The 60091-nt window shown below is 37.9% G+C and overlaps 3 protein-coding genes across 5 annotated transcripts; 1 reads left to right on the top strand and 2 right to left on the bottom strand.

The window, feature by feature from the left end:
* Positions 1-11245: 11245 nt before the first annotated feature.
* On the bottom strand, positions 11246-15893 carry LOC127429310 (uncharacterized). Of its 3 annotated transcripts, none has more exons than XM_051678269.1 (3): positions 14776-15893; positions 11891-14687; positions 11246-11771 (listed from the first exon to the last, which is right to left on the bottom strand). In XM_051678269.1, the coding sequence occupies exons 2-3, from the start codon at positions 12192-12194 to the stop codon at positions 11401-11403; spliced, it is 675 nt and encodes a 224-aa protein (XP_051534229.1). In that variant the 5' UTR covers positions 12195-14687; positions 14776-15893; the 3' UTR covers positions 11246-11400. The 3 variants fall into 3 exon arrangements, with proteins under 3 accessions (XP_051534229.1, XP_051534228.1, XP_051534227.1); XM_051678268.1 differs by having other exon boundaries at positions 11891-14951; positions 15051-15893; XM_051678267.1 differs by having other exon boundaries at positions 11891-15893.
* A 6167-nt stretch (positions 15894-22060) lies between these two features.
* cdc23 (CDC23 (cell division cycle 23, yeast, homolog)) lies at positions 22061-37000 on the top strand. Its single transcript, XM_051677602.1, has 16 exons — positions 22061-22171; positions 22765-22837; positions 22946-23083; positions 23479-23521; positions 23612-23717; positions 25143-25275; positions 25365-25542; positions 25779-25876; positions 26591-26672; positions 27972-28125; positions 31473-31592; positions 31684-31759; positions 31854-31915; positions 32029-32107; positions 32392-32511; positions 36572-37000. The coding sequence occupies exons 1-16, from the start codon at positions 22062-22064 to the stop codon at positions 36737-36739; spliced, it is 1740 nt and encodes a 579-aa protein (XP_051533562.1). The 5' UTR covers position 22061; the 3' UTR covers positions 36740-37000.
* Positions 37001-37139: 139 nt separating this feature from the next.
* Positions 37140-51992, bottom strand: kif20a (kinesin family member 20A). The gene is made up of 19 exons (XM_051677601.1): positions 51816-51992; positions 51117-51306; positions 50427-50549; positions 50200-50319; positions 49909-50047; positions 49598-49773; positions 49109-49214; positions 45876-46088; positions 45568-45679; positions 44698-44772; positions 44351-44494; positions 43887-44055; positions 43633-43782; positions 41975-42114; positions 41784-41886; positions 41413-41662; positions 41195-41286; positions 39683-39820; positions 37140-38343 (listed from the first exon to the last, which is right to left on the bottom strand). The coding sequence occupies exons 2-19, from the start codon at positions 51294-51296 to the stop codon at positions 37996-37998; spliced, it is 2778 nt and encodes a 925-aa protein (XP_051533561.1). The 5' UTR covers positions 51297-51306; positions 51816-51992; the 3' UTR covers positions 37140-37995.
* Between the last annotated feature and the right edge of the window lie 8099 nt (positions 51993-60091).

Here is a 60091-nt window from a genome sequence, read left to right as displayed (position 1 = left end):
TTTTTACGCATGTGCTTAAAGGCCTTAAACCACTTGAACCCCGTTAATTGCTGCTCGCAACAATATTTATTTTTTATTTTTGTACATTAAGTGCATTAGAATGTGCAATTAGTGGGGGTTGGTTCGAAGCCTTGTGGAATAGATGTGTTTTCAGCTGGTTCTTGAATTTTGAGAAGGTAACAACAGATTGTGTGGTGGTTGGAAGTTCATTCCACCATAGAGGAGCAGAGAAAGTGAATGATCGTGAAATAGACTTTGAGCCTCTTTGTGATGGGACCACCAGGCGTCACACATTCATAGACCGCAGAGAGCTAGTTGGAACATAGACATTAAGAAGTGAATTGAAGTAAGAGGGTGCGGTTCCATTGGCTGTCCTGAAGGCCAGAGAGGAGTGGAGTGAAATCAAGAGTGGGGTGGCATGAGTGCTTTTTGGCTGATTGAAGACCAGACACGCTGATGCATTCTGGACCATCTGCATTGGCTTAATTGTGTTAGCTGGAAGGCCAGCCAATAGAGCATTGCAGTAGCCCAGTCTTGAAATTACCTGAGCTTGGACCAGGAGCTGTGTAGTATATTCAGACAGGAAAGGTCTGATTTTCCTGATGTTGTAAAGCGTGAACCTGCAAGACCGGGTAGTTGATGAGATGTGTGCAGTGAAATTATGCTGGTCATCTACCACCACTCCCAGGTTCTGGGCTGTTCTGGTTGGTGTTAGTGTAGTTGAACCAAGATGAATAGTGAGGTTGTAGTCAACAGATGGGTTGGCTGGGATCACGAGGAGTTCTATCTTAGCACGGCTGAGCTGAAGGTGTCGTTCCTTCATCCAAGCCAAAATGTCTGAGAGGCAGGCAGAGATACGAGCTGTGACAGTAGGTTCATCAGGCTGGAACGACAGGTAGAGCTGCGTATCATCTGCGTAGCAGTGGTAGGAAAAGTCATGTGCCTCCATAACTGGTATGAGTGATGTTGCGTACATCGAGAAGAGGAGGGGTCCAAGCACTGATCCTTGAGGAACACCAGTGGTCAGCTGGTATGTCTTGGATACCTCTTCTCTCCAGGAGACCTTGAACGATCTACCAGTGAGATATGACTCAAACCATCCAAGTGCAGTTCCTGTGATTCCCAGGTCAGAGAGTTTGGACAGAAGGATCTTGTGGTTCACTGTGTAGAAGGCAGCAGACAAGTCAAGGAGGATGAGACGAATGATTTGGAGTTAGCTCTCGCCAGTCGCAGGGTTTCAGCTATTGACAAGAGGGCAGTCTCTGTTGAGTGTCCTTTTTTGAAGCCAGACTGATGTCTGGCGATTAGGTTGTTCTGTGAGAGAAAAGCAGACAACTAGTTGAATGCGACCCTCTCAAGAGTTTTAGACAGGAAGGGTAGGAGAGAGACCGGTCTATAGTTGTCGACTACTGTGGGGTTATGTGTTGATTTTTTTAAGGTTACTCGAGCCTGCTTGAATGTATTGGGAAAGTTCCCAGTTGTGAGAGATGGATTGATAATGTATGTGAGTGCGGGTAAGATTGATGGAGAGGCAGCTTGCATAAGATGGGAGGGGATAGGGCCAAGTAGACAGGGGGTAGGACGGTTAGAAAGAAGCACTTTGGATACCTCAGTCTCGGAGAGAGGAGAGAAAGAGGAAAACAGAGGATGGGATGTTGGAAGAGAGTAGCTGTGGGTGTTATGTGTAGAGAACTGGCTGCTGATACTCACTAACTTGTCAGTAAAAACGTGGCAAAGTCGTCAGCAGTCCGAGAAGTAGTAGGATGTGGTGGAGGAGGATAGGGAAGAGATGAGAAAGTTGAAAAAAGTTTACGGGAATCTGAAGTGTTACTGATCTTGTTCTGGTAATAATCAGTTTTAGCAGCAGAAACTCTAGCAGAAAAAGAGGAGAGAAGTGATTGATACTTTCACAGGTCAATAGTGCCTTTTGACTTGTGTCACTTTCTCTCCGCAGCCCTCAGCTCTGTTTGGTGATCTCTGACAGCCAGGGGCTGGAAGGTGTGGCACGTGCTGGCCTGGAGGTAAGAGGACAGACACTATAAAGCAAGAAGTTAATGTTGGGCAAAGAGCATTTGTAGCTTTATTTAAATCAAGTGAAGAGAAATGTTTAGTGAAGGGAAGGGATGCAGAGACTATGGAAGAGAAGCGAGTGAGTGAATGAGAGCGAAGGTTGCGGCAGAAGGAAACTATAGGTGGAGTAAGAGGTAAAGAAGAAGGGATAGTAACAGATAACTGTATGAAGAAATGGTCAGAGATATGTAGAGGGATAACAAGGGGATTATTGGAGATACATTTATGTGTAAGGATGAGATCTAGCTGGTTCCCTGCTCTGTGAGTTGCAGGAGTGTGCCGTCTTGTAATGTCAAATGAGTCAGAAGAGCTAGAAAGTCAGCCACTTGAGGTTTTTCCAGGTGGATGTTAAAGTACCCAAGGACCACCAGCGGAGTGCCTTCCTCAGGGAATGGGGACAGCAATACATCTAGCTTTTCAATAAAGTTGCCTAGTTGACCTCGGGGCGATAGATGACCAAAAAGTGGATTTTAGCAGGGCTAGTGGCAGTAATGGCATGATATTCAAAAGTTGTGTTACTGCAGAGAGAAGAGAGTGGAGTGAATTTCCATGAGTTTGAAATGAGCAAACCGGTTCCCCCACCCCACCCAGAAAGACGAGGAGAGTGGGTTAAAGTGAAGTAAGTTGAGAGAGCTGAGGGAGTTGCAGTGTTTCAGTGTGTAAATCCCACCTGTATTTTTGCTAATCTTCTTCATACAATGAAACTTTTTTTTTCCTTTTTTTTTATTTTATTCATAAAACCCTCAAAATGCTGCTGCAATATTGTAATGTTCATTTCAAGAGGGCATGTCTGAGGTGCTGAGATTTTATGCATGAAGGGCCCGCCTTCAAGCTGTAATTATTACAAATTATATTACATTTTCTTCATTCTGCAGATACAAGTATCCGGCACAACCGGTTGACAGCACATCAGAGAGCCCATTAAAAATATTGTGCACTATAGAGACATACAGTATGTTTCTGGCTAGCTGTGCTCATGTGACATTGAAGCGTTCAGAAAAATTTGAATCTTAAATTTCAGAGGGTAATGATACATTCTGAAAAGTGAATTTTCAAAACTATTGAATTACTTTCTTGCTATTGAAAGACTTTTATTTTGAACATGATATGCAACACTTTGTGCAATTTGAGTTTGCAATTTAACAATCACAAGAAAGCCAAAGAAAAAAGCAGAGATCTTTCATCTTATCATTATATTGTTTTATTTTGTCAAGACAACATGTTTTAAATATTAGGCCGGTCTTGATGGATGATCTCAAGTTTGCATCTTAACTTGAATTAGTCTAGATATTCAATGTTTGAGTAATTTTTGCTTTTCTAAAAATAAGAACCTTGATTGCTAGGCCAGACAAATGTATACAAGTTCTGGTGAAGCCTTTAATCTCAGTTTAAAATCTATTCACTTAGGCCTAGCCATTCAGTATTTGGCTACTCTTAACTGGCTGCAGAAGATATCATATCCTTGATCTGTTGAGGCAAGGGAATTGGAGATTTATAGTAATGAAAAAAAGGACTTAAATATTTATCTGTTTCTCACCCACACTTATTATATTGCTTATGGAGCTATAGATTAAACCATACAGTTGTATGGATTACTTTTATGCTGCCTTTATTTAATTTTGGGACCTTCAAAGTTCTGGCCTCCATTTACTTGCATTGTTTAGACCTACAGAACTGAAATATTTTCCCAAAAATCTTTGTTTGTATTCCGCAGAATAAAGAAAGTCACACACATCTGGGATGGCATGAGGGTGAGTAAATGATGAGATAATATTCATTTTTGGGTGAACTGTCCCTTTAAGGACTTCTTAAGACTTAAGAAGTTTGCAAACAACCCTAGAAACAATCTGACTGTCTAAGTAACAATCTGATTTTACTGTGATTCATAGTCCTACTGTTTGAAGTATTTGAGAGAGGGTAAAGATTCTTAACTCACTCCATAATGCCATATTTTTCCATTGCCTTATCAGTCACATCCTTTAATTTAGAAAAACCACAAGCTCCTCCGAAGTCATGGCGGACACAAGGTTTGTGTTCACTAAACCTGGACAGAAAACGTTGATTCGCACACCAATGTAAATGAACTTGGTAGCAGCCTGACACATCCACACATATATTATATTTTAAAAAAAAACTGATACCGGGAAAAAGTCAATCGCTTTCACCAAAAAGACTTTAATGCATTATATATTACTGTTCTTAAGCAAAACTGACAACAAATTACATACTGCGATAGCACGGCTGAACCCCACCACTCCATGTTTGGCTGCTTTGTTTGTATTGACAGGTGTTTTTGGAAATGGCACCAGACCTGTGTCCCATAAGGCAAAGTTCATACAAAACATGAGCTCAACCTTAAAGAGTTTGCTCAATGTATCATTTTGACTGACTAAAATATTCTGACAACATTGACATAGTTCACGGTCACAGACAACAACCGTATCTTATTTCTATTATAATAATCCTGATACTGCAAACACATGTTAAAGTACACCAGTTCCAAATCTGCAATGGATGAAATCAATGTTGATAATGACTCCTCCGTTACCACCATGTTCCTTCATACAGTATGTTCTAGAGCCAGATATGTTCCCCTTACCACGTGAACAACAAAACAGACAGACAGACAGACAGACAGACTCATTTCAGGTTTATTGCAATCGCTTTCTCCCAGTCCTTTTCATTGATGATCCCTGCATTGCTGCACACAATGTGTACGCGGCCAAACCTTTGCCCAATTTTCTGAAAAGCTCCTGTACAGAAAAACGTGAAGCATTCAGAGAATATTCACCATATATTTGACTGTTTCTACACTCCAACGTCATGCATGATGCTGTTTGTCCTTTAACTGATAGGCACAATCTGTTAAACCTCATATGATACTGGATTATTTAATCATTTGCAGACAATAAAACATCAAGTCTTCAAAGACCTGCAAATTCCACCTGTGATGAGACATAGTCAGTGTAAAATTCAACCCTGCCTGGTCCATATTCTTTCTCAAGTGTGACCTTCAACTAATTTCCTAGTGATTCATTCACATCAATGATGGCCACCTGTAATCAAAATAAATTAGTATTAGGTACTTGATATTTGTACCCATCAAATAGCCCATCAAGCCAGCGGAAGTTTGAATAATAAGAAAATAGTCAAGAATCAAATTAAACATTTTCATTAAATTTACCTTTGACCCATTTTTTTAGGGGTATTTCGACAAAGATTCTACCCAAACCCTGAGCTCCTACCCAAAACCACAAAACAAACTGCTTCTGAAATCTGATTACAACTTTTTTGACTGCAGATGTGATGTTACATGAAAACACTGATGGTACCTGTGCACCCAAACGCAGACAACCAGTGAGATGTTTAACTCAAGGACTGGTGAAGTGCAGGAATTACAATACACTAATGAAAGACTCCTACTTATAAAGGGGATCTTCTGTTGAAGCTGCACTATGTAACTTTTGCCCCTCTAGTGGTTAAAAAACAAAACTGCATGCATCTCGCAGAAGAACATTGTTTTGGTAATGACACCAGTTGTGCTTCGGCTCTGCTCCTCTGCGCAGATGAACGTAGTTCGAGGCACCGGTGTACACATGGATACAGGACATCTTATCAGAGCGAATGGCCAAATAAATAACAAAATAAAGGAGAAAACGGATATCCGAAAACATGTCATCTGAGCAGATGAGTGCCACATCTTATGCTGTTGTTTTGACTTATTGGAAACATTGATGTTTTGAAATAAATGACGTTACAAAAGTTAGGCAATGTTCATTAACATTAGACACAATGATTGCTAGTCTGATAAGGTCAAACGTTGTAAAGTTTTTATAACTGCAGGATATTCTGGCCGAATAGACCACGGTAGTAGCTAATTTATTGTCATTGTTACCAACCAGTGGTCAACATAATTTCAAGACTCACATGGCCTTGGCAAACCTTGAACTAAAGGATTTATTTATATAAATTATTGCCGTTATAAAGAAAAATACACACGTGTACTAGCAAGTGAAACATTCTGCACCGATTACAGTATAATTAGTGTATTTCACTGTGTGTGTGTGTGTGTGATTACACAACTATACATAAACCATATCAATAAAGTATCTTACCTGTTGAGTATGAAAAAAGCCATCTCTGGGTCACTTTTATATCCTTTCAGTTGTCACCACCTCTGAAAAGCAAAGCCGATGTTGATTTGGGTTTTATTACGGATTCTGTCGCTTTCCCTTTTTGCTTGTAGACTCTGCTCTGTTCGGGGTTTCTTTGTTTTTACAACAGGTGATTCCCCGGAGGTTTGCTGTTTTTAACGATCTATGGTTGAATAGTAAAATACAAATTTGTTTTGTGGTTTGCATGGTAAATATTTCTCTAGGGGTCTCTGCAGTCTTTCACTTGGAGCTTTTTAATGATATGATGAAAAACAAACTATTTGAACTCATATCTGCAAAATCAGCACTGTTTTTTGTAAAAGCTTTTGCATTAACGACTCTAGTAGACATTTGTTCTTTGTTATCTTCAGTGATGGGTGGTAACAGAATACATGTAATCTGAATTTCATAATCAGATTACAAAAATCAAGTACTTAAAATACTGGTAATCAGATTACAGTTATTTGTTTATGGATTACATTATTGCATATTATTGAAATATCTTGATCCCTCTAATTCTTCATTCTAAATCAGTCTACAGCTGATATATGTTCGGTAAGTCTTTCCAGTGTTTCCGAAGGGGGGTTGCAAACACAGACTGAATACAAGCCCCAGCCATAATTACACTGAAGATGGAGCGGTAATCCACACATAAATACCGATTGCATTAGTGAGATAAAGATAGTTTTAGTTTCTCAAATTGCTTTTGTACATGGCTTCAAACATCTACATTAATGAGCTTTTGTTTTTTTACAACTTTTGAGATTTTTTTGTGACAATTATAGCTGGTTACCACACATGGATGGCATTTGTAATGACAAAATTGCCGGAGAAAGAACATTTTAAATGCCGCCTTTTATTTCACTCAGAACAGGCAAATAGAGAGTAAAACAAACACAAAGCAATCATATCAATTCTCAAATTATATTATGACCTATTAAGTAAGTTTTCTTTTATGCATTTAAGCAAAATAGGACAAGCTTGTCCTACTCAAATGCATGTGACATCAAATAAACAAGAATTAGGTCAGAAGTAATCAGATTACATTTATGCATTTGCTTTTATCCAAAGTGACTTACAGTGCCCTGATTACAGGGACAATCCCCCTGGAGCTAAGGGCCTTGTTCAAGGACACAATGATGGTGGCTGGGGGGATTGAACTAACAACCTTCCACTTACCAGTTCAGTGCTTTAGTCCACTACACCACCACCACTCCTGGTACTAATCAGTACCAGATTACAATTCAGAAGTAATCTACCAAGCACTGGTTATCTTTAGGACCATAAATGTTACCTTAATAAGTCATCAGAGAGAACAGAGGTATTCAATTCTGGAGACCTAATGCTTTACAGAATTTAGTTCCAACACACCCGATCCAAGCCCATCAGGATGCAAATGTTTCCTGAGGACTGTCAATTGACTGCCAATTTTACACTATGAAATAGGCGACAGTAGGTTGAAAGTTTTGCTGCTGAAATCGGTCTGTGCTTACCGAAATTCAAATCACTGCCCCCAGTGGCCGATGCTGGAAATGTTGTAGAGGTGAAATATCTGCAGGGTGGCACCAAAAGCTAGTTGGATTTTCAGTTGTAAATTATATCATACTGTATATCAACAGGAATGTATTTTATTTACCACAATCCCAACCCTAAACCTAACCGTCAGTACACTCGAAAAAATAGCACTTTGGTTGAACATGATTCAGTCATGGACAGTGGTTCCCTGTGATTGAAACAAGTTCTCTTAACAAAACGGAATCAATTTAAACCCAACAAAATGGACCATGTAAAACTAACTTGAATGAATGGTGTTCGTTTAACTTGAATGAATGGTGTTCGTTTAACTTGAATTAATGTTGTTCATTTAACTTGAATCAGTTATGTTCTCCTACATTTAAGCCTTCTTGCCTTGTGTAGCCTACATGTTTATATCACATTAGATGAAGTCGATTAGGTCAAGTTACTAGAACTAGGTATATTGCCAGTTATAAATGTCAGTTCTATTTTCTCATTCTTCAGTGACTGTCAAACAAGACTACAGAGGCAGCACACGGTATGAAACTAATCCATTTATTGGAAAAAAGTTCTGAAGTCTGTTGTACATAACACATTCAAAGTTTAAGGGAATACAGGTTCAATACAAGTTAAGCTCAATCGAAAGCATTTGTGTCAGTGTTGATTACCACAAAACTATTTTGACTCATCTTTCCTTTTCTTTAAGTGAGGCACTTACAATGGAATTAAAAGGGGCCAATTTTTGGAGGGTTTAAAAACACTGTAAACCCGTACTTTGAGGCAACTGCTTGCCTTTACTTTTACAAGTTTCAAAACTTAAGTCTCAAGTATGCATAACTTGTTTTTCTCAGAAACTATAAATTAAAAGAAATGATTTTGGTCCAATCAAAATATGCAATTACTAATTATAACTTTATTTTAATGAACCACAACCAGATGTGTATAGTAACAAAGTACAAATACTTTGTTACTGTACTTAAGTACAGTTTTTCAATATTTGTACTTTACTTGAGTATAAATATTTCTTTGATCATTTACTTTTACTTCACTACATTTTGAGAGAAAATGTATACTTTTATTTCGATCAATTTCTCTTGACCCTTTCATTATTTTTGCGACTGAACACCGCAAAAAATAAGCTGTATGTGCAAAAATGCATGCAGATCGGCGATAGTGATGTCTGATTTGTGAAAGAATCATTTGAGTCGAATCTTTCACATTTGGTTCATTTGAACCGATCAAAAAGATTAAAAAATTGTTCTGAATAATTTGTTTTGTGAATCACGAATCTGAATCAAAATCACAAGCAAAGCACGCACCTGATAACGACGTGTGTGGGGAAGACAAGAAACTGCTCATGTAAGTTTAAATTTGTTTTTTGACTAATTAATTTGATAAGTTTAGGCTTAAACATTATGAAAGCTGTAAAATAATGATGAAGTTATGTGCTATAAGTCTGTGTCTTATTTGATCATTCTTTTGCGGCCACATATACTGATGGGAAATGTTATTTTGTTGCACCAGCCTGTCACCTCATATAAATGAGCTAAATGAGTATTATTTTCTGGCAAGCTTTACTCTTCATCAATAGGACAAAAAATGAATTCAATCTAAACTGTACAGTCACCAGTTTGCTTGATTCTTGCCATGCTTCTTAAATTGACATGACCCAATCTAAGAAAATCTCACTGGATTTACGACTTTGTGGTGGTGTTCATTTACACTAATCTCATAAATCTGATCATTCTGATGTGACTTGAACACTTCATTAAAGGGATAGTTCTATCAAAAATGTAAAATGAAAATTCTCTCATCATTTTCTACCCTCATCACATCCCAGATATATATAACTTTGTTCTGCAGAACACACACAATTATTTTTATTTTTTTTAGAAGAATATCTGTTCTCTGTTCTGTAGGTCCTTTCAATGTAAGTGAATGGTGGCCAGTGGGTGAGAAACAGACCAAACAATAACTAATAAATCTTGACAGCAGTCTCTTTGGCCATCATGATTTCAAGCTCGATTACACTTCCTATAGCACCATCTAGCGCTCTGCACAGCACTAGGAAGTATAATCGAGCTAGAAATCATGATCGTGCCTAGACACTGCAATGGCAACATGTACAGTAAAAAAGGAGTTATAGTTGGTCTGTTCTCATCCTAAACCAACTGGATCTCTTCAGAAGACATTGATTAAACCACTGGAGTCGAATGGATTACTTTTATGCTGCCTTTATCTCCTTTTTGGAGCTTCAAAGTTCTGGTCACCATTCACTTGGATTTTATGGACCTACAGAGATGAAATATTCTTCTAAAAATTTTTGTTTGTGTTCTGCAGAAGAAAGAAAGCCATACACATCTGGAACGGCATGAAAGTGAGTAAATGATGAACACCAATCAAATAAGTTGCCATGGGTTTAATTAGCTGTTCCATAATTTATGCGATTTACATGTATATTTGATATTTAAGTTAATTTAAAATCAGATACTTTAATACTTTTACTTAAGTGGTTTTCTCATGAGCTACTTTAACTTCTACTTGAGTCAAATTTTATGAAGGTATCTTTAATTTTACTTGTGACAAATTGATCTTTTATACAACAATGACCACAACTCAAAATTTAAAGTTCTGCAAACTTAATATATTTATACAACTTAAATGTTTTTGAAATCATGAAAATGCTTTGTATTAACTTATTTTAAGCCATGTTAACTTAATAATTAAACTATATAATTTTAGGTGACTTGAAATGTGCTAGTAGTATTACTTAAAAATGTTTTGCAACTGCCTTTTAAGTTTCCTTAACTTAAATGTGAAAATTTTGCAACTTAAAAAAAAAAAACACTCATACAGAAATTATATGACAGACTACAGCAACACAGCAGGATACACTGCATGCTGTTTCATGTTGACAATTGCTGCCATTAGACTAAAGTGCAGAGGGGTAAACATTTACTTTTTGGCATTGTGCCTTCTGTTGTTGGAACAACCATTAACTTTGGTGTCTTGATTACCTAACATTAGATGTCGACTGATATACTGGTTTTACAGATTGCACGGTGCCGATAGTTGCTTTTAAAGCTATTAAAACCAATAGTTTTTTTTTATTTTTATAAATGTATGCATCTTCCTCTGTGGCCGGCGCTGGAAGAGTCTAAAACAGCTTGGTTCTGCTATATAACAGCAGCCTCTAGAGTTGAAATAAAAACAATCACTGACACCATGGGGATTTGCTGGATCTAAACTTTTCATCATTGACAATTCTTCCATATTTTTGTCCTTATGTTAATGCATACAAATTTATTAGATTATCAAGTGTTTTAGATTGAAGCGAGGGCATGCACAGAAAAATGGTACCTTATGGTCAGTACATACTGACCATCTTGTCTCCAACTTAATGTCTTGTGATAAAACGTACTCCTCATTAAACCTCATCTGGTCATACATATAGTTCTACTGATTATTCAAGCTGTTTCATCTACCTTTCATTCAGCCATGAATCAGAACTGGAAACCAAAATGCATTTATTGGATTTAAAAAACAAAAACCTTTTACATTTGTAAAATAAAAATACTTAAGAAATACATACATGTAATATAATTTCCTTGTAATGAACTGGCCATGGAGACGGTGTTAGGATTCATGTGCAGGAAGTTTATTAAAGTACACAAGGAAACAATTCAGGAGAAGGCTCCCTCTGATGGTTGACAGGAGGGGTAACAACCTCAGATGTTACAGAACCCCCCCTACGAACAACTCCTGATGTTCTTCTACTGGGACGTCCCCTTGGTCGTGGTGCTGGACGATTAGGATGGGCATGATGAAATTCTTGGATCAGGGACGGGTCCAATATGTCCTTGGTAGCTACCCATGATCTCTCCTCTGGTCCGTAGCCATCCCAGTCCACAAAGTATTGTATCTGGCTCCCTCGTCGTCTCGAGTCCATGATCTCTCTGACCATATACGCTGGGGCTCCATCTACCTCCAATGGAGGTGGAGGCTCAGAATCCGTGGTACCAGAGCCAGACGCTGGGTGGACGTGTTTCAGCAAGGACACATGGAAGGAGAAATGCGGTAGTTAGCAGGAAGCTCTAAACAGCAAGTAACTGGGTTTATTTGACGGATAATTCTAAAGAGGACCCACATACCTTGGACTGAGCTTCCTGCAGGGTAGTCGCGACTTGAGATCCCTTGTGGACAACCAGACCCTCTGTCCTGGCTGATAGTTGTGATGGGGCACCTCTTTCGGTCAGCCTGGAAGCGTTGTGGTCTGACTGCTCGCTGTAGCCAGACATGTGCGCTGTTCCACACCCTCTCGCTTCGCCTAATCCAATCGTCCACCACTGGCACCATGGAAGGTTCTCCTGACCAAGGGAACATCGGGGGTTGGTAGCCCAGCATGCATTGGAAGGGGGTTAAACCCGTTGAGGTATGAGTGAGGGAATTGTGCATATTCAGCCCAGGAAGTCGCTCCACTTCTCCTGTTCACGGCTAAAATAGCGTCGAAGATATCTGCCAATCTCTTGGTTTAGACGTTCCACCTGTCCATTGGCCTGAGGGTGATAACCAGAGGCGAGACTCACATTAATGTCCAGTTGTTTGTAGAACACCTGCCAAACACGGGACATGAACTGTGGACCTCGATCGGACATGATGTACTCTGGTAATCCATAGATTATGAACACTTGGTGGAACAAAGCATTAGCGGTTTCCATGACAGTGGGTAAATCCTTGAGTCTACATGATTTAGAAAAATCAATCAATTATTACCAGAATGGTAGTATATCAATGGGAGTTTGGCAGGTCTGTGATGAAATCAATGAACAGGTGAGACCATGGTCTTTGTGGTATGGGCAGTAGTTGAAGCAACCCCATGGGCAGTTCTCTGGGGGTCTTGGATTGGGCACACACCTGACAACACTTCACATAGTTAGTCACATCATGAATCAACGATGGCCACCAGAAAGAATTACATACCAGGGTAACAGTTTTTTGGATACCAGGGTGTCCTGTGCTCAGGGAAGTGTGGACCCATTGGATAGTACTCAGACATAGAGCTTGGGGTATGTAGTGCTTGGTAGGGGGGCAGTTAGGTGGTGACGGTTCATGCTGTTGTGCTCGTTGTATCTCCAAGATGTCTCAGCTAATCGGTGCTATGATGACAGATGGTGGCAGGATGGACCCAAGGTGAGGTTGGAGGGGAGTCTGTGTGATAGTGCATCTGCCTTGCTGTTCTTGCTGCCAAGATGGTAAATGACTGTAAACTTGAACCTGGTGAAAAACAATGACCATCGTGCTTGACGTGGGTTCAATCTCTTGGCTGCCTTGATATATTCAAGATTCTTGTGATCGGTGATAACTTGGAATGGGTGGACTGCCCCCTCTAACCAGTGACGCCATTCCTCGAGTGCCGCTTTCATGGAAAGTAATTCTTTATTCCCCACATCATAGTTACGTTCAGCCGAGTTCAACTTCCTGGAGAAAAAGGCACAAGGGTAAAGCTTGCCTGGTGTTCCGTGACGTTGTGATAGGACCGCTCCAATCCCACAATCTGAAGCATCTACCTCAACGACGAAGGGAAGATTGGGGTCAGGATATTTCAGTATCGGAGCGGTCGTGAAGCTTGACTTGAGGGAGATGAAGGCTTTGTATGCAGCATCGTTCCATGGCAACTTGCTTGGCTTTCCCTTGAGCAACGACATGAGTGGTGCTGCAATGGTACTGTAATTCCTAATGAAACAGCGATAGAAGTTGGCAAAGCCCAGGAACAGCTGTAGTTCCTTGATTTTAGAAGGTCAAGGCCATTCGGTGACTGCTGTTACCTTTGAGACATCCAACTCCACACCTTGATGGCTGATATTGTAACCCAGGAAAGTGGTACGAGAGGTATGGAACTCACTTTTCTGCCTTGACAAATAGTTGGTGTTCCTGGAGATGTGATAAGACTGTCTTGACCTGCTGGATATGTTGTTCAATGTTTTGTGAGTAGATGAGGATGTCATCAATGTAGGCCACCACACAGTGATTCAGTAAGTCTCCGAATATTTCGTTGATAAAGGACTGGAAAACTGAGGAGGCATTAGCAAGTCCATACGGCATGACCAAATATTCAGTGCCCCCTGGTGGTGATGAAAGCAGTCTTTCACTCATCCCCTTCTCAAATCCTGATGAGGTTAAAGCACTCCTTAGATCAAGTTTGGTATAGATCTTGGCTTCACAGAGTTGTTCAAGGGCTGAGGGGATAAGTGGTAATGGGTAACGATATTTTATGGTGACAGAGTTCAGGCCTCGATAGTCGATATAGGGACGTAGACCTCCATCCCTCTTCTCTACGAAAAAGAAACCTGCAGCAGCTGGGGAGGTGGAGGGACAGATGTAACCGGAGGCAAGGGCTTCCTCAATGTAATTCTCCATGACGAGGGTTTTGGGGCGTGACAATGCATAGGCCTTGCTTCTCGGTGGAGCTGTATTGGACAGAAGTTCAATAGCACAGTCCCATGGACGATGAGGAAGTTGTGCAGCTTTAATCTTACTAAACACTTCACTGAACTCTGCATACTCCTTGGGAATCGTGGTCTCCTTCTGTGATTCAGGACTCTCAATAATGGTGATAAGGCAAGGCCTGGAAACAGCAACATGGAGACAATGTTTATGACAGAAACTTGACCAATGTGTGAGCTCACCTTGGTTCCAGGATATCGATGGGTCGTGAATAGCCAGCCAGGGATGACCCAGGATAAGAGCGTGCTTGGGTGAGTTGATGACATACTGAGATATTCTCTACATGAAAGTCCAATCTTGATGGTTATAGGAACAGTCTGTGGTGTTATGCCAGTACCAATAAGTGCGTTGTCAACAGTGGTGATGTTAATCTTAAAGCATTCAATGGTGGGTATGTTGAGTCCTGATTAATGAGATTAACAGCATCCCCAGAATCCACTAATGCTGTAACACATCTTACATGATCAACAATGGAGATCTCTACAGGCAACAGAAAATTATGTGAGATAGGTGATATGTTCATGGTACTCACATGCTGCCTTGACTCAGGGGAACTTGATGTGGACGTGCAGCATTGAAATGACTTCGTGAACCACAGTAAAAGCAAAGGTTTGTTGCGTCGACATTAGTGTTCCTCCATGGAAACACGATTGTATGCAACTTGCATGGGTTCGGGTGATACAGGTGATGCCTGGGCCTGTACGGAGACTGTAGAATTCGAGGTGAAGCGAAACTGAGGCCGTGAAGCATTCTGAAACAGGTTATCAATTTTGATGGCCATAGTTATGTATTCAGAAAGATTCATACCTTCCTTGCAGATCAGTTCCATCCCGAGTTTCAGGTTAAGCCCTTCGCGGAAAACAGAGCAACATCACTCCACCCACTCTGAGCCGCAAGTGTCCTGAACAGAACTGCATAATCTGCAGCTGATCGATGACCCTGGCGTACATGAAGTAGGATACCCACTAGATACTCGTAGACTTCGTGGATTTGTTGAACAAAGTAATCAAATGAAACCTGGATTTGAGTATCTTTATCCCAAACAGCTTTGCCGTAAGCAGTGACATCAAAAAAGAACATTTCCTGGCATCTTGATCAAATGATTCAGGCTGATTTGAGAAAAATACCTCGCATTGTCATAAAAAACCCTGGCATTTTCAGCAGAACCAAACTTATCAGGTAGAGCAAAGCTTACTGATTTAGCATGGGTGAATGTATTGTGTCAAACATTCATTAGCAGCTCATGGGTTGTTCAGCTGGTCTTGGTAACCCCTTAATACCTTGCACTGGTGTGCGAATGCAGCCTGGAGCTGTGAAACTTCCGCTGGATCCATGTTTAAGCGAAGTATTCTGTAACAAACTTGCCATGGAGACAGTGTTAGGATCCATATGCAGGAAGTTTATTAAAGTACACAAGCAAATAATCCAAATCGGCAGGCAAATAGAGGTAGTTGTTAAGCAGGCTGTATAATCCAATAAACCAAAAAGACAGTCCAACAAGGCAAACAAAACAAAGGGTGTATCCAAAGGCAGTAAATCCAGGAAAACAGGCAATGGTCATAACAAGAGAACAATCAGCAATGGAAAAACACTTTGTAAGGCAGAGTAAACTGGCAATACTTCACAGAGTCAGAATGGAAAAGCATGGTATTTATATAGTTCAAACAGGAAATCACCAAAGAAGAAATGGTATAGAGTTATTATTCAGAAGAGGGCTCCCTCTGGTGGTTGATAGGAGGGGTAACAACTTCGGATGTTACATGCCTCATACCTTTACCAATAAGTTCAGTCCAAACATATCCTAATCTTTACAGAATAGCATCATTCTCAGTAGTATCATTTTGATTGACTATTCTATTTTGATGACATTGTTTTTGGCTTATGTTCATGGCTTCAAGTATTAGTAATTCAAAGTCTCAGCCAACAACCGTTTTAGTCTTTTATGATATTATGTTGTTTCTTTCATGATATTCCTGCAAACAGTTTGAAATTAGTGGCATGTATTAAACACACCAGTTTCAAGCCTGCTGTGGATGAAATGTTGACAATGACTCCTCTGTTGTCACCATGTTCCTTTATATGTTCTAGGGCCGGATTTGTTCCCCTGACAACATAGTACAGTACATTATAATATAGTACAGTATAAAGTAGTATAGTGTAGTGCAGTATAGTGTAGAATATTATAGTGTAGATTAGTATAGAAAATTATGTTACAGAATAGTACAATATAGTATATTATATTATAGTATAGTGTAGTAAAGCGTAGTATACAATACTGTAACAGGTAAAGGATGGGCAAGGAGGCGGCGGGACCCAGCTGAACAGTAAACATAAGCTTTAATGATATAAATGAACTTAAAACAACATAAAACATAAGGACACCGACACACGTGCAATGTGGCCGCGTGCGTCTCTCTGTCTCTCGAACTGGTGCCTCCGGCTCCCCTTTATACCACTCTCCCGCTGATCAGCCGATTCAGCGCCGGCCGTGCATCATCATGGCCCGGCCATGCCCTCCTCCTCGTCACAAGTATTAAATATTTTATAGCGTAGTACAGTATATTATAGTATAGTGCAATGTAGTATAGTATAATGATGTATAGTGCAGTATATTATATTGTATTATACTGTATGATATTATAGTATAGTGTATTTTAGTGCAGTACTGTATATGATATTATATAATAGTATAGTGTAGTGTAATATATATTATAATATAGTAAATTTTGGATAGTCTAATATATTATAGTATAGTGTAGATTAGTATATTATAGTATTATTTTGTATAGGCAGTGTATTATTTTTTATTGTAGTATAGTATAGTACAGTATAGTGTAGTATAGTAAAGTGCAGTGGCAAGAAAAAGAATGTGAACCCTTTGGAATTATCTGCAGTTACAGTATGTAAAAATTTGTCTTAAAATCTGGTTTGATCTTCATCAAAGTTACAATTATGAACAAAATTTTGTTAAATCTGTTTTAACTAATTACACACAAATTATTGTATTGGTCTTGTACATATTGAATACATCATTCAAACATTCACAGTATAGGTTGGAAAAAGTATATGAACCCCTAGGCTATGCTAATTAGAATCAGGAGTTGGCAAACCTGGCATCTAATTAATGAAATGAGATTAGAGGTGTGGGTTAGAGCTACTTTGACTTTTTAAGTCTGCTATTCACAAGAAGCATCTGCTGATGTGGACCATGCCTCGCAAAAAAAGAGATCTCAGAAGACCTATCATTAAGAATTGTTGCTCTGCATAAAGCTGGAAAGGGTTACAAAGTTATCTCGAAGAGCTTAGATATTCAGCTGTCCACTTTTAGACAAACTGTCTATAAATGCAGACTATTTAGTACTGTGGCTACTCTCCCTAGAAGTGGCCGTTCAGCCAAGATGACTCAAAGGTCACACCGCAGATTGCTCAGTGAGATAAAAAAGAACCCTAGAGTGACAGCTAAAGACTTGAAGGAATCACTGGAACTGGTTAACATCTCTGTTCATAAGTCTACTAAATGGAAAACATTAAACAGGCATGGTATTCATGGCAGGACACCATGAAGGAAGCCGCTGCTTTCCAACAAAAACATTGCTGCACGCCTGAAATTTGCCAAAGACCACAATGACAACACAATGCTACTGGGAAAATGTTTTGTGGACTGATGAAACTAAGGTTGAATTGTTTGGGAAGAACACACAACACTACTTATGGCATTAAAAGCTTGTGCCTGACAGGGAGGTTACATGAAAACATTAATGCCGCAACAAACTCTCAAAATCTCCAAAAACTTTCCTCCAAAATTAATATATTATATGTATTATATTGTACATAGTAACTATCATCTTGTATAGCGGATCTTCTTCAAAGAATTTGGAAAATAAGAATTTGTTTTATGGTTTGCATGTGTTTTACATGGTAAATGTGTCTTGAGGTGTCTGACACTTCCACTGCTGAAGTATCAGATGGATGTTTTTTTTCTAATGGGTTTTATAACCCTAACGCAAACCCTAACCCTAACTTAATCTAACCTAACCAAATCAAACCTAACCTACCCTAATCTAGTCTCAGCCTCAGACAGCACGACCACAGACCACACACAGTCAGTGCGCTAACAGTCTAAAGCATATTGCACACAAAACTGGAAAACACTTTCTCAAATTAATAAATCCTAATCTGATTACCTGGTTTGATGGAATTTAAAGCACACAGGACTTTTTATCAGTCCGCCTGGATACAGAGTCGTGTTCATGGTTCCGGGTTGATACAATGAGCCGTTTTGAGACTTATATTATCACTTGAATTGCCAAAGTTTGCCAGGTAAGTGGCATCAAATCTTTTAAAGTGTTACGTAGCACGTAGTAGCAAGTAAATCAGATACACTACTGGTCAAAAGTTTTGAAACACTTGACTGAAATGTTTCTCATGATCTTAAAAATCTTTTGATCTGAAGGCGTATGCTTAAATGTTTGAAATTAGTTTTGTAGGCAAAAATATAATTCTGCCAACATATTAATTTATTTCATTATAAAACTAACATTTAATTAAAAACATTTTTTTTTTTTTAAATGGATGACTTGGACCAAATAATAAAGAAAAGCAGCCAATAAGTGCCCAACATAGATGAGAACTCCTTCAATACTGTTTAAAAAGCATCCCAGGGTGATACCTCAAGAAGTTGGTTGAGAAAATGTCAAGAGTACATGTCTGCAAATTCTAGGCAAAGGGTGACTACTTTGAAGATGCTAAAATATAACACAGTTTTGATTTATTTTGGATTTTGTTTAGTCACAACATAATTCCCACAGTTCCATTTATGTTATTCCATAGTTTTGATGACTTTACTATTATTCTAAATGTGAAAAAAAAAAAAAAAAATTATAATAAAGAATGAGTTAGTGTTTCAAAACATTTGACCGGTAGTGTATATCCACTAGGACAACTTCACTTACTGCTTTGTTTACTAAGATAAAGTATGTCTGTGAAATAGTCTGTACTGAGGTTTTCTGTGCTTGTACTTTGACACATTTTCTGCTATTTTCTTGGTGTGTTTTCTGTGTAATCACTCACAGAGACTGCCGTGCCATTATTGTGATTTTTTTTTTTAGTTCGCTTACATTGTCATCCAATAACAGGCACAGCTGTGAGTGATTATGTTCCAAAAGAGGTATACAAGAGGCTTCAATAAACAACAAATTGAAAGTTAAAGACCGCAGAAAGCTGAACTAACGGATGAAGGACACAAAGTCATTCAAGAGAGAGAACTTTATTATGACTGTAACCTGTAATAGTTAAAGGTTTTGGTCCCACTTTATTTTAGGTCTCTCTAACTACTATGTAGTAACATTAAAATACAAACAATGCATTGTATTTATTGTGTCTATATGTTACTACATATAAAATTCTCACAAGATTCACATTTGCTGCTACTGAGGTTGAGGTACAGGTAGATTTAGGAGTAGGGTTGGGTTAGCTTTAGAGGTAAGGTTAACAGTGTAACTACAGATGTAATTAAATGCAAGTACTTTAAATGTAAGTACCATGAAACAACACATACAGGTATGTACATAAGTACATTATACACAATGATCAAGTACATAGCAGTTAAAGACACCTAATATAAAGTGGGTCCAAGGTTTTTGCCTACAACAACTGCATTGTGCTGTAGAATATAATATTTGTTATCTTGTTATAAGTTTAACTATTTCACATGATTCTGATGGCTTACCTGCTGTCACTCACATAAATAAAATTTAACAAATAAAATTTCCTATAAGCATCAATCTTCAATTCAAGCAGTAGCAATCACCACAGTATGTTTGCCTTAATCCTGATTGAAGCGAAGGTACAGTAAGTGTAGCAATAATAATTATTTAGGCGTAAAATGTGTTTAAACATTTTCTGATAAAGTGACAACTTTGTGCATGTTGAATTTAGCTATTAAAGTTCAAATATGATTATTCCCCTGGTTATTTTTACCATGTTTAGGTGAGAGGGAGATGTGATTCTTGACAATTGTCCAGGATAAGAAGGGGGTGTGCAGTTTGAAAGGAACCGCTAAGAAGATGACACTTTATCAAAAAGCTCACCTTCCTGTTCTTCCTTGAAGTTTACATTTCTGAATTTGAAGAAGAAAAAAAGAAAAGTGATTTAAAAACTAGGATGTGGAGAAGAAATGGGACATGGTACTGTACATGTACAAATATAGACCATAATGACATTGTATCATTAGCGTGCTCCTAGCTTTCAAGGTAAAATATTATCATCTGACAACCAGCACTAAAGACTACAGCAATGTTGGTGTGCAGGCGACATATCGTATAGTTTCGTGTTAAAGTCCACTGCACAAATCACCTTGGTTTTGAATTGCTGCCATAAGATTGAAGTACAGAGGGATAAACCTCTGCTGTTGATACAACCAGTAACTGTGATGTCTTGATTACGTAACTGAACTAAACAGACAAGAACTGTGCTACTCTGACTGACCCATAATTAAAGTTTCTGCTCGAGAGACTATATCTGTGAATACATTACTTTATTCAGCTTTTATGTGCCTGGTTATATAAAAGAACTCTTATGACAGTGATGTTCTATTGTGACCTAATCTGCACCTTAAACAGCTAACAAGTTCAAGATAATAAGTTGCATTACTTATTTACATTTTAAAATAAGTGATTTATAAAGCAGCATATCCCAGTAAGTAATGTATGTAAAATATGTGAAAAATTATCATCTGCATATCCCAATATCATATCATGTCCTAATGTACAAAACAAAAAATCTAATTCATAAGGTATAATTTACATGTTCCAACATACAGTAATATCTCCCAGATTTCATACAATATTTGCAAGCAAAAAGATAAGATTTTCTTATGTGACCGCAAATGTAATGCGGTCACATGCGTTTTTAACCAATTCTTTTGTGGTTTTTGTGATCCAATCACAAAACATGTTAGACCCCGTTTAGACCTGTATTTAGGGCTGAACACGTGATCTGATCACCCGAAATGCATCTTAATACCAGGTGGAAACGGGGTCTATGTCTTCAGAAGCAATATAACAGGTGTGAGTGAGAAACTATTAGAGATTTTTAATATAAATCTCCACTTTCACATTATTTCACATTCTGAAAGTAAAAGTGAATGTGGAGATAAAGAACTTACATATGGATCTGTTTCTCATTCATAGTGATTGCATCGCTTCAGAAAACATATATTAAACCACTGGAGTCTTATGGATTACTTTTATGCTGTCTTTATGTGCTTTTTGGAGCTTCAAAGTTCTGGCCACCATTCACTTGCATTGAAAGAACCTACACAGCTGAGATATTCTTCTAAAAATCTTAATTTGTGTTCGGCAGAAGAGAGAAAGTCATAAACATCTGGGATGGCATGAATGATGTAGAGAATTTTCATTTTTGGGTGAACTATCTCTTTAAAGAGAAACGTTTGTATCAGAAAGCCTTGTAAGATGGAAGAGATTTGGACGTTCTACTTTTGTGAATATAGAAATGAACCAGATAAAATCATATAGGTTGATACATTTTCCATACTTTTGTCCTTATTCTTAAAGTAACAAAGAATGTCTTTAACAGAAAAAGAAGTACAATCTTTCCAAAATGTCTGTACGATTTGACAATCATAAAACAAATGACATAAAGACTATTCCACGTTTAAACAAAAAGAACATTCTTTTCTAACATCCGTAAACTTTTAGAAAATAAAAAATGAGTGGGGTAGGTTTTGTGAAAAGATCCTGTGGTGTGACCAATCTGCTCTTGCGCTCTGGTGACGTCCTTATGACGTATTTATGAAAAATGGCGGCCACCCGCAGCAGTGAGTTTGGCGACTTGGTGCAGATTAAAAAGCAGCTTATTTCTATCATAGCGCAGTGTAAGGAAAGAGGACTCGTCCACAGTGTGAAATGGTAAAATACATTATATTTATAATTTAACACGTGTGACAAGACTACAGACAGTTTTTAATCATAGTGTCTTCTTGGTTCCAGTTAGCATGACAGCTAACATAATGAAATAAACAAAGAAATGACGGCTAAAATTGTTAAATATCAAAGCAGCATGGGATTACTAGTTGATGGCACCACTACTTTTTTTGTAAGGGTAGGCGCCTAATATGATGTCCAGAAATGCTACCTACATAGGCAACTCACTAGGTTTTGTGACCCAATCAGTGTGACATTTAGATATATTTACAGATGTTTTCATTTCAAATGACTCACAAATTAGCAGATAAAATAGCAAAATAAGTGCAGTTTCTTGAAAGAATAACTCTTTCATGCTGTCAGCCTTAACAAACTAAAACATTCAGTTAAGAGCATATACCCATTGTTGTTCAATACTGTCTCCTTTATTGTCTGTAATTTACTGTAGTTACTGCACATCCTGTGCTTACAGTGTGCCGAATGTATGTTAAATGTCTGCACTGATGTTTCCACGTTTCGTTTTATCCGTTGCTCTGCAAAGTGTAACAATGACGATAAACCTGACTTTTGTTTTACAGGGCATCTGAACTGGCATTTTCTCTGGATTCCCTTCCTCTGAATGAGATCCCCCCACCACCTGATCTAACCGATGTCAGTGTGCAGCCCAAAAATCTTTTGTGTGTTTTAGTTATGTTTGTCTTGTCAGTGCTTGCCATAGTGCATGTGTGACGGCTGATGGCCTTATTTTTTTATTTTCAGGAGGATGCCAAAGATTTGGATGCCCTTTGTCTGGCCAAATCATATTTCGACCTCAAGGAATATGATCGAGCTGCATATTTTCTCCGTGGCTGCCAGAGTCCGAAAGCATATTTTCTGTATATGTATTCACGGTACCTGGTGAGAAAGATTTATATATATATATATATATATATATATATATATACACATACACATATTTAACCTTTTAAGACCAACTGTAGCAGAACTGCAACATTTGTTTTAAAATAAAAATAGGCAATGACTACAGATATCAGTAGCTGAGTTTATACTGTTTCAGAACAACAGTTTTTGTGGTGAAAATGTGAATGTTGATTGTCACAGCTTGCTAAAGTCACACAAAATTCACTGTAAAGAGAAATATTAAAAAAGTAAATTTTTGTCATCAGTGACTTTCTAAAAAAAAGAAAAGAAAATATAAGCAATATAAATGGTTTTTTTTTTTTTTTGGAGGGGAAATTTGACAAAACAACAACAAAAAGTCTAACATATATCCTGCTTTTTTCTCTTGTTAGTCAGGGGAAAAGAAAAAGGATGACGAGACAGTCGACAGCCTTGGTAAGAGAAAACCTTCCATTTTTAAATAGTTCCCCCAGAACAGACAGTTTCTGTAGCACCTATTTATGTGTGTCATGTATCTGGTTGCAGGTCCATTAGAAAAGGGTCAGGTCAGAAATGAAGCCCTGCGAGAACTGCGGGTGGAGTTGAGCAAAAAGCACAGTGCAGGCCAGCTGGATGGATTTGCACTTTATCTGTATGTATTATTTCAAATCAAATCAAATCACATTTATTGTCACACAGCCATATACACAAGTGCAATGGTGTGTGAAATTCTTGAGTGCAGTTCCGATCAACATAGCAGTCGTGACAGTGATGAGACATATACCAATTTACAATAACATCAAATTAACACAACACAATTTAAGCATCTGTTATACCCATAATTACACTCAACTTAAAACATCAAATTAACACAACACAATTTAAACATCTGTTATACACATAATTACACTCAGCAATATACAAATAATAACATACACTGTACAGTATACAATATGCTGTTTTTGTTTTTTTGTTTTTTACTATATAGATACTATATAGATACACATTATTCAATAAAAATTAAAATATATATAAAAAAGTATATATATATATATATATATATATATATATATATATAGAATGTACAGTATTGTACTGTATTGACATTCAGGCTGTCGGTTGATAGTCAGTTGTTAAGAGAGACATAATATAATAACAGTAATATAACAAGTCTATTTGAAGAACCTGTCAAAGATATACTAGGACTGATGCACTTTGTTGTTAATTTTTCACTGTTTACTTCTGGTATTAACATATGTCTTGGGCGATTCGATCAAAAGTGGAAATAGCAAAATAAACAAGGTCCAAAACGGTAGTCAGAAACACATGATGGGACCACATCACATTTGTATTGTAATCGCTTAAGCGTCCCAGACATCATAAAAGTTTCAACTTTGCCGGTTACATGCAGGTTAAAAAAAAAACATTAGGGAAAGCCGATACATGTACGAACTTCACAGAACATCTTCAGAATACCGTATTATTTGCTTTGGATAAAAGCATCTGCTAAATGAATAAATGTAAATGAATTCATTAGAAATGCAGATCTTAAAGGAATACTTCACCCAAAAGTGAAAGTTCTGTCATAATTTACTTACCCTCATGTTGTTCTAAACCGTATGACTTTCTTTCCTTTGCGGTACACAAAAGAAAAATTTTAACAAATATCACGGATCATCTTTTCAATACAAAGGAGAGTGCCTCACTGTAAAACTTTGAAAGGATCCAAAAGTAAGTAGTCAATAACTCATGCATCATATTCTAAGGCATACGAAAGGTTTTGGTGAAGAAAACCCCTGAAATTTAAGTACATTTTCAGTGAAAATCTCAACCTCTCAATCAATGAGCCCATTCACAGTGGCACTCATGTTAACGCAAGAACTTGCGTTATGTAGCAGGGTCAGTCCATCTCAAGTGGTCTAATATTTGTGAAGTTAGTTACTTGACCATTTTTAATATTCCTGATTTTTTTTGAGTGATTACCTTTATGCTTGTTACTGGAAATACATTTCAGATGCATGTTAATACCAGGCGCAAACAGCCTTTTTCATAATATGCATCTCTCATTTCAAACCAGTTATGGGGTTGTTCTTCGGAAATTGGATTTGCTGAAGGAGGCGGTGGAAATTTTCGTAGCTGCGACACACGCTCTCCCTCTGCATTGGGGATCATGGCTGGAGCTGTGTAATCTCATCACTAACATTGAAATGGTACGTCTTTGAGCACTACCATATCACACAGTTCACTGTAGAAACTCAAATGGACTGATCAGTTTCTCTGTGTTTTGTGTCTATCACAGCTGAAGTCCCTGTCTCTGCCTGACTGCTGGGTGAGGGATTTCTTCATGGCTCACATGTACACTGAACTCCAAATGATCAAAGAGGCTCTGCAGAAATATCAGTCTCTGATGGAAGCAGGGTTTGCCAAGAGCACATACATCATCTCCCAGATCGCCGTGGCCTATCATAACATACGAGGTGTGCCTTCTGTGAAAGAGTAAATGATTGAATTGGAGTCATATGATTTTACTAAGCTTTTTAAAAGACATTGCATGTGTGTGATGAATTTGAAATCAGTGTATTGAAATGGAATATAAAATGAACCATATCATTAATACTCATAATGTTTTATTTTTATAATTTAATGATGAAAATGGGATCATGCTAATAATAATAATAACAACTTGTGTTTCCTAATGATATGCTCTCTGCAGATATTGATCAAGCCTTATATTTGTTTAATGAGCTCCGGGAACAGGATCCTTTCCGCATTGAAAACATGGATACCTTCTCAAACCTGCTCTATGTTCGGGTATTGGTTTTCTGTTTCCGATTACAATATTTAAATTATTATTATTATTATTATTTATTGGTCTCCGTAGAGAAATTTGCCATTGGCATCAAGGTTGCTATTACATATAAACACAGTAAAAATTAATCAGCACATTCACATAATGTCTTCCTGTTACATATGGACACACACACACACACACACACAAATATAATAATATATATAATAATAACATTGCCAAATTATCAGGTGATATAATATACATTTTGATTTAAATATGAATGAATGAATAAAAATATATATATATATATATAACATGAATGAACGAACATTACATTTATATAGCACTTTACACAGTGAACAGGGGACTCTCCTGAACCACCACCAGTGTGCAGCATCCACCTGGATGATGCAACAGCAGCCATAGTGCACCAGTACACTCACCACACACCAGCTATTGGTGTAGAGGAGAGGGTAGAGTTATAGAGCCAATTAGTGGATGGGGATTATTAGGAGGCCATGACTGAGAAGGGCCAATGGGGGGAATGTGGCCAGGATACCGGGGTTACACCCCTACACAGTAAAAGTATGCATATAGGATTTAGCATATTTCAGTGGAATAAATGCTAAAACACATAAACTGAATGACAGTTTAAATCAGTGGTATTCTGTTAAGATGCCCTGTTGTCAAAAATCACCTGACTTGTTTTTTTTGTTTGTTTTTTTCTTCTCCAGAGCATGAAGCCAGAGCTCAGCTACCTGGCCCACAATCTAGTAGAGATAGACAAGTACAGAGTAGAGACATGCTGTGTCATAGGTGAGCAGTAAACATGGACAGAGGAAAGTCATTATTTCTGCATCCATAATGCACTGACTGCCTGATGCAGATGCACTCAAAAATGGCAAGAGCTTGTTGAAATCAAAATTTCCAGTCTGATTGGCTGACTTCAACCCAAATTTTAGGAGTCTGTGTGCACAGGCTTTTTTATTACCCCAGCAAATAAAGTTCTATTATAAGCTTTGGATTTATTTGAAGTGAGAAAAAAAACAAGGAAGCTTGAAAAACCGGAAAATGCACAAAAGCTTTCATTCTGTTGGAAGAGTTAAGTCAGAATCGGTTGAGTAAGGCCCCATTTACACATTGCATTAACATGCGTTTCATATCTGGATAGTATCTGGATGTTCTTGAGCTGGATTGCATTTACACCTTGCTGTCAAATGCGGCTCCACTGTGATGGAATATAGATCCGATCCAAATTACCTGTGCAAAATGGAAAACGCTCCTTAATATATCAGAGCCTGTGGTAACTGAAAGTACTCCGTCTTTTAGGGAATTTAAAATGATTGATGTATAATTCAAATGCTTTCCATCACCAATTGACAGTAAAGGTCTTTCCTTCATTAAACATTTTTTGGCAGTCACCAAAGCTAAATTTCGGGTCGCCGATGCAAATGTAATAATATTCATCTCACATTGTGTGGTTAGTAAGTGTTAAATATGCTTCTCATCTGAAATGTGTGAGTGATTAGGGATTTGAGGAGAGAGGTATTACAAGTGTATTCCAATAGAATAATTCATGGGATATTGTTCATTGTTTGGTTGACAAGATTGCAAGATGTCCGTGTCTGTTGTGTTTTACATTGCAATGGTAGAATAAACGGATAAAGGCAAGAAACATCAACACAGCATTTAAACAACGTATCACTGTAGCATAACCTCATCACAAAATTAATTACTTACGTAGTTGTATCCGGATAACTAAAACGCATGTGTATTTACACCTTCTTTAAATGTGGTCAGAATCCACCCCTGACCACCTCCTAATTTGGTTTGAGTGATCCGATCACAATCTGATCGCAATGCGTCTTACGTGCATTTACAGCTGGCATATAATGCTGTCAAGTGCTATCCGATAGCGATCCGATCACCAAAAAGGTGTAAAGGAAGGTGTAAATGGGGCTAAAGTTGCCCTGCAGTTAAATTGTAAAGTAATACATGCTCATTGGTGATCAATAGCCTTAAGGTCTACACTATATAGTTATGTATAGTTGGCAGTGAACAACACCAACCATTAAATCACTTTTAAATACTGTTTGTTTTGTTCTCCATCCACAGGTAACTACTACAGTCTGCGGTCTCAGCATGAGAAAGCTGCCCTGTATTTTCAACGGGCTCTGAAGCTGAACCCACGCTGTCTGGGGGCCTGGACTCTTATGGGTCACGAGTACATGGAGATGAAAAACACATCTGCTGCCATTCAGGCCTACAGGTACATCTGATGATAAACAGAAATACTCTTAATTTCTTTGAGCAGTATGGAGCCCCTTTAAGGACAGGGTGGGAATAATTTTTCTGAAATAGTGTTGCGTTCTCTCGCAGTAGTTTGCATTCCCTCGCAATACGTTTTGCATTCTCTCGCAGTAGTTTGCGTTTCCTCGCAGTAGTTTGCGTTCCCTCGCAAAACGTTTTGCATTCTCTCGCAGTACGTTTTGCATTCTCTCGCAGTACGTTTTGCATTCTCTCGCAGTAGTTTGCGTTTCCTAGCAGTAGTTTGCGTTCCCTCGCGATACGTTTTGCGTTCCCTCGCAGTAGTTTGCGTTCCCTCACAATAAGTTTTGTGATCCCTCACAATACATTTTTTACCTCGCAGTAATTTGCATTCCCTCACAATACGTTTTGCATTCCCTTTCAATAAGTTTTGTATTGCCTCGCAATAGTTTGCGTACCCTCGCAATAAGTTTTGTGTTCCCTCGCAATAAATTTATGATGGTTTTTACTACAGTAACCATATTTTAAACATGATATTTGTAGAGAAACCATAGTGATAATATTAGAAAACTAAAACTATGGTAATAAATATCATAATTTTGTGGTAAATATGGTTTTACTATACAAATACCATAGTTTAACTATGGCTTTACTATAGTAATATTTTAGACTGTAGTAACCATAGTTTTTGGTGGAAATCATGGTTTTACTATAGTAATATTGTATTTACTATAAAAAGACATTTAACCATGTTTATTGGTGGAAATTATTTTTTAATATATTAAACTGCATCCATATAGTAACCATGGTTTTACTATAGATTAACCATGGTAATTCTTGTGGTTACTATGGTTTTAAACCATAGAATGGTTTTAACCACAGTTATTATTTTTATTACCAAAGTTTGTTTTCCTGTATTATTACTATGGTTTTACAGTGAATATCATGGTTAAAATATGGTTACCACTAGGGTCGACCAATATGGGTTTTTTAATGGCAGATGCCAATGCCGATATCCAGAGAGCAGGGTGGCCGATTGGCCGATACAATGCCGATATATCACACAATTTACTATAGTAAATAACAAACATAAAATTGCTAAAAAAAACAAACAAACTCTTATTAAGCACTATATTTACTCAATTTCATACAGAACTAAAACAATTATATTGCATTTTAAATGGTAGATAGCAGTTTCGTCTGATTTCTGTTTAGTCGTCAAATTTTAGTAATTTATTTGCACATGAAGAAATTGTTAATATATTATAAAGGAGGAGGAAGATATTAGATGAGCGCTCCACGGGAAGAAAACGCTAGGTTATCGTGAGGTTCTCGATATTTTCATTGTCGAATAGTCGTTTGAACTCATTTAACGTAACATGAGATCATATGAAACTCTAATGATTGCACACAAGAGCAACACTGCAGTTCGCGCCTGACTGAGATGAGGAAGAATTACACAGCTCACAGTCCAGATGCACTCTCAACTTTCCAAACAGCTTCAGGTGATGTAGATCACAAAGTATGAGAGAATTATAATGCAAAAATACAAAATAAGTAAATACAGAATCACACTTGTTGTGGAATAAGTGGAACCGGAGCTCTTTAAAGGAAACACCTCGGCGTTACAGCTTTAATGCAGTTATATTTAATGCGTTATAGCTTTATTAAAATTCAAATAACAAGGAAGCAGGCCATGTAAACAACTACAAACTCCGAAACTGGCATTTCTCTGTGCGGTCAGTGCCTCTTTGCACGAATGTCCCGATCTAAGGGGGAGAGATTAAAACTGCACCCGGCTGATGGACACTGTCGCAGGGACGCTCATCCCTCAAGCGTGCGCTTGCTGCAGCTAGATTATAAAGTGATGGCTCTCGACTTATTGAATCATAGTATATGTCACTGTGCATTTCTTATTGTGAAGAAAATTGGCAATACGCAGCTATCTAAAACTCCTTTAAAACAACATACATTTTCTTTAGCAGCTATACTGCAGAATAATTTTATTTATTATTATCTGAGAATGTTGAAAATAATATTAAAAATAAGTTTTAAAATATCTAAAAATCCTTTAAAAAAAGATGCATTCACCTGAGAAGCAGCATATAAGATATTTAGACTTTAGAGAATAGATCTTGAATATAAGTATATTTTGTCGCAGAAGTATAACCAAGTGAAAAAATACACTTGTATACAAAATACACTAATATTTAAGATACATTCTCTTAAAGCAAGTCTAAATATCTTATATGTTGCTTCTCAAGTAAATGTATCTTGTTTTAAGGATTTTTAGACAATTTTAAATGGAAAACAAGACAAAACACTTGATAACAATAGGATTTTTTGCAGTGAATTTCTTTACTGAATTAAACTTAATAAAAAGTATTCGTTTCCCTTTAATTCAGTGAATGTCATTTAGAGGTATTTTTAAAAGATGATTTTGTCCTCTTTATTGTTAGTAAGCATGTTTATTACAACCTTTTAAGTCGGGGCACAAGCTGAATAATCGGTTAAGATCTAAAGATTAATCGTTGCAATAATCACCCGAATAATCGTTCTAATAATCGTTAGATTAATCGATTATCAAAATAATAATTAGTTGCAGCCCTAGTTGTCTGAGGTTGGTTTATTACATCTGTTTAAACAAGATATGTGCATATTTGCAGATGGTATATGATATTAGTTTTATAGATATTTGCCTTTTTATCATTAGACAAGACATTTAAAAGTTACAGGTACAAATGTTGAGGAGAGAGAGGGAGAATGAAACAGGCGAGCACTTTATCATTGAGGTCAAACGCATCTGCCGCGGCTCTGATATGCGGGCTGTTTAAAAGACACTCTGTTATTGTAGTAACACAATGGCACGTAACAAGAAAACGAACCGTGACTGGACATTTACGTTTCAGTCGCTTCACATGCAAGCAGGCGATTTTCAGCGCCCTCAAGAAAAAAAATCTGTCAAACGGGAAAATGTATCAGCCTCTGTGATATATCGGTCGACCACTAATTACCACAGTAAAACCATGGTAAATGTATTGCTAGGGCACGCAATACTATTTCAGAAAAATAATTCCTGCCCTGTCCTCTAAGGGGCTCCATAGAGTAGCGTGTATATGACAAACAAATGTGAGAAAATATATCCTTTTATTTTCTCACATTTATTTGCTGTAGATCAGGATCTCATCCTGAATATTGAAGTGTTTGATCATGATGGTATCATGTTTTGCACTTTGTAGAGCTAGAAACAATTTTTCTTCACTTAGCCTTGTAATTATTTTAAGAAATAAAATGAGTTTTAAGTTTACAACCTAAAAATATTTCTGAATGTATGCCTCTTGCGCTTAGGCATGCTATTGAAGTGAACAAAAGGGACTACCGTGCCTGGTACGGACTTGGACAGACCTACGAGATCCTCAAAATGCCTTTCTACTCGCTTTACTACTACAGAAAGGCCCATCAACTCAGGTGAGTGCATCACATCAGTCAGTCCGAGTTTTTAATTGACCTGTATTTTGGTTTTTTGTTTAATAAGACACTGTTTTTGTGTCATCTCTAGGCCGAATGACTCCCGTATGCTCGTGGCTCTTGGTGAATGTTATGAGAAACTGTCTCAGCAAGTTGAGGCCAAAAAGGCAGGAAAATAGACACTTTTGTCAAAAAAGATATTTTGACTCCAACGTTATGCTTTTATCTAGACTTGTTTTGTCTTTGTTTTTGTTGGTCCAGTGTTACTGGAGGGCATATTCTGTTGGGGACGTGGAGAGAATGGCGCTTCTGAAGCTGGCAAAGTGAGTGAGTCTTTGTTCCGTTATGTCAACAATAGAAAATGTGTTTGTGTGAGTACTGATAATTGCTTTAATGATGTGGTGACCTGACACGATGTGTTTGTGTTTGCTTTTAGGCTTCACGAGCAACTGAATGAATCCGACGATGCGGCACAGTGCTACATAATCTACATCCAAGATATTTTCTCATGTGGAGTAAGTTACTGGATTGGTTAATGTTCTTACAAGGGTTCTTTTTCAGAATACTATGAAGCTGAAAGGTGGCATTTGCAATGCATTTGACATCCTAGATGTGACATTACCAGTGAAACGGAATGTTCAGGGGGAAATAATGTTGGTGGGACTTGATCTTATCCATCAAAATTTGACTGGATTGTGAAAAGAGCAATGCGATATTATTTTTGGAGGCACAGAACAGTTTGGCTGTTGGAGGAATATCATATGATAATGAATCATAACTGTATATTCTGTGATCTTAGGAGCAGTTGGAGCACGCCGAAGTGAGCACAGCTCTGCGATATCTTGGCCAGTATTACTTCAAGAACAAACTCTACGATGAGGCTTCTCTCTGCGCTCAGCGCTGCTGCGACTATAATGACGTGAGTTTCTTTTAACAAATGCACTGAAGTTGGGCTGCCTCATGGGGTCACATGACCAGCCAAATTCCACACACTTTATCTCTGAACCCCCCCTCTTATTATCAGACCAGGGTTTGTACAATGTGCTTGAAGTACTTGAATTTGACTTTTTCAAATTAACATCCTGGAAAACCCTTGAAAATAGCCATTTTTACCAAGAGGTGCTTGAAAGTTCTTGAATTATAGAAAATCGTAAAATACGTTGCGTAAATCATTTAATAAATGAAATGTATTTATTTATTTTCGGAAAAACACGACGACAGACCACTAGATCACTGCTGAAGCAGGCAGCGCATAGACGGCTGTCATGTGACACCTGTTACTTTTGGTAGCGCTGTTCAGAATGGGCCAATCACAATCAATTGTTACTGGAAGATTTAAAAAATATATTTTATAGATACTGCTGTGGTGGATTTAACAAGTATGAATCCTTGCAACTATCAGTTTTAATTAAAAAAAAAAAAAAAGACTCTCCAGAGTGAAAAAATTAGATGAGATGTAAAACATTCTGAAATTTGAATGCAGATCAATGGAGGATTCAGTTTTGTGAGCCGTCTAGTGCACCCTTGTGTAAATACAGCTTTGTCTCACGAAATAGGTTATTTCTGACAACATTTGGGTCAATATCAAAATATGTTGACAAACATGTCCCTTGACTTTTTTTAGTCATGAAAAAGCTTTCAAATAGTTAAAAAAAAAATAATAATAATAATAATTCTATAACCTAACCTTTAATGATATGAAATGGCTTGAATCTGTTTTGCAATTTTTTTAGAAAATATATTTGAAATTGTCAGTTGCCTGAAAAAATCCTTGTCCCCTTCATCTGGTACACCACTCTATGACATTAATAAATACATAGTTATTTATGTATTTATTTTGCACTTAATTTTAATAAAAGCATTAGTGCAAGGCCGATCAAGTGTACAAAAAAGCTAAACTAAATTGTTATTAATAAAGTCCGCATGTAATCGAAATTGACCCACATTACTAGTATTGTGGTGAACAATTCATTTGTGCAAGTTAATCCACAGAAAAAAAAATAGTTTGTCTTCCTAATCTTCAATCAAAATCTGAAAATTATCTTCGCCTCTGGAATGACGTCAGTTTGACGGTTTGGGCAGAACTTCCTATAACCACTCCCCTCCAACAGCAGGCTGCGTTGCACTTTGACAGCGAGTAACAAAGATGCATAACAAACACATATGGCGAGGATGTGCGTTTTAGGTTGTGGCTCTCCCAAAACCCTTTTCCCAATCCCCCAAATCCCTGGTTGCGGGCTTGATGGCTTGACGAAGAAGGAGGGATATCAGAGAGGTTGCGGTTGTGTTGGATGCTTCAAAAATTGGACAGAACACAAAATGCGGTTTGTGAAATATCTGTCCTTAACAGATACGGCTGTCCCGTCAGTGTACACCGTTGGTACCTCACAAAGTTTGAGGGTAAGTGAAACTAGCTAGCAAGCTCGTCAGAAACGGATTTCATCGCTAGATGCGTTATGTGCCAGCTATATATTTAGATATAATTTTAAGTTACTGTTCTAAACAATGAACACCATTTAAAACCTTGCCAAAAAGCAGTAATTAAACACCGGTTAATGTAATAAAGGTTGCAGCAGTAATAGCAAATAACAATTAGTTTTGAAAAAATTAGCGTTATCATTGGGAGACTTCGAGATGCTCTCAAGGGTGAATTTGCTCCTGAGCCACCAGGTCACATTTAGTACTCTCAGCAGGTATTGGCTCAAACATGTAAGGCCTGATTCCCGCGATAAAATGATCCTCTGTGTGCTCCTGCTGCAAACAAACTTCCTCATCGAAAGTGATTGCTGGCGGCGTGTAAACTTGCCTTAAGATCTGACTCCATTTCTGTATGGAACGCCTACTTTTCTAGATCCAATGAACTCCCAGTGGATAAAACCAGGCCCCGCCCTATATTTTTTCTCATTCAGTGGCTGTGTCTCGATTGGAAGGATGCGTCCTCCGGAGGTCGCATTTTCAGCCGTCTCGTTTAAGAAAAGCGAGTAGGACACTTCAAATGTGACCTTCTTTCACGGGAATTCGGAGGATGCATGAGGTGTATCCTTTGTGGGCACTCATAACCCTCAATTCTTTGCTTCAACGGAAATGTAAAAAAAACAATGACACCAACTGGCCCATAAATATGATATTCAAACGCAATAATGTTAATTTCCAAGTTGAAGTACCTCAGTAGATGGGTGCAGAGTGTATAATTATATTAATATATAATTAAAATAAAGTATTAGACTAAAAGTACACCTGTAAAATCTATTTTCTTTTCTCTTTACATCATTATAACTCTGCTAAATTTACCTCATACATTCCCTTCTAAAGGGAATTTGTTCCCTTCTCACTCAAAGCGCTCGCGCTTGTTAAAAAGTGGCGTGCTGTCATAGCAACCATGTTACGTTCCGTTTGTCCTACGAAGTCCGTCTCGTTTAAATGAGGCTTGTTTAAAGGAGGACACTCGGTATACGCATCCTTCCAAACGAGACACGTTCCGTTTCACTCGGAAATACGTCAGCATACTGAAGTCGGTCGCAACTTCCGTCACACGCGTACTTTAAAAAGAATGTTTGTCCCTTAATGTAATGGCTTTGGTGTTATTAATGATAAAACTTTTTTTTTAAATACAACATTTGTGGAAAATATTTTAAGGTCAAAATTCAGAGGCTGCTTAAATGTGCATATGGTGATTTTTCCCAGCATGTTAAAAAGTTATTAATTCACATTTTAAACACAAACATATTTGGTGTTGTACACCACTGAACCCTCAAAATGTGGTGTTGTAACCCATTTAACCCTCATTAGTGTTAACTTGCTTCATTTGTGAAACAAAATTAAATGATAAATGAACAACAGCCAAGTTGTCTTTTATGAATAAAAAATAATGTCAACATGTTATAAAATGTTTACCCTCAGCGTTTATAGGCAAAAACTGAACTGAATGGAAAATTTCAATATTTTGTAAATTGGAAAGTCCACATTTTTTTTAGAATGACCCATTTGCAGTTTGGGTCAGTTCCTCACATAAACCTGTTGTGTGACTTTAGAAGACATGAACACAGCACATGAGTCATATGGACTACTGTTTACAGACACAGTTATTCACTTTTGTTGGAAGCGAAGTGCGTTTTAAGGGAGCACACTACAATTGCACAATTTCGTCATGAATGAACCAAGAATTGTTACTGAGAATATGTTGTTAAAGATGCTCACTGAGATATGTTGTACTTGTAATAAGTGGTGTTGACTGAATGAATGAAATATTTTTATTTAAAATGTAAAAATAAAGAATTAGTTGTAATGACATCTCGAGCATAGTCCTTGAACACAACTAAAAATATGCTTTGAAAAAGTCCTTGAATTTAACTTTGAAGCATCTGTACGAGCCCTGTCAGACACTTTCGCTCACTAAATAAATGTAATCATGGATGACTGCAAATAGCACAGTACTGTGCTTTGTCATTGGAAAACATAAACTAAGACGACTGCCATGTAAGCCAGCACAAAATTTAGAGTGTACCTTTTAAAGAAATGTTTCGGTTTCAATTCATTTTGAGCTTATTTGACAGCATTTGTGGCATAATGTTGATTACCACAAACAATAGTTTCAACTCACCCCGATTCCCTAAAAAGGAAATATTGTGGGTACAGTAAGACACTTACAGTAGAAGTGAATGGGGCCAGTGTCTAAGTGTAACTGCTATTTTTGCATTTTGTTAAATAAACGTGGGACAAGCCGAAATGATTTTTTTATGCCACAAATGCTGTTGAGCTTAACTTGTATTGAACCCCCAGAACAATCCTTTAAATCGGTTTCCCAGAATACAGATTTCCCCCCAAAATCAACGCAGAAAATAAGCCTGCAGAATTCTGTTGTTGGTCTTCCAGTTTATAAAAGAACTTGCAGACACCAAGGTCAGGCTGTGGTCTGATTAGCATAGACAACGTTGCAGCAGTAGTCAAACTTGTTTGCTTATTGTTTTTTTTCACCCCAGGCCCGTGAGGAAGGCAAAGCTTTGCTAAGACAGATCTCTGCTGTACGAGAACAAGGAGAGCCTTCATCTACAGACCTCTCTTTACCCTCCGTCTTTAACCCTCTGTCCAACAACACAACTCCAGTTAGAAGAGTGTCTCCACTAGATCTGTCTTCTGTTACACCGTAATACACATGATGCCTTTTTTCTAGTTAGACAACTTCACAGATCCTGTGGGATTCAACATACTGACTGAAGATTTATAACAATGCAGATGTTGGAGAAAAAAAAAAAATCATGCCTTCACTTCCAGATATGACTGTGCACACTGTACATAACTGCTTGTATAGACAAAAGTTTCCTTTACACCAAATGTTTTCGGTGTAATCGCTGAATGGTATTCTTTTTTTGTTCCTAAAAAAAAAGCACAACATAAAATCAATTTATGTATATTGACTGTTTTATTGCAAAGCTGAAATCTAGTTCTGATCCTATAAATAAAAAAAAGTGGAAAGAGAACATGCAGACATTCAAAAGTGAAAAACACATTTTCGGCCATGCAGCCTTTCCCCAACTTGTGCAGAAGAGCAGTCAATGCAAGAATGTAGTGCTTTAATCTATGCATTTGGCCACTCGCATTGGGCATGTTTATTTGGTGATGGGCAAAGTAACACTGCATTCTTAGAGGATTTTTCTCCAGAAAAACACACTTCCACACAACAAAAATAAAGCAGCAACCATTAACAAAATGTTACATTTTCTGGAGTTTTGTAGAGAAATATATACATTTGCAAAATATGTGGTAAGTGGTTTCCCATTGCCTGTATACAGTTTGTTTTGGATTGCATAAGTAGTAATGTACACATTTGAAAGCATGTGGGAAATGTAAAAATTAAGGATTAGTTCACCAAAAAGTTTTAATTCAGTCTTCATTTACTCACCCTAATATTGTTCCAAACCCATATGACTGACTTTCTTACAATTCTTAGGCAACGTGACAGCCTCACTCACTGTTCATTTTCCAATACAATACAATGCAAGTGAATAGTGACTGGGGATGTCATTCTGTAAAATCAACATCTTTTGTGTTTCATGTATGAAAGTCATATGGGTTTGGAACAAGGTGAGGGTGAGTAAATGACAATAGTTCATTTTTGTGTGAACTAGCCCTTTAAATCTTGATATTCTAAAGCATTTTAAACTGTCTCCAGCTGATAGTAGTACACTGCCATAACATTCTGATTTTACAAAATTGAAACCCTCAAAAAAAATAAATCAATTAAAAGCCATAAAAAGAAAAGTGACTTAAAAGTAGAATCAGGCCACCTGATTATAATATGAAAAGCTCATGAATCAATAAATGCTGAAGAGTAATATGTACATTTAGAAATGTAAAAAGATATAAAAGCTTAGTTTTAAAAATTTGTGTACAGGTTCTTGGGCCTTTAATATTTGACCCGGAGCTGAATTGGAGTGGACGGAGGGGAAGGCTGCCGTGAGCGTAACACGCGGGCGTAGGGTGTGGTGGTCTCAGGCCGCTGTCTAGTCTGCCGGCCAGGTGTCTTGGACGCCACGCGTGAGGGGAACAGGGAGCGGAAAAAGGGCTGTTTTTCTGGAGGCTGGTTCTCTACGTAAGCTGCAGCTGCACCACAGCCTCTCTTCTTGCAGGATCCGGGTGTTATGGGGGGCTTGGGCAGCTGAGTGCTCTGTAGCTGTACCAGAGTCTCATCTTTCTTGCGCAAGTCTGCTTTGACCAGCTGCAGGCTGGTGTGCAGCTCCACGAGCATTTGATCCTAGCAGAGAGAAACAGGAAGGAGAGGGCAGCAAACAGGGTTAGAAAGGCCAGAGGGCAACAGATGAGGGTGGAAACTGGAGTAATGAGTAGTGTGGGTTTATTTTTACTCTGATTATAACAGAATCAGGCTACAAAGTGAGGATTATCACCAAGAAGAGAATTTAGAACAAGGAATGTTAGTAAAATAACAGTTAAAAGAAGAATTCCAGAGGAAGGGAGGCTTGTCAATCTGTAAGTCATGTATCATTCTTAAGACATTATTTGCATTTTGTTCTTGGTAAGTGTTTCCAAAATCTAAACCAGGGTTGACAAGTTTTAGGGGGTAAAGAGAGAATATAGGAAGAAATAAAGACAGGGAAAAAGCATTGGTGTAGGATAGACTTAACTATGCTTCCAGTTACACATGATAAAACACTTCTTACCGTTTACTTCCAATGTAATGTAATTTGATTAAAGTACAGTATGTAAACTCAAACTGAACCAGAATTGCTTGCAAAGCTTCTTAAAGGAATAGTTCACCCAAAAATGCTAATTCTCTGGTTTTGTATTTTGGTCTGTTCATACACAACTCCTTTTTCACTATAAATCTTCCTCATTGCAGTCTCTAGGCATGATCATTATCTCAAGCTCGATTAAACTTGCTAGTGCATGACACATGCGCAGAGCACTAGGAAGTGCGATCGGGCTTGAAATCATGATTGCTGATTCCAAGATTTATAGTGAGAAAGGAGTTACATTTTGGTCTTATATCTCCATTTTTGCTCCCCAGAAGAAAGAAAGTCATATGAGTTTAAGACGGCATAAGGGCGAGTAAATGATGAGAATTGCCATTTTTTTGGGCGAATTATTCCTTAAAGGTGCTGCAAGCGATTTCAGCCATTCTACTTCCCCGAGACTGAGCCATTGAATTAGCCACGCCCCCTCTTTCCAAAACCCAGAACTCCAAAGATACCAAATGAGTTTTGAGGCCCACGTTGTTAAATGCAACAGCAGCAAAATAGCGCCCTCATCTGACAACTGTTATGAACATCATGGCATAAAATTGGCAGTAAGCCTCGATAATTTGCTGCAACTACAACACTATGAGAACGTGCAAAATAATTGACAGGTAGAAAGCATCATTGTCCGTGGCCACATTTTTGTTTGCTGTTTACAGAGACTAGTGGAGTCACAGAGACCAGTGAGATATCTCAGGACACTTATTTCAGTAATATCTTTCAGTGAGTAGGACATTATTTTGCATAACTTTCCATAAAAAAAAAAATACAAATAAAAAAAATTCACTTACAGCACCTTTAAATGTATTACATAAATGTTCAAGTGTTTGCATATGTTACCTGTTTAGCGAGTTTACTGTCTGCTGATGAGAGAGCATGACGAAGTTTCTCCCCGTCTGTGTTACGGCAGCACGCTCTCTCTCCAGACTGCAGCTTCATGCCCAACATCTGTAGCTCCATTCGCAGCTGCTTCAGGTTCTACCAGTCAAACAGATTTAAACAATAAGATTTATTGGAGAAATTTGTAAACTAATGAGACAAAATAATGGCTGCCAATTGCCCCCTGGTGGAAAGACAACTTGGATAGATGATTGACGTCATCATGCTGGCTTGGCTAGATATTATATTATAGTGCTTATGGAATAAAATGTGCTTTCAATCCAACAAAATCTTTTTACAGCACCATTTCCACAACTGATTATTCACTACAGATATTTCCATGACTTCATTTAGGATGAGGAACAAAAAAGATATTTTACTGGAGATATGATGTAAATACATATCCATACAATGCAAGTCAATGGGGTCCAAAACTTTCAACCTCCAAAAGTACAGAAAGGCAGCATAAAGGTAATCCATATGATTTATGTAGTTTAATCCAGGTCTTCTGAATCAATACGATCGGTTATGGGTGAGAAACAGGCTAAAATATAGCTCCTATTTCCCTTTAAATCTTGACATCCAGTCTCCCTGGTGCGATCACGATTTGAAGCTCGATTCCACACTTGAGGCATGCACAGCAAGCTGTATGGATAATCTTAATGCTTTTATGTCTTTTTTGGAGCTTGAAAGTGTTGGACCCCATTGACTTGCATTGTCGTATCTCCTTCAAAATAGCTTTGTGTTCCGCAGAAAAAAAATTCACACAAGTTTGAGACGCGAGTAAATGATAAAAGAATTATCAGTTTTGGGAGAACTATTTCCTTTAAGATTTCCAAGGTTTCGTTTAGTCTGGAAATCAAAATTAAAAGGAGAGAAAGAGAAAAAAAAAAAAAGAAGATATTTCATGGTTTTCCATAAACTTGGAAACCCTGGAGGGAGGTGAAACAGATTAGGCTATGGATAAATATTTTCCCCCACTCATTCAACCTTGGTTACGTCAGCAGAAAAGCCGTCTCAGAAATGATTATGCTTTGATGAATGATTATGCCTTGACTACAGGGATTGCATACCTTTTGACCATTGAATTTCCATAACTTTAAGACATTTGTGATTACTGGATAAGAATTTTGTAATTATTTTATAGTGATTGCACTTGCAAAAGATTCATATAGAACTATTTCAAGTTTCCATGAATGCCTGGAAATCCCAGTTTTAAAATTCCCTGATATTTCCAGGTTTTTCATGACTGGTGGCACCCCGTCACTAAAGATCAGATTGAAGAATTAAATGTATTTTTTGTAGAATAATTAGCACTGATGAATTCAGCACAATAAGCTAAACGACATTCATTAAGAAAGTTAATAGGGTCCATAATATCTTAAATTATAGTAGCATACATTGGAAAACTTACAGTGAGTATTCAACAGGCCTACCACATCCAATGAGAAATACAAGTACAGAAACACTCACCCTCTGGCCCTCCTCTAGTTTGCGTTCAGCTGTAGTCGTCAGAGTACCCGTGGCACCCGTAAGAGGCATGTTCTCCTGGAAACGCTTCAGTTCTGGGGAAGAATGTAGAGTTAACTGCGCTTGTCCTTTGTAAACAACAGTCATCTAATCACAAGTTTTTTTTTAACAGTTAAATGGTTTCCAGAGTCTACATTCCTTCTTTTTTGAAGAAATCTCACCGAGTGTTTTCAGGCGCAGCTCTGTTTGTTTCAGGTCCAGCTCAGCCTTACACTGGTCCAGCTCAGCTTTACACTGCATGAGCTCCATGCTCTCGTGTTCGGTGTCCCGCTTGTGTGTTGAAGCCAAGCGGCGTGAGCGCCGTGGACAGCTGGCATCACTCAAAGGTGGGAATATAGGAGCTGGGGTTATAGCTCCCTCTTCCTTTTCCTTAAGAGCTGCAGTAAGCTCTCTGATCTCCTCATCTCGCTCCTACAAAACACAAAATTACAACCGTCAAAATAATTCTGTACAGGAGTCACGGCTACTTATGGTCACTGTAGTGATAATCAAAGCAACATCAAAATGACAAATATTTTTCATTTTCACCGACCTCCAATTCTTGGCTGTAGTATTTCTTCAGGCTGCTCTTCAGGTTGTTGATTTTGTTCTCACATCTCTTCTCCATCAGATCCCTCTCACTCTCCATCGTCTCACTGCACAATGAGGGAGAAACTTAAACATTCACTTATACCAAAACTATTTTAATGAACTTCTGCACCATTACATGTGTCATCGGAGTACCTGTAGTCAGCCTGCATGCGATTGATGACCTCCATCATCTCAGTGCAGACCTCTTCTCGAACCTTGGCCTCTAGTTCCTCTTTCTCCTGCCGCTGTCGCAGCACCTCGCGCTTCAGAACATCGATGGCCTTCAGAAGAGCCTGACAAATACAGACAGATCCAGCTAGAATCATGATAACCACCGAATCGATGACGACTCCAAAAAGGCTCTTCCAAAACCAAAAACTGCCACCTTGTTGTCAACATAGGCAGACATTAAAGGAATAGTTCACAAAAAATGAAAATTCTCTAAATCATTTACTCACACTCATGCCATCCCAGATGTGTATGACCTTCTTTCTTCTGCTGAACACAAAGATTTTTAGAAGAATATTTCTGCTTTGTCCCTAGATACAATGCAAGTGAATGGTGACCAAATTTTTGAAGAACAAAAAGTAATCCATATGACTCCGGTGGTTAAATCAATATCTTCAGAAGTGATATGATGTGTGTAGGTGAGAAGATCCATATTTAAAATCAGTTTTTACCATAAATTCTCCTCCCTGCCCTGTAGGTGGCGATATGCATGAAGAATGTGAACCTCCAAAAAAAAAAAAAAAAAAAAAAAAAAAGAAGAATGCGAAAGTAGATATTCAAAGGACTTAAATATTGATTTTTCTGACCCACGCTTATCATATAGCTTCTGAAGATATGGATTAAACCACTGGAGTCAAATGAATGACTTTTATGCTGCCTTTATATGCTTTATGGAGCTTCAAAGTTTTGGACCCTGTTGAATTGCATTGTATGGACCTACAAGAGCCAGCTCTGTGACCATGAGAACAGGCACTTTTCAGTGCAGAAATTATGCAAAAGCAACTATTGATGGATAAAAATAGCCATGATGCAAATTTTACTTTGCATAAAATGTGTGTCGAATAAAGCGTCTTTGCCGCGCAACCTCTGACCGGTAACGTTTTACATAAGCGTGACAAACATCACTTGAAAATGTGTTATGGTTGACAACATTTTTACAGGTATATCATTTTAACCAGTCCTATATCAAAGGATGCGCTAAATCCCAGAACACTGCACAGACATTCTGATCAATAAGGGGACAGTTTGCTTACATGTGACTTTTGACAAAGTTTTGCTCGGTATTGAAATGCTGTCTTGTGAAAGGAAACCGAACCAAGAGGAAATGCAACACTTTAACAATTTTAACCCCTATTTCGGAACAAATCAAACGAGCTACAGGTCTGAAAACTCCCTTAAAATCTTTGTTTGTGTTCTGCAAAAGAAAAAAAAAATTGTCATACACATCTGGGATGGCATGAGGGTGAGTAAATGAGAGAATTTTCATTTTTGGGTGAACTATTTTTTAAACCTCTTAAAAGTGACAGTTCAACAAAACATGAAATTGAACACAAATTGTGACGCCAACTTGAGTCCAATAGCCTGACCTCACTGATGCGCTTGTGTCTGAATGGAAGCGTATCCATGCAGCTATATTCCAACATCAAGTGAGAAGCCTTTCCAGCAGTGTGGAAGATGTTATAGTAGCAAATATTGGGATTAATCCCTATGGTTCACATGCGTTTTAGCCATCAATAAAAAACATTTGCTCTAAGATTATTCTTTTTTTTTTTTTTTTTCACTATGAAATTAACTGGATTTACCTCAGGATCAAACATTGTAATGTCTCCTTCCTCATCACTCTCCTCCTCTTCCTCCTCTAGTAGAGTGGTGTCATTGGGGTTAGCGGGCTGCTCACGAAGCAGAGACAGGATGTAGGCCACACGTGTCTTACTGCATGGGCCATGTACCAGCTGAATGATAAAAGTTTTACAGTGGTGAATTTTCACAAATGTTTGTGCAAAAAACAAAACAAAAAAAAAAACATGTTTTGCCAGAGAAGGAACCATCTTTTCACCTGTGTGGCGATGGCAGAAAACTTCAGTGCTTGAAGAGTCTCATCGTAGGTGGAGGCACAGGGGTTGATATTGACAAGCATGCAAGAGTGCCCATGACCACAGAAGAAACTCTGGAGAACCCTGGTTAACTTGCTGTCTCTGAATGGAACAACCAGTGGAGGTCGAGACCTGTGACAATGAGAAATCAGGATCACTGTGATTTGTGGAGTAACACAGGAGAAATGTCAGTTCTATATGTGACGAAAACAGGATTACGAACAGAAAATGTATATTATTAATTGATAATCTTCCCCTTCATAGTAGCTCTAGAAACTTTGTATGGAGAAGGCAAGCGTGAATATTTTGGAAAATACTCCATGTACAGAAATGTCATAACAGTTTGAGTCAGAGGGGTCTAAAACGAAATGTTTAATATGCATCATTCACAATAAGCAGGCACAACTGATGAAGTGTTGACACTCACTTATTGGTTTGGTTGTGTCTCAGAGCAGTGATGCAGCGCCCCAATGTAAGCAGAGATGTGTTGATGTTGTTTGCCTCTTTCATTCTCTCTCCATTCTGCTGGTCTTTACAACGCTCAGACCCCGCCAAGTCGCACACGGAGAGCCTGATGGAAGAAAGAAATCACAATGTAAAAGTGCACAATTCCCATATAAAATCCTGTATATCTGACCAACCTCTTGGCTCTCTTTTTATTAACTTAAAAACTTCCTTTTAGAAGGAAGAGGAACACAATGACTATAATAACTGAATTATATATATATCACATGAAGAATAAGTTAAAAAAAAGTCTCAGCCCTTCCAACTTACTCGCTGATTCGAGTCACCTGTCCCAACTCTGCTTGAGGCATGACATGTAGAACGCGGATGGTAAAGATACTGTGACTAAAAAAATGAGAAAAACTTCATCCGTTACTGTGCAATGCCACAACATGTCTCCATTGTCATTGAAATACCATGTTGTCTTAAAGCATTTAAAGGATTAGTTCACCCAAAAATGTCCATAAAATGCAAGTGAATGGGTGCCATGAATCCACACAACTCCAGCCAATCAATTAATGTCTTCTGAAGCTAATCGATAGGTTTGTGTAAGAAACAAATAAATAAAACGTTTTAACTGTAAATCGTTACTTCCGGCCAGCGCTGGGATGCTGTTTGAAATGACCAAAAGTGACATTTGTTCCTCTGTTGTAAACAAAGTGTGCTTCCAACTTCTTGCTTGAGCGTGCCATTGCGCTTGCGTCACGCGACAGCTCCGTGATGCATCGACTGGTAGCAGGAAGCATTTTAAAAAAAGTTAAGGTTTAATTATCGATTTATTTTTTACAAACCTATCGATTTGCTTCAGAAGACATTAATTGATCAACTGGAGTCTTGTGGATTACTTTTATGCTGCCTAAATATGCCTTTTGGACCATCAAACAGCCAGCAGCCTGATGGCACCCATTCACTTTCATTGTATGGACATACAGATCTAAAATGTGCTTATAAAAATCTTAATTTCAGTTCTGCTGAAGGAGGAAAGACATACACATCTGGGATGGCTTAAAGGTGAGTAAATCATGAGAGAATTTTCATTTTTTGGGTGAACTAATCCTTTAAGACATCCATTACACTCCATGGCATCACCCATGCTCCTGTAATGTCATAATGTGAATGGTGATTACACTTAGCAGGTACCTGCGGCTAGAGTTGTGGTTCAGGTGAGTGCTGGCAAAGCTTTGGTTGCGTCGTCCAACTTTAAGCAATTTCCAGGCCTCTTCTGCACTACGTACCTGAATCCAGGTCAGATCTAATGGGAGGACAGGAATGATTCAATTAAAAATGTACCTACAACAGGTAGCCAAATCCAAAAATCTAACCCAGGAACATGCCTCAAAGCATGTTTCTAGCAAAGAGGAAATTGCTAGAAAAGTAACTGGCAATGGCATTTGTTGTGGCAGAATCCACACCAAATTAGCTAATCTTTGGCTCTGTTCGATTCTTACCCTTCACATAAGGGTTTCCATGTTTGTCATCACTGAGGCGTAGAGTTGCTCTTTTGCGGCACTGAAGTGAAGGTGGAGCATCCAGGAGATCGTAAAGAAATTCATTGTAGATCTCATAAAACGAGACCCACACTGAGAATTGCACCCCCTCTTCCAGACCTTCACCACCGCTGAGGGACAGGCCATTCGTCTCCAGACAAACACCATCTGAATCTGAGGCACAAAGATTTTTGCGAACTCAGTTTTTTTCCTTTTAAAGGAACAGTTCACTCAAAAATGGTAAATCTGTCATCATATACATACCCTCATGTTGTCTCAAACACATATGACTTCTCTGCGGAACACAAATAAAGATATTTTGATGGAGATATGAGGTGTTTTTATACATACAATGTAAGTTGATGGGGTCCAATAATTTCCCTTTTAACGCCAAGCCAGCTTCTATAGCTATATTCATGGTGAGAGCCAGTTTAGTTATTCAAGAGTAAAAAAAAAAAAAAAAAAAAAGGTGTTTAAGATTCATTTTTTCTAAAAACCTTAAAACTAAATTTGGATTTACTTGGTTAAAAACCTTTTCAAAAGTGTCAGAGTCCAGTAAGACATGTTTAATGGAAAGTGGGTTCTGACAGAATGGGCACTTTGGTGAACTTTCTCCAGATAGTAAAAATTGGTGTGTGAGCCTTGCGTGTCCTATCTGGCATCGAGTATAAGTGACTTGATCCCAATGATTATTAAAAGGGAATACATGTCTTGCCCCAACAACAGGATTTATTTCCCGTAATTTGTTGTTTAAACACTGATCCCATTCCAACTGCCATTTGTTTTTAGTGTATATGTTTAATGTTGGTTTTAGGTCTGTGTACGGAATAGAACATTTTACTGGTTCTGAGGATAATGCTTCTTTGGCAGCTCTATCTGCTTTTACATATCCAGAGATTCCGGAGTAGCCAGGTACCCAGCAGAAAATAATACTAAAATTCTTTGATTCCAGAGAAGACAATTTGTTTAAAATCTTCACGATTGTTGGGTGATCAGTTTTTATAGACTCCAATGCTTCCAGACATGATTTGGAATCAGTTATCATTAAAAATGATTTCTGTGGAACAGTCTCAATGAACTTCAGTGCTAGTAATAAAGCATTTGCCTCTGCAGTAAAAACTGAACTTTGGTCAAGGATGCATATGCCTTGACACAGTTGACTTGTTGTAAAGGCTGCTGCCACTTGATTTCCAGATTTGGATCCATCTGTGTATATTGGGATATGTTGTGGGAACACTGCTCTTATAAACAGGAATTGTTGGTAATACTTATTCGGATGAGTTTTTGATTTTCGGTTTCTCATTAAATCCAGATGGATTTTGGGCTTTTTGAGATCCCATGGGGGGATTTTGCAAAAATGTGTATGCTCCAGAATGTTTAAATCCACTTTCAGATTCTCCAGATGGGTTTTTATATGTAGGCCAAATGGAGGAATGTGACTGTTTTTTTTCATATAGTATTAAATGTTGAGTTGAGAAAACTACTGGATAGGCTGGATTTTCTTTATTTGTTTTCAGTTTGGTTGCATATTGTAGGGCCAGCTTTAGGCGTCTGATTTCCAAGGGAGGTTCATTGGCTTCCACATATAAACTTTGAATTGGTGATGTTCTGTATGCTCCTAAGGCCAGTCGAATACCTTGGTGGTGAACAGTATCTAGAAGTTGTGTATATATATATATATATATATATATATATATATATGATCTCCTGGCTGATCCATAAATTATGCTTCCATAGTTCAGCTTTGAGTGAATCAAGGTTCTGTACAGATTTATAAGAGTTGAACTGTCTGCTCCCCATTTGGTTTTGGATAAAACCTTTAAAATATTTATTTTTCAATAATTTAATATGAGGGATAAAAGACAGCTTACTATCAAAGTTGATACCAAGGAACCTGTTCTCTTTAACGACTTTGATGGTGACTCCGACCATAAACAACTCTGGTTCATTATGCAACGAACGGAGCTGACAGAAATGCATACAGACACTTTTTGTTTGTGAGAAATTAACCATTCTGAGTTGACCAGGAGTGCATTTTGTTTATCTTGAGTTTGACTTTCCGCTCGACAGTATGCATGTACATGCTTCTGTAGCAAATGCGGATGTCGCCTACATATAAACTACAATGATCATCAGAACCAATGACTTTCGCAATACTCTCCATTTTAATACTAAAGAGAGTTACTGATAGAATACTACCTTGAGGTACTCCGAGTTCTTGTTTATGTAGATTAGACAAGTTGTTTGCTATTTTTACTTTAAAAAGTATGTTCGATACATTTTCAATGAAGATTGGCAGGTGACCTCTAAAATGTATTCTATACAGATCTTTTAAAATTTCAAGTTTCAAATAGGATGTTAAGACAGCATAAAAGGAAATCCCTACGACTCAGGATTGTTTAATCCATTTCTTCTGAAGCAAAACAACCAGTTTTAGGTGAGAAACTATCTAGACATCTGCATTCTCCTGTGTCAAACTCCAGAAAGTGTGAACATCCTCATTTGGATTACCTTTATGCTGCCTTTTTGGAGCTTGAAAATTTTGGAACCCATCGACTTGCATTGTATGGAAAAAAAAAAACACATCATATATCCTTCAAAAAATTCTTTGTGTTCTGCAGAAAAAGAAAAGTCATTAGAGATTGAGATGCTATAAGCATGAGTCAATTTTGGGTGGACTATAATTTTTAAGGCGAGCTACAAAATGTAGTATTGTAAGGGGGGCACGGAAGACTGCCCCATTGTCAAATCTCATTTACTTTCTCACATTCAAATTTACAGTAATGACGGAAGAACCAATGTGTATGATTTCTTTTCCTCAGCCTTTTCTGCTTATGTGGTATCAGGTGTGCTCACTAAGCAGTGCTTATGTCCAATCAATAGCAAAGTAAAAAATAAAAACTATGTTTTTGCAATAGTCTTAGATGGTACTATTGGTGCACAAATTACTTAATGTAGCTTTAAAAGAGCAATGGGTGCAATTACCACGAAAATTAACACCTTCAGTCAAAAAAAAAAAAAAAACAAATAAAAAAATATTGAGTCCCCCTGGTAGAAAAGTAGATGGATTTTCAGCAACTTTGCCAAAAAAATGCATTACTGTACAAACTTTCCAGATGGCTCTCCAATTAAAAGCAATGTTATAAATTGAGTTTAAGTGGTAGTTCAGCATGGAATGTCAGATAGATCCTCACCTTCAAGCTGTGTTGCTATGTGACTAGTTGCTGAGAGTCCACTGATGCCGCTGTCCCAGGACAGACCTGCCCGCAGCCTAGACTGATGTCCACCTGAGCTCTCCTCCTGAACAAAAAGACTGACAATTACACACTGTCCAGGAAAAAAATCGAAACAAAAACAAATATTTTGCTTAGTGCATAGTCTTGTGTATTCCTTTATTATTCAACAGTTTGTTCTGGTCCATTAATTTGATTGGACGAGCAGTGTTTCAAGAGTGCTGATATTTAGTATAACATCACTGAGACACTTCACTGTTTGTTTGTATCACTCTGCTTGTCTGTGTTCACTTCACAGAATTCCAATTCTATGGTTCACAACATTGCAAACAAACTATTTTCATGGTTTAATTTTATCCACCAAAGTTTGCCAAATTGTGCCTGCAAAAAAAAAAAAAATTAGCTACTCATTTGCAGAACTGTTTGATAACTAATTTTTTGTTTCTTTACCTCTTTTAGCAGAGCATCACGGCGCATTTCCTCAGCACGAACCTCACCAGCTTCCAGCTTTCTGACCTCCTGGCTCAGTACAGGCTTGAGATCCATGGCCGAGTACAACCGCCCAGAAAGCTTGAGGAATATAGACACTAACGCCCTTGGCAGCAAACCCGCCTCTCCACCCGTCCCTGTTGAAATAAAGCAACAGTACTCTTATTCAAAAAACCTAATGTGTGCCCATTAAAGTTTGCGTTGTATAAATTTAAGTTCAAATGAAATCCTGCCTAAATTAAATCTAGACCAGTGTGTTGTAGCTGTCTTACCCTGTATGGTGTAAGTTTTGCCTGAGTTGGTCACACCATAGGTATAGAGGAGCCGATTCTCTCCTCGCAGAACATCTTGCACCATCTCGCGTATGGTGTGATCATAGACCTCCTGCTGGGAGGTCTGTGGTCCAAAGATCTGTACAAATTAAACACTTCATCAGAACAGTGAAATTACTTCTTTAGTGCCTGCAATTTCCCTTTTATTATGTGTGATTCCACATCCAGTGTAAAAGGAGTCCAAGAACACTGTTGTTTTGGCCAGCACTATGAAATGGTATATTAGATTACCTTAGTGAAGGCAAACTTGTGCAGGCTTTGAGTGACTCCTCGCTCTGCACTCTTCATGTTGCGCGAGTCTTTGGGTGCTCTCAGAAGAAGACTGTCCTCAGACTGCACATTCACACAGCCCTGAACATAACATTTCAACAAAGACTTCATTGTTTGCCAACTAGGTCCTTCCTAATTAATAACATCTCCTTATAAAAGGGCTGTCAAATTCCTGTTGTGACTTTTACCTGCTCATCTCCTCGCTCCTTCTCTGCCTCTGTGAGAGGACGGATCCGTAGGAAAACCTTCAACTTCTCCGCTCCATCATCAGCGCTGCCCCTTCTGCTTACATCACTTTTAATCTGCACTGACTGATGGTCAGAAGAACAGATGAAAATACTATTAACATCACAGCAGTGAATCTGAACAAAGCCTGAGGTGAAAAATCTATCATAAGCAAGCAGTTTGTGTTTACCCAAGGACAAGTGCATAACTTACAACTTGTCCATAATGAAAAGAATAATTGTGAAGGAGCCGCTAACACATAAGGGGTGAAATAACAGCAACGCAAAGCCTGAGGCAACTGTTAAAGCAAAATTTGACAATTCAGCATCTGTTTTAAAAGCATGCACACATTTTTGTCACTTTGCTTGCACTATTAAAGGACTTATCTCTGGATGTTTGACAACCAGAAAGGATCCAAACACTTTTTGGCTTCATTTCAAACAGTACATCTATTGTTCAATAATTTAAAATCTAAGAGACTTCTTTTATGAACTATTTTGCTTTATAGTGTGCCTGTGCAATATTTTCTTAAAAGAAATGCCATTTGATGATTTCTCTAATGCTATGACATGGGCATACATTTTATGCGTGCCTTAAGTGCCCAAATACATTTTTTGGCAACTGTCCAGCAAACACTTCAGTGGACATCATACCTCTTTAATAGTAGTGATCGAGTCAGCAGCAGGGGTTATGACGGAGATCTCTGGTAGAGGAGACAGAAACCGCTGAGATCTCATGAGTCCTCCAATATCAGCAGCTGTGGACTCAAACACAGCTCCACACTCTTCCTCATCAGACAGAACCCCGCAAGGAGACGCCAATGCCAGAGCCATTACACCAGATCTAGACATGAAAACATGAACAATTCACCACTCAGCATGAACGATTTCCCACTCAGCTCCACAATAAGGGATATACATGTGATGGCAGGTTGTTTATGGATGTTTTAATGCGTTTATTTTGAATTTAGAAACAGTAGGGGCTGTAAATAGAGCAAGAAGCCAGCTTAATACAACGTAAAACGAATAACACCAAGAATAATGCACATAACTAAAAATACAATTACAAAACAACGATATAAATGTACATCTACTTCATTAACTAACATAGCCGATTCATTCGGTTAGCCAGCTACCTGCACTTCAGTTCAAAGAAAAAAACAAAAACATTTCCTCTGGTTAGTTAACATTGCCTTCAACATTTCGCTATAATTAATAACAAAATACAAAAATAAAACATTAGAAGTTAATACTTGGATTGAACAAGAAAAAAAATATGTAATATTTAGTTCCATTTGCTGTTAGCAGCGAGCCTGCACGTTTGGACATTTGAAAAGGCTCGTGTTTGATTACCTTCTTTACGATGTCCTCTGGGGGAAATTGTAAATCCAAAATGTAATTTAAGGATATGAATATTACTCCTACAACTAATCTCGACAGTTGACTGAAAAATCAAAGCATCTAATCTGCACACTGTTAATACTGTAACTAAACGATATCGTCTACCTGTATTCTTCACTCTTAACGGTTCCTGAGACAACACCACATTTGAACACCGCGATCCTGCGCTCCACCAATCACCGTGTACCAAAGCTACACCCTCTGACCAATCAGACACGCGGGAGAACTTCATTGGTCATCACACAGCTGACGTCACTCCTCTGGAGGCGTTCTCGCTGTCACCACCAACATGCGTTTTGCAGACCTTTTTCACAGACTGTGATGACGCGTTTCCGCGTAATTTATCAGAGTAAATCTCGCAATTTTTTAATATTATGCATTTTTTAAATATTGAGCGTAAATTTATAACATCATGCTTTGTGTTATATTACCCTGGAATTAGTTAAAAAAAAATGAATTACTACAGCTGCTAGGGGGTTTCAGTTACAGCTGCTGAGAGAGTGACAGTAAATTTGGTATCTTCTCATATCTGACTGTCTTAATCCACAGCTCTCTATTTTTTTCCTCTTCTGGAAAGTCATTCAAATGTAATAGTGGATTTTTTCTTTTGCTCTTAGAGCAAATGGGTAAGTGTAAAGAATATTTGCTGTGATCTCCCATTCACCGCTGTCAAAGTTTACCCTGCAAACATTTACTTCCACGTCCCAAAAGTGTGAAAAAGGTCTATCGAATTAATATGTAATAGTAATGGTATTAAAGTTGCTGTAAGCGATTTTAGCTGTTCTGGAACTTCCACAAGACTGTGCCGTTAAATTGGACACGCCCCATTTTCCCTAAACACGCCCTCAAATAGCTTTGAAACGGATGTTCTGCTTCAACAACGTGCAAAATGATTGACAGGCAGAAAGCACATCAAAGTTTTCTGATTGGCTGACCAAAGAATGTGTCCACAGCCAGGTCACATTTTAGTTTGCTGTTTGTTTAGTCTAGTGCTGTCACAGAGACAGGTGAGATGTCTCAGGACACTTATGAATCTTGCTGGGAGAAAATTGTTTTTCTTATTGGCTACTATTCGAAAAAAGAATCACTTACAGCACCTTTTATATTAACAACAATTTGCTTGAGAATCATCAGGCACTCAGAAATACATTCACTTTAGTGATTTTAGTAAATGTTGTTTGGAGCTGTCTAGATGACATTTTCTTATAAATAGCCCATATAATCCAAGAATTCATATGCATGCATCTAAACTCAGCAAAAAAAGAAACGTCCCTTTTTCAGGACACTGTATTTTAAAGATAATTTTGTAAAAATCCAAATAACTTTTACAGATTTTTATTGTAAAGGGTTTAAACAATGTTTTCCATGCTTGTTCAATGAACCATAAACAATTAATAAACATGCAACTGCGGAACGGTCGTTAAGACACTAACAGCTCACAGACGGTAGGCAATTAAGATCACAGTTATAAAAACTTTCAAACGGTTCCAAAAATGTATAAAATATGAAAAACTAGGGTAACAGGGTTGGAAAAGTGATCACACCCCTGGATTTAATACTTTATAGAGCTACCTTTTGCTTTAACGACAGCCATCGGTCTGTTTGAATATGTCTCTACATTGGGAAATATTTACCCATTCTTCCTTGCAGAATTGTTCGAGTTCAGTCAAATTGCGGGTTGAGCGGCGATGGTCCGTTCTCTTCAAGTCCATCCACAGGTTTTCTATTGGATTTAGGTCAGGGCTCTGACTTCAAGAACTTTGACCTTCCTATCCTTAAGACAACTGTTGATTTTTGGTGGTGTTTCAGATCATTGTACTGAAAGTTGAACCACCTGCCCATTTTCAGTTGTTGAGGAGAGGGCCACAGATTTTCCTCAAGAATTTGGTGTTTATGGCAGTATCCATTTTCCCTTTAATCCTGATCAATTGCCCAGTCCCACTGAAAAGAAACACCCCCACAACATAATGTTGCCACCACCATGCTTCACAGTTGTGTTCTGGATGGTGTACTGTTTTCTCCAAATATAGTGCTTGGAGTTCAGTCCGAGAAGTTTTTGTCTCATCTGATCTGACCATAAAACCTTTTGCCACATGGAAGTGTTTTTTTCTCAATATACTGCACATATGAGACTTAGTTTGGCACTTTTTCAGAAGACGCTGCTCTTGCCACCCTGCCACACCTTGTGTAAAGCTTGGGAGATTGTTGTTACATGCACAGACTGATCAATCTCAGCCATAAGGGCTTGTAAATTCTTTAAAGTTGCCTTCGGCCTCTTGATAGCTTCCCTAATCAAAATCCTCCTTGCACAGTCATCCAGTTTGGAGGGATGGCCTGATCTAGGCAAGGTTTTGGTGGTGCCACATGCTTTCCACTTCTTAATAATGCTCTGAACGGTACTCAGAGGGATAGTTAAAACCTTTGAAATCTTTTTGTACCCTTCTCCTAACCTGTGCCTTTCCACAATTTTATCCTTGAGTCCTTTTGAAAGCACCTTACCAACATGGTGAATTCTTCGTTACCATTCACTACTATTAACGGAATCCTCATGGAACAGTCGGTTTTATTCTGAAGTAATAAAAACAACTACAGTTGATGTCAGGTTGGGGCCAGTTAGCCAGATATGTGATCTGCAAGGTGATTGGTTGCACCTGAGCAAGTTGTAATGGTTACTCTTAGGGGGCTGATCACTTATCTAAACCAGGTATTTTACAAATTAATTTGTAATAATTCTTCAGATTTTTTTTTACATGTTATATTCACTTTGATTATAATGTATAAATACAGCTGGAAAAGGTTTTAAATAAATTAAATCATCTTATGATATTAATGTCTTTTTGATCTGAAGGTTTAATCTTAAATGCTTACAATTAGTTTTATAGACAAATTGCCTATGTGTGATGTTCTTTTTTTTTACAAAACTAACTAAATATAATTATTTTTAATGTATGAATTGGACAGGAAAAGCAGTAAACAAGTGCCCGACATAAATAGTTATGTTTTGGTTACTGTATAAACATGTCTTAAAGCATCAGAATATTACACTGCCCAGCCTCAAGGATATGACAACATATTATCTCCGGTAATGAAAGTCATGTCACTGCCACAAACTACCACCAGTGTGCGTGCCATGAGTACACAGCAGACGCTGAGTCCTTTTATAACTCAAACATCTACGTTATCATCAACCCTAGAAATTATGCCTAGCCAGGTGAGAAGACAGCTTGTGAATATTCACATCAATAAAACTAAAGGACCGGATAATATTAATGCTAGGGTGCTTAAAGTGCGTGTGGGGGAGTTGGTGTTTTTTTTAGCCATCTCTTTAACCTCTCACTGAAACTGCAGAAGGTGACTACCATATGGAAAACATCATGTATTGTTCCTGTACCCAAGAATAAACATCCTAGTACCCCTAGGGACTTGGACATCACAGGTAATGAAAATATTTGAGAGAATCATTCTCCAGCACCTTAAGCATTTGGTACGTGACAGCTTGGATCTGCTGCAGTTTGCTTACCAGGCCAGGATATGAGTGGAAGATGCAATCATTTATATGTTCCACAGAGATTACACACATCTTGAGGAATCACGAGCAACTGTGAGGATTATGTTTTTTGAATTTTCAAGTGCATTCGACACTTTACAGCCACTGAGGCGCCAGAGAAGTTATCTACGATGAAGGTGGATCAGAGTATGGTGTCATGGATTGTAGACTATCTCACAGATAGGCCACAGTTTGTTAGACTGCAGAGATGCTCATCGGAGCGGGTACTGAGTAGTACTGGTGCACCGCAGGGGACTGTACTGTCACCTTTTTTGTTCACTGTATACACTTCTGAATTTCAATATAACACTGGAGTATGCCATTTGCAAAAGTTCTCACATGACTCATCCATTGTCGGATGTATTACAGAGGACATGGACGGAGAATATAGAGATCTTATAGGGAACTTTGTAAACTGGTGTGACAGAAACCACCTGCAGTTAAATAGGCATTGGGACAACATGGGCCAATAAGATAAACAAACTAGTGAGGAAAGCAAGCTCAGTGATGGGGATAAAATTGGATAATGTGGAAAGGGTAACTGAGGTGAGGATGAGGGGGAAGCTAGAATACATTATGAGAAATCCTTCTCATCCTCTTTATAAGGATCTGAGGAAATTGAAGAGCAGATTTAGTCAGAGATATATTCAACCCCGTGCTTCAAAACGTTTAGGAGGGTCTTTTGTGCCATCTGCCATTATATTATTCAATGCCACTGTCCACAGCATGTCACACTCTATTGATTAAGTGTTAAACCTTTTAAAAAATGTTTTAAAAAAAATAATTTTGTTGTATGTGTGTGTTTTTTTTAACTCTGTTTAAAGTGTGCGTTTATGTATATTTATTTATTATGTACTGTATATGTATTACTATTATGTGCTACTGTGTCAGATTGAATTTCTCCTGTGGGGATTAATAAAAGTATATTGTATCGTAACTTACTTTCATTTGTATTTCTTTTAATGACTACTATTATTATTATAAAATTTAAAAAACAGTAATAATAAATAATGAAAGGGTGTGTCCAATATGTCTGAGAGAAGCTGTGGGACAAACCCAAAAGACAAAAGTTTGGGACATGTGCATCAGACAAGTCCCAAGTCTGACTGGTGTCTCCATAAAAGGAGAGAGCATTAGAAGTCAGTCTGGCTCCGAGAAGCAAAGAAATGTCACAATGTCAGTTCAGAAGAGCTGAGGAAGACCATCACTGACAGAGTACATGATAAAACAGAAATGTGTATTTTGGAGGACATTATTTGGATCTAGTTTAGAAAGTTTTTTTTAATTTTATTTATTGATATTGCAAAAACATACAGGTGAGGACTAAACATCTTTTCAAGTTTGACTTACAATTAAAACGACTGATGACTTGATGCATTTGCAACTTTGAATGCCATTGTAATATAAGAATTCTCTTTTTTTTAAATTTTCTCCCGCTGATTGTTTGTACTTTGGCCGGATCTGACTGGTGAGTGAGATATTCTGTCCTCGGCTAAGCTTAGTGCTGACAATAGTCTCTGTCATGGTGGTCTACAGTTACAACACAGAGTGTGCAGCAGTTGGTGTACAGTAACTATATATAGATACATGAAAGTGCTGACAACAAGGTGAATGTGTAAAAACTTAATTTAAAATAGTTTTAATTAAACACCTGTTGCTTCTTATTTCTGAAGTCACAGATCATGTAGAGCAGCGGTCTCCAACTCAAATTATTTGGGGGGTCACTAGCCAGAAGGTGTTCTCCATCAGGGCTGGCTGAACTGTTCTTCTAACTACTGGTCAATGATAACTATTACATGAGCCCCTTCTTTTCTTGTTGCCATGGGAAACTATAGCTCTGCCCTCACTGCAGGTAAGGAATCTCTAATTTCATTTCTGTATGTCTGTGTAACAGTCTAAGGACGGGCGAGGAGGAGGCGGGAACCGGCTGAACAATAAACAAACTTTAATGATATAAATGAACTAAAAACAACATAAAACATAAGGCCACAGACACACGTGCGTCTCTCTCTCGAACTGACGTCTCCAGCTCCCCTTTATCGTGCTCTCCTGCTGATCAGCTGATTAAGCGGCAGCGGTGCTCCATCCCGGGCCGGCCACACCCTCCTCCTCGTCACACTCCTCCCCCGCCCGATTCAGGCAGGGGTGCCACCAGACCCCTCTGTCCCCAGGCAGACGGCTGTGGCTGCTCCCCTGGCGGATGGCAGCAGCGAGGACTCCACGACAACGCACCCCTCCTCCTTCCCAGGTTTCGGCACCACTGTGATAGTCTAAGGTTGGGCACGGAGGAGGCGGGAACCAGCTGAACAATAAACATAAACTTTAATGATATAAATGAACTTAAAACAACATAAAACATAAGGACACAGACACCTGCAACACTGCCACGTGCATCTTTCTCTCTCGAACCCACGTCTCCAGCTGCCCTTCATCTCGCTCTCCAGCTGATCAGCTAATTCAGCGCCGGCCGTGCTCCATCCCGGCCACGCCCTCCTCCTCGTCACAGTCTGGTATATCCCTGTTTTATCATTCCTGATATTTGTGTTCCATGCAATATTGTTAACAATTTAAATTATTAATGTATTATGTTTAACTACACCTCTGCCGTTAAAAAAAAAAAAGATATATTTTGCTCTGTTGTGCTTGACATATGCAAATCCTTTATTTGCATGTATTTATATTATTTCACCTAACCAAGGTAATATATCTTAGATGTAGATTCAATTCCAGAGTACTGTGCATTGCTGTGATTGCATAATGCATAATATTATTATATTATTATTCTTTTAAATATTATTCAAAAAACAAAAGATTTTGTTTTTTACGTTTTTGTTTTTTCATAAACAATAAAAAGTTATAACAATATATAATTGTGACATTTTTTCCCACAGAACTGTATTTAAAAAATAAAAACATTCAATTTGAATTTAGAAGTATCTGTGTTCCAGGTTTTTATACTGTCTTCAAGAGACTGTCATTTAGCATTTATAAGGACATGTTAGATTCAGAAAAATAAGACTGAAACTGACATTTTCCATTATTTTCCCATTTCCCAAAGATGTTGAAGAATTCAAGTCCATTGTGTCAACTCTTGAGAGCCAGTGTACTCTGATTGAAGACCACAGGCTGGAGAATATACTCTCAGTTAATCATGTCAGTAAGTGAATCATTATTTATTAAAAGATTAAAAATGTTTACCAATATTTAAAAACATTTAAAATATCCTGTATGGTTAATAGAATTCAAAAAATGTTTTGTCTTTTTTGTTGACAAAGGAAATCTACTTTCAACGTCATGTAATAGGGTCTTTGTCAGGACATAGCCATTTGGGCCTGAACATGTCATGATTTGTGTTGTTTTTTTTATTATTTCTTTTGAATAAGGCACAGCTGAATATTCAAAAAAATCTTATTTTTCTACAAAGTACTAGGACCATAACTATCATAGACATCAGGGGACAATAGGGGCACATATATAGGTCTTTTCAATATTTCCACTATTCAGATTAGTGGTAACAAATATGGATTTTTCAGTCAGTTCTTAAATTATGATTAAATTGATTGATTTACATTGATTACAGCCCTGTAGTTCTTTGTTGTTACTAACCTAAATCACATTATTTCAAACCTGTCACAGGAAGTTTGAAATCCAAATAGGAAAAGATTTGAAGAGTTTGAACCAGTTAATGTTTTATTTGAAAAATGTCCTTTGCATTACACATTAAAATGTTAAATCTTTCAAATAATGAGACTAAGTTCAGTATTATATCATTAGCAAGTTATGGGGAAACAAACGGGGCACACAGAGAATGACCCAGTATTACATTTGCTGATTTTCATTAGTATTCTTAACTGAGGTTCAGTAGATATTCATCTGCAGATATAGAGTGTAGAGAAATGTGTTTATTCTATAAGGAATATGCAATTTGTAGGGAATGTTTTCCTTTTAGAGTAAAAACACAATAAAATACACATTGAGTTTCCAATACGCATGCTTACCAATGACATGAGTTAATTTCACTGTTACTCCTGGGAGTGGCTGAACATTTGTCACAGTAAGCGACTGTGTCAGGATGTCCTTGAGTTATTTATAACACTGCAGTGTTAATTAGTGTGTCAGTCACAATCACATACACACCCTAGAACATTTCAATGACTAATGGACTCTAATAGCTCCATGACTGATTTAATTATATGACTTGAATAACTATATTTAGGATGAAATTTAGAACCTAGAGTTGAAATATATGTTTTTTTTATGAAGGCAATTCAATGTTGTTGTTTTTATTACTATTCCCTCTGCAGGCAACTGTTGAGGAACCGGAAGGACAGGAAATGAATGAAGTGCAGCAGGAACTGGACTTGTTGGCTCTCAAGTTTCTGTCTGGTAACACAGACACACCCAAAGTCATCACAGTAGGTCTATAGCAATCTGTGACAATCTTTGATTTAAAGGTGCACTCAGTATTTTTTTCCTCATTAAAAAAATGTAACTCCTAAAGACATGAATTGTAATTTTGCAATATATGTAGGAAATCATGACCACTCACATTAAAATGAAGACTCCAGTCATATCAGTAACCTTCTAAAAGCTGTTTTATTCTACATGGAGAGGGTCCGCACATGGGGGCTGCCATGTTGGAATCACATGACCAGCTAAATACTTCTCGCTTAATCTCAGT

This window comes from Myxocyprinus asiaticus, chromosome 38, assembly GCF_019703515.2.
Source record: "Myxocyprinus asiaticus isolate MX2 ecotype Aquarium Trade chromosome 38, UBuf_Myxa_2, whole genome shotgun sequence".
Lineage (NCBI taxonomy): Eukaryota > Metazoa > Chordata > Actinopteri > Cypriniformes > Catostomidae > Myxocyprinus > Myxocyprinus asiaticus.
This window is presented reverse-complemented; position numbering and strand designations above follow the sequence as displayed.

Excerpts from the sequence above, each read along its gene's own strand:
- cdc23 (XM_051677602.1), top strand. The coding sequence starts at position 22,062 with ATGGCGGCCACCCGCAGCAGTGAGTTTGGCGACTTGGTGCAGATTAAA. Across the intron at positions 26,673-27,971 it reads AGAGACATGCTGTGTCATAG|GTAACTACTACAGTCTGCGG; the intron begins GTGAGCAGTAAA and ends CTCCATCCACAG. Across the intron at positions 32,512-36,571 it reads GCTGCTGCGACTATAATGAC|GCCCGTGAGGAAGGCAAAGC; the intron begins GTGAGTTTCTTT and ends TTTTCACCCCAG.
- kif20a (XM_051677601.1), bottom strand. The coding sequence starts at position 51,296 with ATGGCTCTGGCATTGGCGTCTCCTTGCGGGGTTCTGTCTGATGAGGAA. Across the intron at positions 50,320-50,426 it reads AGGAGCGAGGAGATGAGCAG|GGCTGTGTGAATGTGCAGTC; the intron begins GTAAAAGTCACA and ends TGTTATGTTCAG. Across the intron at positions 44,773-45,567 it reads AACCACAACTCTAGCCGCAG|TCACAGTATCTTTACCATCC; the intron begins GTACCTGCTAAG and ends TCATTTTTTTAG.
- LOC127429310 (XM_051678267.1), bottom strand. The coding sequence starts at position 12,194 with ATGCACAATTCCCTCACTCATACCTCAACGGGTTTAACCCCCTTCCAA. Across the intron at positions 11,772-11,890 it reads TGCAGGAAGCTCAGTCCAAG|CGTCTGGCTCTGGTACCACG; the intron begins GTATGTGGGTCC and ends ACGTCCACCCAG.